General features: G+C 41.4%; 1 protein-coding gene across 1 annotated transcript; it reads right to left on the bottom strand.

Annotated features, from left to right (window-relative positions):
• Positions 1-9,382: 9,382 nt before the first annotated feature.
• Positions 9,383-40,529, bottom strand: LOC100194584 (proteasome inhibitor subunit 1). Its single transcript, NM_001139670.1, has 7 exons — positions 40,396-40,529; positions 38,033-38,185; positions 37,840-37,922; positions 31,456-31,632; positions 12,375-12,428; positions 11,765-11,923; positions 9,383-10,276 (listed from the first exon to the last, which is right to left on the bottom strand). Exons 1-7 carry the CDS (start codon positions 40,522-40,524, stop codon positions 10,225-10,227), a joined length of 807 nt encoding a protein of 268 aa, NP_001133142.1. The 5' UTR covers positions 40,525-40,529; the 3' UTR covers positions 9,383-10,224.
• Positions 40,530-72,089: the final 31,560 nt, after the last annotated feature.

The raw sequence follows: 72,089 nt of genomic DNA on the forward strand, positions 1-72,089 counted from the left end.
ATGGCAGCCATCTCCTCAGACGCCATTCAGGTAGTACAACGGTATTTTCTAAGACCAACTTACAAAATGTTCTTAGCTTTAAAACTGATAGGTCGCCAGAGTTTTACCTATGACTTCAGGAACAACATTTTGGATTATTCTGTTTATGTAACCAATTTGTGAACACCATTTCTTCTGCTTCCAGGTTGCTGACGATAATAGAAGGGCTTGGAAATGTAAGTTGTGTGCAACCCCATTTCACTCCAGAACACATTTACTAAAACACTATCATCGAAAGCAGTCATTCCTCGAGTGAGTCCACTGCCATGTCTCTACGAAGATTGTGTTTGCACATTTCAGTCGCTCAATGCACTTCAAACTCATCTATCGCGATAGGGCAGGTCAGGAATAGGGCAGGTCAGGAATACTGTTGGTCAGGAGCATGCATCTTTTAACTGGCCTCTGTGTACATTCAAGCAACCTTTCTTGGAATCTGTAATCTTCAATCACCTTAGGGGAAATGTAAAGAAGCATGAGATGGTGGCATGCCCATTTAAGAGTTGTGATTACCAAACAAATGCATACTCATTTAATTCACACGAGTAGGACACACCAAGTGAGTATTAGGTCAGGTTTCCGTGATGACATTGTCTGTCAGCAAACTGATAACTCCCCTGCCACTAGCTCAGATGACTTAAATGAAGAATGTCCCAGCCAGAGCACAGAAATAGATGATGCTTCAGACAATGATGACACTGGTGAATTGAGGAATCAGCTGAAACAAAATGTAACTTTATTTTAGAAAAATGCAGTCTATCCTTCATGTGTCAGATACAGCTACAAGAAATTGTTGAACACTTAAATCAGATTTTCTCCTTGTCCCAACCATTAATCAAGGAGGCAATTAACGAGGTATTGTAGAAGCATGATCACACCATTAAGAGTAGTATCACTAATAAAGTTGTCAATGCGGTCATAGACAGTAATATTCTTGCCAGTGGTAGTGCACAGTTGTCATCTTCCAAGAGGAGAAAAACATTTGTTGAGAGAAACTATCCCATGGTAACGCCAGTCCAGTATGTTTTAGACTTCGAGCAACCTGCATACACAATGGTGTATGTTCCAATACTTCAGATGATTCAAGAACTGTTTAAAAACACTGATATTCTAAGCAAGATCTCAGAAGTAAATATTGAGCCAAGTCACTACAAGTCCCACAAAGATGGTTCATATTTCCATGAAATGACTTATTCTCAACAGGAGAACTTAAACTGTCACTCCAGCTGTATATTGATGATTTTGAAATTCCTAACCAATTTGGCATATCCAGACAAATTCACAAACTATCAGCAGCATACTGGGTTCTTGCCAATCTACCCAGTAAATATCAAATCAGCCTCACACACTATACAGCTTGCCGCAATGTGTAAAGTGACAGACCTCCAAAAGTATGGTTACGCGGCTGTACTTGTACGATTATTACATGACATTCATTCTCTTGAACAGGATGGCATTTTCATTATAGTCTTTTAAAGCAGAGTATGTTTGTAGATTCTGTATGACCACCAACAAACAGATTCAGTCCAATGAAGTCAGATAAGGAGAATTTAGCCTGACAACTAAAGCCAACCATAACATTAATGTACAGAATGTTGTGCAAAGTGATACTCTGAGCAGTCAGTTTGGTGTGAAAGTGGATTGTGTACTGCGTGAGTCACTGCAGTATTTCCACCCCATGACAAGTTTTCCACCAGATAGAAGACATGATCGTTTGGAAGGTATTGTGAGCTCTCTTTTCCCCAAAAGAGATGATTCACCTTAAGTACTTAACTTTTGATTATTTAAACAGGAAGATAGCATTGTTCCCATATCAGCACACAGACAAAGTTGATAGACCACAGCTCATTCCCAAGACTTTCACCTCTAAAGGGACAATAGGGGGGAATGGACATGAGAATGCCACTCTCCTCAAATTACTTCCATTGTTGGTGGGCAGTGAAGTCCCTGAGGGTGATGCTTCATGGGCAGTTTTGATGGACTTGAAAAAAAGTGGTAGAATTGGCTTGTGTCTAGTGTTTAAATATGAGACCATTGAGTATTTGCAGTGTAAAATTAGTGACCATAGACAGATTCTTAAAGAGATCTTCCCTGAGTATAGACTTCGCCATAAACATCACTATGTCAAGCACTATCCCAACCTTAAGTGTTTTGGGCCCTTGGTGCACCTCTGGACTATGTGGTTTGAGGGCAAACATTGTTTCTTCAAAAGTATTGTACACGACACACAGAACTTTTAAGAACATTTTGAAGACATTGGCAACCAGACACGAGTACTTGATGGCTTATCATCTCAGTTCTGTATCATTTTTCACACCACAGACCCAAACATCTAATGTCTATCCTAGTTCCACCACTACATTGGGGGAGAGACGACCATCAACACAATCTGCACTACATCGAAGGTCACTGTTGATGGAACAGACTATGCCCCTGGTTTGTTTGTCAGTTGGAGTCAGTGGGGGGGGCTGCCTCAGTTCTGCAAAATTGCTCAGATTTATCTTGTGAATAATAATGTTTATTTTCTCTGCAGTCATTTTGAGTCATGGTATGTAGAACATCTTTGTTCCTATGAGCTATCTACACAAGTTAGCCTGTCTGTCCACTTGCAATCTGAGTTCAATGACACCCTCCCCTTTTCTGCATACAACATTGATGTCCAGCTGCTGTTGACCCCCAAGACGATCATTTGAGTGAGAAAGAGCTGAACATTTTATGGTGAGTCATTATTTGTTTAATGAAGCCATTTGTATTGTTTTGATATTCCAAGTGCAACCTCTCAATACGTGAATGTCCATTAAGGCAGCCCCCTGCACCTCTAATTCAGAGGGGTTAGGTTAAATGTGGAAGACACATTTCAGTTGAATGCATTCAGTTGTACAACTGACTAGGTAACCCTCAGCCTCCGTCCAGCATCTGTTGATGACTTGATGAACATTTTGAAGTTTGACTATGACTTGCAGTATGAAGACCCTGAACTTTGATGGACAACCTACCTGCTTGATGGACATTTGAGAAGTTGTCACAAAAGGCAACACTACACCTTTTAGTGGAAGGAGATACAAGCTCTACAGCTGACACAGAAATACTTTCAGATGAGTTGATGCTTAGAGTAGGAATTGCTGCATTTGAAAGGAATGGAAATATCTTCAGTTGTCTAGAGACCAAAAATATGACATCTTAGAGAAAATTGCTACTACTGTGTACAGTGTCAAGGCTTACCCAAATGATTGAGATAGGAAAGGCAGCTGAAGCGGTTGTTATTCTAAGCAGAATCAGAACCAAATACTGAGCCAAGTCACTACATGTCCAAAGAGTTTAGCCTGAGAACAAAAGCCAGCCATGACTTTAAATGTACAAGATGTTGTGCCACTGTTGTATTTTCACCCCATCAAATTGTTGATCTTTTGGAAGGCATTATGCCTGTTCAATTGATATTGGAATTTCAGTTTACTTAAAATAATATGCTGTTTCATAATCTCAAACTGTCCTCCAAATTATTTGACAATGTTGAATTTGTGTTAAGAAAAGGAACCCCAAAAGACACTTGCCCTTACTCCCTAATCATTATTACAGTAGCACCTCCACCAGGGTTGGGGTCAATTCAGGAAGTAAACTGAAATTCCAGTTCTAGTTTAATCTCATAGGAGGCAATGAGGAAAATTGGAATTGATACTGAAATGTTTGTTTACTTCCTGAATTGAAAAGGAATTGACCCCAACCACAGTGGAAGTGCTACTGTAAAAGTGCTACTGTATTCTCTTTAAAAGTGAACCTTTGCAGTATGTATGCTAATAATTGTAGGTCATGGTGTTCCTTAGATGTGCAATTTTCCTTAATTTATTATTTCCTTTCTCAAATGTGTTGATATTACTGTTTCTAAGCATGCTGTCCACCGATATTAACATGGCACTCGAATAGGCCTAGCACTGACAAGTTGATTTTGGGGCTTACATATAGGGCAATGTCTCAGTGGAGGTCAGGGTTGGGTCAATTCCCCCCCCCCAAAAAAAAGTCAATTCAGGAAAAAAACTGAAATTCTAATATTTTCCTCAAAAGAAGGCAATGAGGAAAACTGAACAACAGCGTCGAACTCAAGGCCAGCCATTACAAGCACAGAGAGGCTGCTGCCTACATAGACTTGAAATCATTGGCCACGTTAATAAAATGGAACACTAGTCACTAATAATGTTTACATATCATGCATTACTCATCTCATATGTATATACTGTATTTTATACCATCTATTGCATCTTAGCCTATGCGCTCTGACATTGCTCATCCATATATTTATATATTCCATTACGTAGGTGTGTGTATTACTCATTAGATATTGCTGCACTGTCAGAACCAGAAGCACAAGCATTTCGCTATACTTAATTTCAGTTTACTTGCCAAATTGACTGAAATGAAAATGACTGACCCAAACCTCCACTGAGACCCCAATCTGTGCTCTTTAATTGTGAACCTTGCACTGTGTTCTCTAAAATGTGAAACTTTAAAGAGAATACAGTAAATTGTACTCTGATCAGAAGTCTTTTGTTCTTCAGGAAACGTTATTGTTACTGCAACAAGTCCATATTATTCCTGGTTTAAAAGCATTCATTTTTTACACACACACACACACACACAGACACACACACACCACACACGTTCTATTAACATTGCATTCATTTTGTTTGAGTTGGTGCAACCAAAAAAACTTCATAATCAGTTTCCAAAGTTTTTGATTAGATGTAATACTACTTTTTGATTCACAGATTCGTTTTTAATTTGCGTATTAGTTGTCGCAATAATTGATTACAGGTTAATGACTAGGAAGTAAGCATAACCAAAATATTAAGTTCATGAAGTTTGAAGTAAAACTACTGGAGTGGGGTATGTTTACTTAATTAAACAGGAGTTAAAATCAATATATATTTTAAGTTACAGTATATCTGAGTAATAAAGTAAATCAGATTAATAAAGTAAATCATTCTAATTACTTTTACCTGTAATCAAAATGTTATATTAATTAACAGAAATGAAGTACTGTATCAATCAATACTTAAGTTTCATTAAAAAAAACCTGAAGCAATCAGTTGCCACAAATGTATGGAGTTCTGCTAACTTATTCGGTTTTACAGTGTAGTTACTCCACAATAATAACCTAAATGAGAGTGAAAAGGAATCGTGAACAGATTAACAATTTTCCCAAACATGCATCCTGTTTGCAACAAGGCACTAAAGTCATTGTAAATAAGAAATTGTTCTTAACTGACTTGCATAGTAAAATAAAAAAAACTTGCATAGTAGAACTGCAAAGAAATTAACTTTATGCCCTGAATACAACTTTATGCCCTCAAGTGTTGTGTTTGGGGCAAATCCAACATCACTGAATACCACTTCATATTTTGAAGCATGGTGGTGACTGCATCATGGTATGGGTATGCTTGTCATCGGCAAGGATTAGAGTTTTTAGGATAAAAACAAAACGAAATAGAGCAAAGCACAGGCAAAGCCCTAGAGGAAAACCTGGTTCAGTCTGTCTCCCAGTGTCTGTTGGAAAGCAAACTCACCTTTCAGCAGGACAATAACCTAAAACAAGGCCAAATATACACTGGAGTTGCTTACAAAGACATAATTGAATATTCCTGAGTGGCCTAGTTACAGTTTTGACTTAAATCTGCTTGAAAATCTATGGCAAGAGTTAAATGGCTGTCTAGCAATGATAAACAACCAACCTGACAGAGCTTGAAGAACTTTACAAATAATAATGTGCAATCCAGGTGTGCAAAGCTCTTAGACTCAGCTTTAATCCCTGCCAAAGGTGATTCTAACATGTATTGACTCAGGGGTGTGAATACTTATGTAAATTTATTTATTTTTTATTATGGTACAAATTGCTAAACATGTTCTCACTTATGGAGTATTGTGTGTAGATGGGTGAGAGAAAATATATTTAACCAATTTTGAATTCAGGCTGTAATACAACAAATGTGGAATAAATAAGGGGTATGAATACTTTGAAGGCACTCTGCATACCATTCACGATAAGCAAAAAATCAAAAAGTATCAAATGTGACATTTTTCTGAAACGGTAAATCATTTACAAAATTTCAGTAGACAAAATGTGGACAGCATAGCTTTGAAAATGTCATTGATGGTTGTTTGAAAGAATTGAACCATCTTTCTTGGCAATACAATTACACATTTAAGAGAGGGGTAGAGAGAGACTCACTGACAAGAGAGCGAGTCTTGCCTGTGAAAGGAGAGCACTAAAATTGAACCATTAATTTTTTTAACGAGGTAGATCAGCTTGAATATTGCAGATAGATTGTGGCTTCCGTCAATGTAATTGTCTGCATCACTTCCAATCCCCCATATATTTTTTGGTAAATATGTACAGTCCATTCGAAAAGTATTCAGACACCTTGACTTTTTCCAAATTTTGTTACAGCCTCATTTTAAAATGTATTTAAAATTATTTCCCTCAATCTACACAATGAAAAAGCTAACTTCTTTAAATTTGCTAATGTAAAAAAATAAAATCACATCCGAAATACCTTATTTATATAAGTATTCAGACCCTTTGCTATGAGACTCAAAATTGAGCTCAGGTGCATCCGGTTTCCATTGATCATCCTTGAGATGTTTCTACAACTTGGAGTTCACTTGTGGTCAATTCAATTGATTGGACATCATATATAAAAAAGGTCCAACAGTTGACAGTGCATGTCAGCGGAAAACCCAGGCCATGAGGTCGAAGGAATTGTCTGTAGAGCTCAGGGAAAGGATTGTGTCGAGGCACAGATCTGGGGAAGGGTACCAAGAGATTTCTGCAGCATTGAAGGTTTCCAAAAACACAGTGGCCTCCATTATTCTTAAATGGAAGAAGTTAGGAAGAACCAAGCCCCTTCCTAGAGCTAGGAGCCCGGACAAACTGAGCAATCAGGGGCCCTGGTCAGGGTTCCTCTGGAGATGGGAGAACCTTCCAGAACGACAACAGTCTCTGCAGCACTCCACCAATTAGGCCTGTATGGTAGTGGCCAGACGGAAGCCACTCCTCCGTAAAAGGCACATGATAGCCCGCTTGGAGTTTGCCAAAAGGCATATAAAAGACTCTCAGACCATGAGAAATGAGATTCTCTGGTCTGATGAAACCAGGATTGAACTCTTTGTCTGAATGCCAAGCGTCACGTATGGAACAAACCTGGCACCATCCCTACGGTGAAGCATGGTAGTGGCAGCATCATGCTGTGGGGATGTTTTTCAGCAGCAGGGACTGGGAGACTAGTCAGGATCGAGGGAAAGATGAATGGAGCAAAATAGAAAAATCCTTGATGAAAACCTGCTCCAGAGCGCTCAGGACCTCAGACTGGGGGTGAAGGGTAACCTTTCAACAAGACAATGACCCCAAGCACACAGCCAAGACAATGCAGGAGTGGCTTCGGGACAAGTCTCAATGTCCTTGAGTGGCCCAGGCATGGCTCGGACTTGAACCCGATCAAACATCTCTGGAGAGACCTGAAAAATAGCTGAGCAGCGAAGCTCCCCAGCCAACCTGACGGAGCATGAGATGATCTGCAGAGAAGAAGAAACTCCCTAAATACTGTTGTGGCATTCTTGTAGCGTCATACCCAAGATGACTCGAGGCAGTAATCACTGCCAAAGGTGCTTCAACAAAGTACTGAGTAAAATTGCAAAAATCTCTAAAAGCCTGTTTTTGATTGGTCATTATGGGATGTTGTGTGTAGATTGAGGGGAAAAAAAACAATTTAATCAATTTGAGAATAAGGCTGTAACTTAACAAAATGTGGAAAAAGTCAAGGGGTAGGAATACTTTCCAAATGCACTGTATATAATGTATATTATAATATATTATATACACACATACTTCCCTTCATTTTCACCTCTACAATCGTTTTTTTTTTTTATCCTATCCTTCAGCTACCCTCAACCTCTCCCATCGATCTCTGAAGACCATCCAGTTTTGATTTCAATTATAATTTTTTTTGCCAAATAAGTTGCACTCTCATTTCCATTGACAGTAGCGGGTAATGAGAAACAGAGGAGAAAGAGAAGACAGAAAAAGAGGGTTCTACTAAGCTATACGGAATTGTTTCAAGAAGGTCATACCAAGGATCATTTAGCCACTTGATTTAAAAAAATAAAAATAAAATAAAAATAAAGGCCTTATTGCCATTAGCCCACACAAACCATTGAATAACATTACATGGAACAAGAGATAGTTCCCACCAAAAAACCTAAAGGAAGTTTGTTCTAAAGCGTCTGTCCAATATCGGAGATATAGAAATTATCAGGAAACAAAATAAAAACAAATATATTTAACCCCTTATTTTAGACACTAAACAGTTATGTACTTCCATTCATTTAAACTGGTGCTGGGGGACCTTCAGATGAGGCTTGCGAGGCCTAAAGCAAAACAACCGACATGTACGTGTTTGTGAGAGTCTCACCTTTGCACCAAGGGTTCATATTAGTGTGTAGCCCTAACATTTCGGACACTACGGCTGTATTGACTTCAGACGAGTCCCAAGACACTTGTGAGGGTAGAGCAAAAACAGATCAATAATAGTTTATAGGCCAAACCGTTCGGACGCTAGAGACGATTTTGTGAGAAGATCGATTTTCGGGATGTCTCACAGTCTGACAAAAACCGCTCTAGCTCTGTTACCTTTCACCGCAGAAGTGCGACATAGGAGGATAAGGTTGATTTGAGACGACGCCAAAGCAAAAAAACGAATTTAAACTGAGATTGTGAATTTGTATTATGCTAATTAGATTCAAGGGGGCGCAGACATAGACCTTAGAGAACACACGCAGAGCGTCAGCTAGCTATGTGAATAAGATTTGTGAAAACGAGCACTGTGTATCTATCATGATGGATATCAAGGCAATCTGAGGATACCTACTTTTTATTGTTCATCTTGCAGAAATCGGCATCTACAATTTTTGGGAAATGTACATTTATGGGAATCATCGATTGTCCATACATATCCCATTATGCTGGGATAAATTTATATCCACTCAGATTACATGGTATGAAAGTTCTAGAAAAAGGGAAGAAAATGACCCTTTGGCATCTCTTTTCCCAATAGTGAACGCATTTGCTACATACTTTAGTTTTATGCTCTTGTGAAGGTGAGCTGTAATAGATGGAGCAAAGCAATTGATATACTGTGACTAAAAATAGAGGGCAGGATCTCACTGAAGGCCGTTATTCAAATTGAGTATTTGACAGCTTCTAATGTAGCCTATTCATTCTACAGTGTTTTGCATTCCAGAGTTGTAATTTTTTTTTTTTTAACACAAAAACTAAAAATAGTAATAACAAAAACTGGAATGTAATAAAATATTTTATTACAACATTTTGCTGGACTTAAACCAGTGAAGTCTGAAAAACATTTTAATAAGATGTCAGCAAAAGCAAACTATGTTAAGTTGGGTAGCAGACATAACTTGGATCAATCATTAATTTCTAATGCTGTGGGTGTGTATGCGAACGACTTAGATTGTAAAACAAATTGGATAGGTTCTCACATTTTACTTTTGGGGACACAAGCAGCAAAAGCCAGTCTTTGCAAGCAGCATTTGAAAATCAAAACAAAGATTAGTTGCTTGAACATTTGACTATGAAGTCCAAAATGTTGTTTAAATTAGAACCCCTCCAAATAAGCCCCCACCCCAAAGAATTTGTACAAAGTAGCTTTATTCCTCACACTGAACGAATTAGTCTAACAGTTTTATTAGAAGGGATTCTCCAGTACTTTTGTATACTTTTTAAGCCAGTAGTTCGGAAGGTAGTGTCACCTATGTGCACCACGTTATTGTTCTCACTCTGCTATATGTGCATCTTGCTAGCGGTCACTTGCATGACGAGGGCTGAAGCTCATCGGTTGAAATCTAATTTTCCCACATGAGGGAAAATGACAAAGCACAGCTTCCAGAAAAAGAGTTGCTTTCAAATTAGGGACTTCGTGGCTAATTCAAGCAAAACTAATTGTGCTCATAGATCATGCATGCACGAACGAACTACACATTGAGCTGCCAGGAAGTGTCAAAGCCGGAGGTTTAAAAAATATTTTTTTTTGTTGCCAAATTCCAGAGCCTGTCTAAGTGTGTATTCCTCTTCCGTGACAGAGACAGGAAGTGGTCCAGGAAGTGTGAGGAGCAGTGCCTTTTCTTCTACATGAACATGTCATCGTAGCCTGGCGGCGGCATGTGATCAGGGTCTGGCCTGGAAACCACAGAGCATAATACAGTCATACATCCATAAATAATACTCTTCGACAAATGCCCAACGCAAGACATACCTGGTGGGCAATTTGTGACGGCCCACCACACGAGCCATTTCTTCACTCTTAGATGACAGACTAGAAGAATTTAACCTTGACTTCAGTTACATAGAACTGACTGACATAGTGCATCTCAAATACCTGTGTGTTTACAATAGCCTTCGCTTTCTTACCCAACATACGGATGAAAATCCATCTCTTTTCCTAACTCAGGCACACTTGGATTGATTTGAACACCGGAATGTTATTTATTGTGCACTTATCCATGTCAAATAAATCCCATAATATAAGAGTGAGGTTAACATCTAGTAATAAATCAATTATTAAGGCATATCATTTAAGGCATTTATAAATATTATGAACAAAAATAAAACAATTTCACTGAGTTACAGTAAATTGAAATAAATGCATTAGGCCCTAATCTATGGATTTCGCAGGGCCCTAATCAATGGATTTCACATAACCCACCAGGGGCGCAGGCATGGGTGGGCATAGGCTCACCCACTGGGGAACCAGGCCTAGCCAAATCAGAAACACTCTTCCCCCACCAAAAGTGGCTTTATTACAGACAAAAAAAATACTCCTCAGTTTCATCAGCTGTCCAGGTGGCTGGTCTCAGGCGATCCCGCAGGATGGGGAGGTCCTGGGCTGGCGTGGTTACATGTGGTCTGCGGTTATGAGGCCGGTTGGACATACTGCCAAATTCTTTTAAACAACGTTTAAGCTGCCTCGGTTTATGGTCGAGAAATTAACATTAAATTCTCTGGCAACAGCGCTGGTGGACATTCCTGCAGTTGGCATGCCAATTGCATGCTTCCTCAACTTGAGAGATCTGTGGCATTGTGTTGTGTGACAAAACTGCACATTTTAGAGTGGCCTTTGCCCCCCAACACAAGGTGCACCTGTGTAATGATCATGCTGTTTAAATCAGCTTCTTGATATTGCACACCTATCAGGTGGATGGATTATCTTGGCAAAGGAGAAATGCTCAGTAACATGGATGTAAATAAAATGGTAGAGAAAAAAAAGAAATCTTTGTGCGTATAGAACATTTCTGGGATCTTTTATGTCAGCTCATGAAACTTTACATGTGGCGTTATATTTTTCTTCAGTGTAGTTTGCTCACCATTTATTCACCATCACTCCTACAAATGTAAATGTTAGCTAGTAAGCAACAAATAGATGTATTACTTACACAACTTTCCAAATGATGCATTAATGATTTATAAGGTGTATAGATCATACATTAATACTGTAAATAATGAATATAATCAATAGTTCAAAGTCTGTAAATAACTAAATATTTATAGCTTACTAACATTTACAAATGTTGGAATAATTCCCAATAGTGAGCAAACTACTTATGAATGCCTTCTAAAATGGTGAACATTATTAATACCCAAAATAAAATTCAAGAAAATAACTCCTACCCAGGTCTGTGTCTTCCGACAGGCCCAAAGGGGTCAAAGCGGGCCCCGGGTGGCACAGCTCCCGGCGGCAGGATGCCAGGGAGCCCACCAGAGGGGTCAAACCCTGAGCGGGGGTAACCAGCCCTCAAAGGGTCCACGATCATCCCTCCTCCACGACCACTGGGAGACAAACAGAGGTCTATTGCATTAGATAGCATGTTCGATTTGCTGTGATAGTGACTCAAGAGTAATCCACTTTCCTAATATTTGAGACTGATCTTCATTGTCAGCATAATTCAAGTCACGTAATCATAAATTAAAATACATGTTAACAAATTTTGAATAGTCATTTAAATATGTAGATGTATTCATTTAGAGGACTCATTTGAAGTGGTTGGGTTAATGTCTTTAGCGCCTAGCACTTTAAATTCAAAGAAAACAATTGCTTTGCAGTCAAGATGTCTTGAAGATCTCAATCAATGTCAATTTCTATTGCTTTTCGTAATGAACGAGAGAAATGTACAGTACACAAACATTTTTGGTAAAAAAGCCCAGCCATTGTGAGGAATGGTCCAACGTCTGCTTCATTGTCCCTTGTTCTACCATTGCTGAGTGCAGGAGGGAAACTCACCTAAAGGGATCCAGATCGGCTCCACCTGCAGCGAAAGGAGCCATGGGGTCTGGCCTGAAAAACAAATGACACCACTAGTGTATCACAAAGCAGACTTCACTCTATGGTCTTTAAAAACCTACTTTGTTAAAATATTGTGAGTTATAGCTTGCAAAATAAACATGTGAATCTGGGTGACAACATGAAGTTATTTTTCCAACATTAGGACTGTTTCACTCAAGAGATTAAGTCTGCGTCATGTGGTATCGTAACACACACGGCAAATTAAAAGACTGCATATAGTTTTGCACCCATGCAAGGTATTGTCAGACGTCAACTAAATCTATTGATCCAAAGTGGAAAGCTGGTTGATTTGATGGTACATCCAACAATCAATTCACGTCAGCTGCCAACTAAATACAATATCAATGTACATTCAACGTTGTGTGCCGTTCCCCCGCAGGGGTCTTGATTGAAAAACAAAATGTGAAAAGTATGCATGCATGTCAATATAGTATCAACACTTAAATGAAGTTTACATACACCTTACCCAAATATATAATTATAAAAATTAAAAGAAATCTATAAAAAAAACTAAAAAAAACTCAGTTTCACAATTCCTGACATTGATGGGTCAGGGTCAGTTATGATCACCATTTTATTTTAACCTCTATGGGCTAGGTGGGACGCTTGCAACAGCCAGTGTAATCCCGTGGCGCAATTTTCAAATACCTTTAGAAATGCTATTACTTCAATTTCTCAAACATATGACTATTTTACAGCATTTTAAAGACAAGACTCTCGTTAATCTAACCACACTGTCCGATTTCAAAAAGGCTTTACAACGAAAGCAAAACATTAGATTATGTCAGCAGAGTACCCAGCCAGAAATAATCAGACACCCATTTTTCAAGCTAGCATATAATGTCACAAACCCAAACCACAGCTAAATGCAGCACTAACCTTTGATGATCTTCATCAGATGACACTCCTAGGACATTATGTTATACAATACATGCATGTTTTGTTCAATCAACTTCATATTTATATCAAAAACCAGCTTTTTACATTAGCATGTGACTAGCATTCCCACCGAACACTGCCGGTGAATTTACTAAATTACTCACGATAAACGTTCACAAAAAGTATAAATTATTTTAAGAATTATAGATACAGAACTCCTCTATGCACTCGATATGTCCGATTTTAAAATAGCTTTTCGGTGAAAGCACATTTTGCAATATTCTCAGTAGATAGCCCGGCATCACAGGGCTAGCTATTTAGACACCCAGCAAGTTTAGCCTTCACCAAACTCCGATTTACTATTAGAAAAGTTTGATTACCTTTGGTGTTCTTCGTCAGAATGCACTCCCAGGACTGCTACTTCAATAACAAATGTTGGTTTGGTCCCAAATAATCCATTGTTATATCCAAACAGTGCCGTTTTGTTCGTGCGTTCAAGACACTATCCGAAAGGGTAAATAAGGGTGGCGAGCATGGCGCATTTCGTGACAAAAAAATTCTAAATATTCCATTACCGTACTTCGAAGCATGTCAACCGCTGTTTAAAATCAATTTTTATGCCATTTTTCTCGTAAAAAAGCGATACTATTCCAACCGGGAAAGCCTGTATACGTACAAAGAGAGAAAATAAATACATCTCGTGCACGAGCGTGAGTCTCAGAGTACTCTGACCAGCCACTATCCAAATGCGATAATGTGTTTCAGCCAGAGCCTGCCTCGATATCATTCAGCTTTTTCCCGGGTTCTGAGAGCCTATGGGAGCCGTAGGAAATGTCACGTTACGGCAAAGATCCTCAGTCTTCAATAAAAAGAGCCAAGATGAACAACTTGTCAGAGAGGGCGCTTCCTGTTTGGAATCTTCTCAGGTTTTTGCCTGCCATATGAGTTCTGTTATACTCACAGACACCATTCAAACAGTTTTAGAAACTTTAGGGTGTTTTCTATCCAAAGCCAATAATTATATGCATATTCTAGTTACTGGGCAGGAGTAGTAACCAGATAAAATCGGGTACGTTTTTTATCCGGCCGTGTCAATACTGCCCCCTAGCCCTAACAGGTTAAGAATGTGAAATGCCAGAATAATAGAATGATTTATTTCAGTTTTTCTTTCTTTCATCACATTCCCAATGGGTCAGAAGTTTACATACACTCAATTAGTATTTGGTAGCTTTGCTTTTAAATTGTTTAACTTGGGTCAAACGTGTCAGGTAGCCTTCCACAAGCTTCCCACAATAAGTTGGGTGAATTTTGGCCCATTCCACCTGACAGAGCTGGTGTAACCGAGTCAGGTTTGTAAGCCTCCATGCTCGCACACAGTTTTTCAGTTCTGCCCAAACATTTTCTATAGGATTGAGGTCAGGGCTTTGATGGCCACTCCAATACCTTGACTTTGTTGTCCTTTAGCCATTTTGCCACAACTTTGGAAGTATGCTTGGGGTCATTGTCCATTTGGAAGACACATTTGCGACCAAGCTTTAACTTCCTGACTGATGTCTTGAGATGTTGCTTCAATATATCCACATCATTTTCCTTCCTCATGATGCCATTGTTCTGGGATTGATTTGCATTTTTCGCACCAAAGCACGTTCATCTCTAGGAGACAGAACGCGTCTCCTTCCTGAGCAGTATGACGGCTGGTGTTAATACTTACGTACTATTGTTTGTACAGATGAAAGTGGTACCTTCAGGCGTTTGGAAATTGCCCCCAAGGATGAACCAGACTTGGAGGTCTACAATTTTTTTTCTTTTCATTTTCCCGTGATGTCAAGCAAAGAGGCACTGAGTTTGAAGGTAGGCCTTGAAATACATCCACAGATACACCTCCAATTGACTCAAATGATGTCAATTAGCCTATCAGAAGCTTTTAAAGCCATGACATAATTTTCTGGAATTTTCCAAGCTGTTTAAAAGGCACAGTCAACTTAGTGTATGTAAACTTCTGACCCACTGGAGTTGCGATACATTTCACTGTGTCCGTAAACAATTGTTGGAAAAATTACTTGTCATGCAAAGTAGATGTTCTTACCGACTTGACCAAACTATAGTTTGTTAACAAGAAATTTGTGGAGTGGTTGAAAAACGAGTTAATGACTCCAACCTAAGTGCATGTAAACTTCGACTTCAACTGTACATATACACTTTTTTTCAGAAGACTATAGCTTTCAACCCTGAAACGGAAATTAGTATTCATGGTGTATTGTGGCAAGGTTCACAGCAGGAGTGCGACTATCCCTTTTAGTGAAGGAGAATGTTGCAACCCTAGAAGACTCCACAGGCGATATGAGCTGAACTCGAGAAATGGCCTGCGTTTTTGAACACCTATAACTGCCATTTAGAGAAGAAAAAAATGTTGCCTTAAAAAATAAAAGTTTACAAAGTGACACAGCGTCCACTTTACATTATTTAGGAAGACCACCGGATAAATTTACACTAACTTCAGAAAGTACTCATACCCCTTGACTTATTCCAAATGTAAGTATTACAGCTGGAATTCAAAATGGTTTAAATTGATTCCTCACACACGCAATTTCAGCAAATGAAGTACTAAAATCTTTTTAAAATTTACATAAGTATTCACACCCCTTAGTCAATACTTTGTAGAAGCACCTTTGGTGGTGAATACAGCTTTGAGTAGTCTTGGGTATGTCTGGATCAGCTTTACACATCTGGATTTTCTTCCTTGCAGATTTTCTCAAGCTCTGTTAATGCAGATGGGGAGCGGCAGAGAATGGCAATCAAGTATTTCAACAGATTTTAAAATGGGATTCAAGTCTGGGCCACTCAAGGCCTTTGACATTCTTGTTCTGAAGCCAATCCTAATGGAGACCACTGTGCTCTTGGAAACACCCCAGATTAATTCCACATCACAATTCTCTCTCAGATATATATGGACAGTTCCTTGGAATTCATGGAATAGTTTCTGCTCTGACATACACTGTCAACTATGGGACCTTACATTTCATTCGGAAAGTATTCAGACCTTGACTTTTTCCAGTGTTGGCATTATTCTGGACCACATTTTTATTTTTTTTTGTAAAAAAAAAGAAAAAAAAGCACAAAGTGAACAGGTTTAGAAATGTTTGCTAATTTATATTTAAAAAATAAAATAGAAATGCACTTACATTAGTATTCATAGCCTTTTCTAATGAGATCAGGTGCACCCTGTTTCCATTGATCATCCTTGAGATGTTTCTACAACTTGGGAGTCCACCGGTGGTAAATCCAACTTAGACATGATTTGGAAAGGCACCCCTGTCTATACATAGAAAAATGAAAGCCCCACAGTTGACAGTGCATGTCAGAGCAAAAAAACAATGACAGCCTGCTTGGAGTTTACCAAAAGGCACAAGACCATGAGAAACAAGATTCTCTGGTCTGATGAAACCAAGGTTTAACTCTTTGGTCTTTCTGCCAAGCGTCATGTCTGGAGGCAACCTGGCACCATCCCTACGGTGAAGGATGGGTGGCAGCATCATGCGGTGGGGATGTTTTTCTAGCGGCAGTGACTGGGAGACTAGTCAGGATCAAGAGAAAGATGAACGGAGCAAAGTAGAGATCCTTGATGAAAAACCTACTGCATAGCGCTCAGGACTTCAGCCTAGGGCAAAGGTTCCCCTTCTAGCAGGACAACGACCCCAAGCACACAGCCAAAGACAACGCAGGCATGGCTCGGACTTGAACCCAATAAAACATCTCTGGAGAGACCTGAAAAAAAGCTGTGCAGAGACGCTCCCCATCCAACCTGACAGAGCTTGAGATGATCTGCAGAGCAGAATGGGAGAAACTCCAAAAACAGGTGTGCCATTTTTGTAGCGTAATACCCAAGACCGCTCGAGGTTGTAAATCGCTGCCAAAAAGGGGCTTCAAAAGTACTGAGTAAAGGAGCGGAATACAAATGCAAATGTGACTTTAGATTATTTTAAATACATTTGCAACAAATTTAAAATCTGTTTCTTTGTCATTATGGGGTAGTGTGTAAATTGAAGATGGAAAAAAATGATTTAAATCAATTTTAGAATAAGGCTGTATTATAAAAATGTGGAAAAAGTGAAGCGGGCTGAATACTTTCACAATGCACTGTATATAGACACACCCGTTTCTTTCCAAATCATGTCCAAACAATGGAATTGGCCACAGGTGGACTCCAAATCAGGTTGTAGTGACATCAAGGATGATCAAAGGAAATGCACCAGAGCTCAATTTGGAATATCATAGCAAAGGGGTGTTAACACTTATGTAAATCAGATGTGGATTTCCTTTAATACTTTTACAAAAATTGCACTTATCCATTATGGGGTATTGAGTGAGAAAAAAAAAAATGTTTAATCCATATTGAATTCAGGCTGTAACACAATGTGGAATAAGGGGTGTGAATACTTAAGGCACTGCACATGAAAACAGTTTATGGATGTAGTCATCATGGGTGCAACTACCCCCCATGACAGAGTTTAACACGCTGTGACATGCTCCCTCTCAATTTAATACAAAGTCCTTGTCCCCTCACCCAAAGGGTCATGAAAACAGTAGGAACGCTCTCACCAGTGGTTTTCCCTGGCAACGGATATTCAAATAAACTCAACCAGTGTTCTACCATGGTATTCATGTTAACCTGTTAGGGCTAGGGGGCAGCATTTGCACGTCTGGATAAAAAAAATGTACCCGATTTAATCTGGTTACTAATCCTACCCAGTAACTAGAATATGCATATACTTATTATATATGGATAGAAAACACTCTAAAGTTTCTAAAACTGTTTGAATGGTGTCTGTGAGTATAACAGAACTCATTTGGCAGGCAAAACCCTGAGACATTTTCTGACAGGAAGTGGATACCTGATGTGTTGTATTGACTTTAAACCTATCCCATTGAAAAACACAGGGGCTGAGGAATATTTTGGCACTTCCTATTGCTTCCACTAGATGTCACCAGCCTTTACAAAGTGTTTTGAGTCTTCTGGAGGGAGATCTGACCGAACAAGAGCCATGGAACGATGATGTCCCATTAGACACCTGGCGCGCGAGTTCATGTTGGGTACCCTCGTTCCAATACGTTATAAAAGAGTATGCATTCGTCCACCTTGAATATTATTCATGTTCTGGTTAAAAAGGCCCTAATGATTTATGCTATACAACGTTTGACATGTTTGAACGAACGGAAATATATTTTTTCCCCTCGTTCATGACGAGAAGTCCGGCTGGCTTAGATCATGTGCTAACAAGACGGAGATTTTTGGACATAAATGATGAGCTTTTTTGAACAAAACTACATTCGTTATGGACCTGTGATACCTGGAAGTGACATCTGATGAAGAGAATCAAAGGTAATGGATTATTTACATAGTATTTTCGATTTTAGATCTCCCCAACATGACGTCTAGTCTGTATCGCAACGCCGTATTTTTCTGGGCGCAGTGCTCAGATTATTGCAAAGTGTGATTTCCCAGTAAGGTTATTTTTAAATCTGGCAAGTTGATTGCGTTCAAGAGATGTAAATCTATAATTCTTTAAATGACAATATAATATTTTACCAATGTTTTCTAATTTTAATTATTTAATTTGTGACGCTGACTTGACTGCCGGTTATTGGAGGGAAACGATTTCCTCAACATCAATGCCATAGTAAAACGCTGTTTTTGGATATAAATATGAACTTGATAGAACTAAAAATGCATGCATTGTCTAACATAATGTCCTAGGAGTGTCATCTGATGGAGATTGTAAAAGGTTAGTGCATCATTTTAGATGGTTTTATGGTTTTGGTGACCCTGTCTTTGACTTGACAATACATTACACACAACTCTTGTAAATGTACTGTCCTAACATACTCTAAATTTATGCTTTCGCCGTAAAACCTTTTTGAAATCGTAAAACGTGGTTAGATTAAGGAGATGTTTATCTTTCAAATGGTGTAAAATAGTTGTATTTTTGAAAAATTTGAATTTTGACATTTATTTGGATTCAAATTTGCCGCTCTTGAAATGCACCTGCTGTTGATGGAGTGCACCACGGGGGGGACGCTAGCGTCCCACCTAGCCCATAGAGGTTAACATACACATTTTGCATTGCCGATTAAAACGCTGACCTTTTGAACATCTACATTTATATAAAAAAAAATTAAAGTCTAATTCCATGTAATATAGCCTACACCATCACAAATCCATAATTTATTTTAGACTAGTCTAAAAGAAGCGCGTGAAGAAAATGTATGCCATTTCAGAAGAACAGAATAGCATACTGAGTTGTCCATGTCAGGCCCTGATCAGGCTATGCCATATGGCAGTGGGCTACACTAGTTCATTTAGCACAATATTTGCTTAGAATTCCATGGCATTATTTTATATTATAAATACAATTGAACAAAACTGAATAAGAAAATATCCAGTCTCTAAATGATTTGAGGGAGTGTGGCTTTTGTGTTGAGTGGTTGCTTAGAGTTGTAACTTTAGTTGTGATACAAATGATGGGCTATATGTTTAATACATTCTAAATGTTGCGAATAATGAGGATTTGAAAAAGTAACAACTAAGCAGAGCTCATGCCTTTCATTTTTTACATGTCAGTCGCTCATTCAGTCATGTGATAAGGTCTTTCTCACAAGCTACGTCGGGGACACAGCTGCGCGCTTCCTTATCAAATTTGAGGCGCATATGTTAGATTGGCTGAAGAAAAGTAAATGTAGACATGTTGAGTAGGCCTAACGAACAGCAAAAGCACTAGCTTACGTCACTACCATTTGCCATAGTACAGAAGTTGACGTAGTCTATGCGAGAAAAAAAATATTCCAAACATAGTCGGGGACAGTTGGGAGATGCGATAGATCCCAAATGAATACAACCACTGGCATCAAAAAAACCCGTTTTAAGCAATGAGCCTGCCGCAACAGATGAGAACATTTAGCTTAAAAATGTTAACCATCATGCTATTTCTTCACAACAACGCAGCAATGCACACAAGGGAGTAGGCTATAAAAGAGTGAATGTTCCATTAGCAGGAAAATACCATTCTCAAAAAGGTGACTACAAATGCAATTATGCAAGTAATGCCTTATGAAAAGGTGCATTTATGGTAAACATTTTCCCAAAACTTGAAACTCACTTCATATGTATGCCAGTTAGGCTCTACACTAGCTGTAAAGCAGATTAAATGTGATTAATGAAGATATTTAGCCAGTTTTGTGATAAACTTTAATTAAAAAAAAAAAATTAATTAATAGGCTTATGTGCTAGGTTACATGAGGTGTAAGACTAGGATTTAAAAGTACTTGCTGTTTGCCATAAACTGGGCATCATTTACAAGTGGTAGGCTAATATTGTCACCCATTACACTACTCTTGATTTAATCTTGTCTTTACATATACAGTTGAAGTCAGAAGTTTACATGCACCTTAGCCAAACACATTTACTCAGTTTCACAATTCCTGACATGTAATCCTAGTAAAAATTCCCTGTCTTAGGTCAGTTAGGATCACCACTATTTTAAGAATGTGAAATGTCAGAATAGAGAATTATTTATTTCAGCTTTTATTTCTTTCAACACATTCCCAGTGGGTCAGAAGTTTACGTACTCAATTAGTATTTGGTAGCATTGCCTATAAATTGTTTAACTTAAGTCAAACGTTTCAGTAAGCCTTCCACAAGCTTCCCACAATAGGTTGGGTGAATTTAGGCCCATTCCTCCTGAGAGCTGGTTTAACTGAGTCAGGTTTGTAGGCCTCCTTGTTGGCACAGGCTTTTTCAGTTCTACCCACACATTTTCTATAGGATTGAGGTCAGGGCTTTGTGATGACCACTCCAATACCTTGACTTTGTTGTCCTTTTGGAAGACCCATTTGCGACCACGCGTTAACTTCCTGACTGATCTCTTGATGTTGCGTCAATAAATCCACATAATTTTCCTTCCTCATGAAGCCATCTATAAGTGCACCAGTCCCTCCTGCAGCAAAACACCCCCACAACATGATGCTGCCACCCCCGTGCTTTACCCCCTATGTGCAGTTGCAAACTGTATTTTGGCTTTTTTATGGCGGTTTTGGAGCAGTGGCTTCTTCCTTGCTGAGCGGCCTTTCAGGTTATGTTGATATAGGACTGGTTTTACTGTGGATAGAGATACTTTTGTACCCATTTCCTCCAGCATCTTCACAAGGTCCTTTGCTGTTCTGGGATTGATATGCACTTTTCGCACCAAAGTACGTTCGTCACTAGGAGACAGAACGTGTCTCCTTCCTGAGCGGTATGACAGCTGCATGGTCCCATGGTGTTTATACTTGCGTACAATTCTTTGTACAGATGAACGTGGTATCTTCAGGCATTTGGAAATTGAGCCAAGGGTGAACCAGACTTGAAGGTCTACAATTATTTAATAATTTATTTATCCCCCCGTGATGTCAAGCAAAGAGGCACTGAGTTTGAAGGTAGGCCTTCATTTATCCACAGGTACACCTCCAATTGACTCAAATTATGTCAATTTGCCTATCAGAAGCTTCTAAAGCCATGACATCATTTTCTAGAATTTTCCAAGCTGTTTAAAGGCACAGTCAACTTAATGTATGTAAACTTTTGACCCACTGGAATTGTGATAGTGAATTATAAGTGAAATAATCTGCCTGTAAATGATTGTTGGAAAAATGATTTTGGTCATGCACGAAGTAGATGTTCTAACAGACTTGCCAAAACTATAGTTTAACCTGTTGGGGCTAGGGGGCAGTATTTTCACGGCTGGATAAAAAAACGTACCCTATTTAATCTGGTTACTAATCCTACCCAGTAACTAGAATATGCATATACTTATTATATATGGATAGAAAACACCCTAAAGTTTCTAAAACTGTTTGAATGGTGTCTGTGAGTATAACAGAACTCATTTGGCAGGCAAAACCCTGAGACATTTTCTGACAGGAAGTGGATACCTGATGTGTTGAATTACCTTTAAGCCTATGCCATTGAAACACACAGGGGTTGATTAATGTTTTGGCACTTCCTATTGCTTCCACTAGATGTCACCAGCCTTTACAAAGTGTTTTGAGTCTTTTACTGTGAGATCTGACCGAACAAGAGCCATGGAACGGTGATGGCCGATTAGACTCTGGCACGCGAGTTCATGTTGGGTACCCTCGTTCCAATACGTTATAAAAGAGAATGCATTCGTCCACCTTGAATATTATTCATGTTCTGGTTAAAAAAGGCACTAATGATTTATGCTATACAACGTTTGACATGTTTGAACGAACGTAAATATATTTTTTCCCCTCGTTCATGACGAGAAGTCCGGCTGGCTTAGATCATGTGCTAACAACACGGAGCTTTTTGGATATAAATGATGAGCTTTTTTGAACAAAACTATGGACCTGGGATTCCTGGAAGTGACATCTGATGAAGAGAATCAAAGGTAATGGATTATTTACATAGTATTTTCGATTTTAGATCTCCCCAACATGACGTCTAGTCTGTATCGCAACGCGTATTTTTCTGGGCGCAGTGCTCAGATTATTGCAAAGTGTGATTTCCCAGTAAGGTTATTTTTAAATCTGGCAAGTTGATTGCGTTCAAGAGATGTAAATCTATAATTCTTTAAATGACAATATAATATTTTACCAATGTTTTCTAATTTTAATTATTTAATTTGTGACGCTGACTTGACTGCCGGTTATTGGAGGGAAACGATTTCCTCAACATCAATGCCATAGTAAAACGCTGTTTTTGGATATAAATATGAACTTGATAGAACTAAAAATGCATGCATTGTCTAACATAATGTCCTAGGAGTGTCATCTGATGGAGATTGTAAAAGGTTAGTGCATCATTTTAGATGGTTTTATGGTTTTGGTGACCCTGTCTTTGACTTGACAATACATTACACACAACTCTTGTAAATGTACTGTCCTAACATACTCTAAATTTATGCTTTCGCCGTAAAACCTTTTTGAAATCGTAAAACGTGGTTAGATTAAGGAGATGTTTATCTTTCAAAGGGTGTAAGAAGGTTGTATGTTTGAAAAATTTGAATTTTGACATTTATTTGGTTTCAAATTTGCCGCTCTTGAAATGCACCTGCTGTTGATAGGGTGCACCACGGGTGGCACGCTAGCGTCCCACATAGCCCCAAGAAGTTAACAATAAATGTGTTGAGTGGTTGAGAAACAAGATTCAATGACTCCAACCTAAGTGCATGTAAACATCAACTATACGTGTGAAATTTGTTTTGATTTAGAATAGAACATTATCATGCACCTGTCTCAAAACAGGGGCAGCGGGGGAAAAAAAAAAAGTCATTTATGCACTTAAATAGCGAATGGAGGACAATTTTCCCGTGGTTCATTTTCATGCCAGCCAGGTAGGCTATACTCCTGCTGTAAAGAGAAGCAAAGTGCTTAACATTAGGAAAGTTGAATAGCCTATATAAATGTTGCACAACATGACCACCCATGAAGTGTTTGATTAGATTTACAATTGCATTAATGTCAGTGATTAGAGGGACACAGTACCAGGCAGTTATCAAGTTCGGTCGACTACTAATGACCAGAGCTTGGAGAAGCCTACTTAACGTGACTAAAACGGTCACCTTAACTCTGCCAGGACCTAGGATCAAGGGAGATACTAAAGTGTTTTAGTACTATATCTCTTGACGCAATGATGAAAATAATCATGGCCTCCAAACCCTCAAGCTGCATACTGGACCCTATTCCAACTAAACTACTGAAAGAGCTGCTTCCTGTGCTTGGCCCTCCTATGTTGAACATAATAAACGGCTCTCTATCCACCGGATGTGTACCAAGCTCACTAAAAGTGGCAGTAATAAAGCCTCTCTTGAAAAAGCCGAATCTTGATCCAGAAATTATAAAAAACTATCGGCCTATATCGAATCTTCCATTCCTCTCCAAAATTTTAGAAAAAGCTGTTGCACAGCAACTGACTGCCTTCCTGAAGACAAACAATGTATACGAAACGCTTCAGTCTGGTTTTAGACCCCATCATAGCACTGAGACTGCACTTGTGAAGGTGGTAAATGACCTTTTAATGACGTCAGACCGAGGCTCTGCATCTGTCCTCGTGCTCCTAGATCTTAGTGCCGCTTTTGATACCATCGATCACCACATTCTTTTGGAGAGATTGGAAACCCAAATTGGTCTACATGGACAAGTTCTGGCCTGGTTTAGATCTTATCTGTCGGAAAGATATCAGTTTGTCTCTGTGAATGGTTTGTCCTCTGACAAATCAATTGTAAATTTCGGTGTTCCTCAAGGTTCCGTTTTAGGACCACTATTGTTTTCACTATATATTTTACCTCTTGGGGATGTCATTCGAAAACATAATGTTAAATTTCACTGCTATGCAGACGACACACAGCTGTACATTTCAATGAAACATGGTGAAGCCCCAAAATTGCCCTCGCTAGTGTTTCAGACATAAGGAAGTGGATGGCTGCAAACCTTCTACTTTTAAACTCGGACAAAACAGAGATGCTTGTTCTAGGTCCCAAGAAACAAAGAGATCTTCTGTTGAATCTGACAATTAATCTGGATGGTTGTACAGTCGTCTCAAATAAAACTGTGAAGGACCTCGGCGTTACTCTGGACCCTGATCTCTCTTTTGAAGAACATATCAAGACTGTTTCAAGGACAGCTTTTTTCCATCTACGTAACATTGCAAAAATCAGAAATTTTCTGTCCAAAAATGACGCAGAAAAATTAATCCATGCTTTTGTTACTTCTAGGCTGGACTACTGCAATGCTCTACTTTCCGGCTACCCGGATAAAGCACTAAATAAACTTCAGTTAGTGCTAAATACGGCTGCTAGAATCCTGACTAGAACCAAAAAATTTGATCATATTACTCCAGTGTTAGCCTCCCTACACTGGCTTCCTGTTAAGGCAAGGGCTGATTTCAAGGTTTTACTGCTAACCTACAAAGCATTACATGGGCTTGCTCCTACCTATCTTTCCGATTTGGTCCTGCCGTACATACCTACACGTACGCTACGGTCACAAGACGCAGGCCTCCTAATTGTCCCTAGAATTTCTAAGCAAACGGCTGGAGGTAGGGCTTTCTCCTATAGAGCTCCATTTTTATGGAATGGTCTGCCTACCAATGTGAGAGACGCAGACTCAGTCTCAACCTTTAAGTCTTTACTGAAGACTTATCTCTTCAGTAGGTCCTATGATTAAGTATAGTCTGGCCCAGGAGTGTGAAGGTGAACGGAAAGGCTGGAGCAACGAACCGCCCTTGCTGTCTCTGCCTTGCCGGTTCCCCTCTTTCCACTGGGATTCTCTGCCTCTAACCCTTTTACAGAGGCTGAGTCACTGGCCTACTGGTGTTCTTCCATGCCGTCCATGGGAGGGGTGCGTCACTTGAGTGGGTTGAGTCACTGACGTGGTCTTCCTGTCTGGGTTGGCGCCCCCCCCTTGGGTTGTGCCATGGCGGAGATCGTTGTGGGCTATACTCGGCCTTGTCTTAGGACGGTAAGTTGGTGGTTGGAGACATCCCTCTAGTGGTGTGGGGGCTGTGCTTTGGCAAAGTGGGTGGGGTTATATCCTGCCTGTTTGGCCCTGTCCGGGGTATCATCGGATGGGGCCACAGTGTCTTCTGATCCCTCCTGTCTCAGCCTCCAGTATTTATGCTGCAGTAGTTTATGTGTCGGGGGCTAGGGTCAGTCTGTTACATCTGGAGTATTTCTCTTGTCTTATCCGGTGTCCTGTGTGTATTTAAATATGCTCTCTCTAATTCTCTCTTTCTCTCTTTCTGTCTTTCTCTCGGAGGACCTGAGCCCTAGGACCATGCCTCAGGACTACCTGGTATGATGACTCCTTGCTGTCCCCAGTCCACCTGGCCGTGCTGCTGCTCCAGTTTCAACTGTTCTGCCTGCGGCTATGGAACCCTGACCTGTTCACCGGACGTGCTTGTTGCACCCTCGACAACTACTATGATTATTATTATTTGACCATGCTGGTCATTTATGAACATTTTAACATTTTAACATTTTGACCATGTTCTGTTTTAATATCCACCCTGCACAGCCAGAAGAGGACTGGCCACCCCTCATAGCCTGGTTCCTCTCTAGGTTTCTTCCTAGGTTTTTGGCCTTTCTAGGGAGTTTTTCCTAGGGAGTTTTTCCTAGCCACCGTGCTTCTTTCACATGCTTTGCTTGCTGTTTGGGGTTTTAGGCTGGGTTTCTGTACAGCACTTTGAGAATATCAGCTGATGTACGAAGGGCTATATAAAAATAAATTTGATTTGATTTGATTTGACCTGGAATTTGAATGCTGGTGTGGCGGTAATACCGTGACAGCCCTAGCCATACCTTACTTGATTGTTAAATTACAGAAATCAGAGTCACCAGACCCAATCACAGGGTTGACTAACTCCGGAGATCCCTCCAGCTCCACTGAGACAAAACACAGATTTACTTTTTTTTGCACCTTACTTGTGGACTGATCTCAGAACTCTGAAGGATGTTTTGGTGCAGTTCAGACAGTGGTTGATGACTTTTTTTTTTACTTAGGAATGCATTTGTTTTTCCATGATAGTGTTTTGTAAAACACTTTAAAAATTGCTTGTAAATGTTTATTGCATTGGAATTGTAAATACTGAATTTGTATGATTGTGTGCAGGGCTCCCTTGTAGAAGAGTCCTTGGTCTCAAAGGGATTCCCTGTAAAAAAAAAAAAGAAAAAAAAGTATACCAAACATTAGGAACGCCGTCCTAATATTGAGTTGCACCCCCCTTTGGCCGTCAGAACAGACTCAAGTCATCAGAGCATGGATTGCTGGCCCATGTTGACTCCAATGCTTCCCAGAGTTGTGGTAAGTTGGCTGGATGTCCTTTGGGTGGTGGACCATTCTTGATACACACAGGAAACTGTTGAGTATGAGAAACCCAGCAGCGTTGCAGTTCTTGACACAAACTGGTGCGCACGGCTACCATATCCGGTTCAAAGGCACTTAAATCTTTTGTCTTGACGATTCACCCAAAAAAAGCACACACACAATCCATGTCTCAAGGCTTTTAAAAATAAAAACTTTCTTGAACATTCTCCTCCCCTTAATCTACACTGATTGAAGTGGATTTAACACATGACATCAATAAGAGATCATAGCTTTCACCTAGTCAGTCTAATGGAAAAGACAGGTGTTAATGTTATGTATACTCAGTGTACATTTAAATTAAATCCTGTCCATTAAGTTATAATAAATCAAAAGAGATAATGTATTCTCTGTCTAGTTGACAGACTACTGCATTAAACTTTAACCTACACTATCATGTGTCCGAACGGCTCGATCTTATGTAGCAAAATCTGAAATTATGTTAACATTGGATAAAAGTAGCGACTCAAATTGAAAATTGTATATCATACACTAGAGTTGAGAAACAATGGGAAAGTAATTCTGCTTTCAAATTTGATTAACCCCACTTATGAGAAAATGGCCCTAGAATGTTTTGGTACACCAACTGGAGAGCTCCGTCTACAACCATTCAGCATCCTTCACGCGCTCTTAACCTGTTGGGGCTAGGGGGCAGTATTTGCACGGCCAGATAAAAAAAAAAAACTTACCTGATTTAACCTGTTAGGGCTAGGGGGCAGCATTGACACGGCTGGATAAAAAACATACCCGATTTAATCTGGTTACCACTCCTACTCAGTAACTAGAATATGCATATACTTATTACATATGGATAGAAAACACCCTAAATTTTCTAAAACTGTTTGAATGGTGTCTGTGAGTATAACAGAACTCAAATGGCAGGTCAAAACCTGAGAGATTCCTTTACAGGAAGTGGCCTGTCTGACCATTTGTTGAACTTCTTTTCCATCTCTATCATTTACTAAGGATCTCTGCTCTAACGTGACACTTCCCACGTCGTCCATAGGCGCTCAGAGCCCGGGAAAAAACAGAATGTCGTCATTCCAGCCCCAGGCTGAAACACATTATCGCCTTTCTCAAGTGGCCGATCAAGAGACACTAGCTTATGCGCGTGACCCCGACCGCCCCCGCCTTTGGGATTTTTTCCTCTGTTTGCCGAAAAGGAGATTCCCTGTCGGAATATTATCGCTTTTCTACGAGAAAAATGTCGTAAAAATTGATTTTAAACAGCGGTTGACATGCTTCGAAGTACGGTAATGGAATACTTAGAATTTTATTGTCACGAATTGCGCCATGCGCGCGACACTTCTTTACTATTTCGGATAGTGTCTGGAACGCATACGAACAAAACGCCGCTATTCGGATATAACGATGGATTATTTTGGACCAAACCAACATTTGTTATTGAAGTAGCAGTCCTGGGTGTGTATTCTGACGAAGACAACAAAAGGTAATGAAATTTTTATAATAGTAAATATGATTATGGTGAGTGCTAAACTTGCCGGGTGTCTAAATAGCGAGCCCGTGATGCCTAGGCTATGTACTTAGAATATTGCAAAATGTGCTTTCACCAAAAAGCTATTTTAAAATCGGACATATCGAGTGCATAGAGGAGGTCTGTATCTATAATTCTTAAAATAATTATGCTTTTTGTGAACGTTTATCGTGAGTAATTTAGTAAAATGTTAGCGAATTCCCCGGAAGTTTGCGGGGGGTATGCTAGTTCTGAACGTCACATGCTAATGTAAAAAGCTGGTTTTTGATATAAATATGAACTTGATTGAACAAAACATGCATGTATTGTATAACATAATGTCCTAGGTGTGTCATCTGATGAAGATCATCAAAGGTGAGTGCTGCATTTAGCTGTCTTCTGGGTTTTGGTGACATTATATGCTGGCTTGAAAAATGGGTGTCTGATTATTTCTGGCTTGGTACTCTGCTGACATAATCTAATGTTTTGCTTTCGTTGTAAAGCCTTTTTGAAATCGGACAGTGTGGTTAGATTAACGAGAGTCTTGTCTTTAAAATGGCTGTAAAATAGTCATATGTTTGAGAAATTGAAGTAATAGGATTTTTAAGGTTTTGAAAATCGCGCCACAGGATAGCAGTGGCTGTTACGTAGGTGGGACGAATTCGTCCCGCCTAGCCTAGAGAGGTTAAACTGGTTACTACTCCTGCCCAGAAACTAGAATATGCATATAATTAGTAGATTTGGATAGAAAACACTAAACTTTCTAAAACTGTTTGAATGGTGTCTGTGAGTATAACAGAACTCAAATGGCAGGCCAAAACCTGAGAAGATTCCATACAGGAAGTGCCCTGTCTGACAATTTGTTCTCATTCTGTGGCATCTCTATCGAAAATACAGCATCTCTGCTGTAACGTGACATTTAAGGCTTCCATTGGCTCTCAGAAGGCGCCAGAAAGTGGAATGACGTCTCTCCTGTCTCTGGGCGAAAAACAGCAGGAGATTTTGTGAGTGGTCAGGCTGAGAACAGTGACACTGGAGATGCGCGTTCATGTGAATTCTCCATTTTTTTCTTTCAGCATTTGAATCAATACAACGTCGCCCGGTTGGAATATTATCGCTATTTTACGAAAAAAAAATAGCATAAAAATTGATTTTAAACAGCGTTTGACATGCTTCGAAGTACAGTAATGGAATATTTTGAATTTTGTCACGAAATGCGCTCACGCGTCACCCTTCGGATACTGACCTGAACGCATGAACAAAACGGAGGTATTTGAATATAACTATGGATTATTTGGAACCAAAACATTTGTTGTTGAAGTAGAAGTCCTGGGAGTGCATTCTGACGAAGAACAGCAAAGGTAATCCAATTTTTCTAATAGTAATTCTGAGTTTAGTGAGCCCCAAACTTGGTGGGTGTCAAATTAGCTAGCCTGTGATGGCCGAGCTATGTACTCAGAATATTGCAAAATGTGCTTTCGCCGAAAAGCTATTTTAAAATCTGACATAGCGTTTGCATAAAGGAGTTCTGTATCTATAATTCTTAAAATAATTGATATGTATTTTGTGAACGTTTATCATGAGTAATTTAGTAAATTCACCGGAAGTTTGCGGTGGGTATGCTAGTTCTGAACATCACATGCTAATGTAAAAGCTGGTTTTTGATATAAATATGAACTTGATTGAACAAAACATGCATGTATTGTATAACAGAATGTCCTAGGAGTGTCATCTGATGAAGATCAATGGTTAGTGCTGCATTTAGCTGTGGTTTTGGTTTTTGTGACATATATGCTTGCTTTGAAAATGGCTGTGTGATTATTTTTAGCAGGGTACTCTCCTGACATAATCTAATGTTTTGCTTTCGCTGTAAAGCCTTTTTGAAATCGGACAATGTGGTTAGATTAACGAGAGTCTTGTCTTTAAAATGGTGTAAAATAGTCATACGTTTGAGAAATTGAAGTTAGCGCATTTGAGGTAAGCTTTAGCCCCACCCATCTCTAAGGATTCGTATGAGGCCATGTGCTAAACAGAGTGAGTACGGTAGTGTACTAAATAAACAGACTAAGAGCTGGTTTATACCGTGTCGATTGATATATCCGTTGACAGTTGTCATAGTGACATGAACATTTTGTCTTCGACATCGAACTTGTCCTGGTGGTCTAAAATAGCATAACTGGTGTATTTCACCACCAATAAACCCATCCGTTTAAAATTGAGTACGTCAATATAGCAAACCAGGCAACTAAAAGCAACGTTTTGGTTCATTTCTAGCTTGTTAGCTAGATAACATTAAGTAAGCTGGCTAGCCAGTTCAAATAATGACCATATCATATAGCTGACGTCTTCACTTAAGCTAATTTGTATTCATTATTACATGAAAACAAACTTAGTCATTATTTACAAGTTAATGGCAAGCCAATTACAGAAATTAGCTTACGGTTGCGAGTTAAGAAATAAAAGCAAGGCCTTCCACTGGAGAAATTTAGAAATTGGACACGAAGTGTTTACATTGAAATGCCACTCCTGTAAATTAGTGACGTGCAACACACCTACTTTCCTGAAATGAGTAACATATTCATAAATACCATTTTGTAATGTTACTAGGCTAAAACATTCAGTATAAATCAGTGACTACAGCTGACAGTACGGTAGGGGTATTCAAGTAATGTTCTTCTTTACTAAGGTGAACATCAACCGGCCCAACATTCCCCAGTTGAAGAAACCTGTAGTAAGGTATGTTGTACAAACCAGTTAGGCTGCCTACTGGTCTGTGGATGCCTTGTGGGAATGCGGAGAGGGTCACTGTCCGGCTGGGAGTTATCGGATTTCTCTCTGCTACTCTTGTCTTCCTTTCTTGGCGCAGGCACTGAGGGAAGGAGCTGGCTCTTCACCTTCTGAGACAAATCTTCTGTATTCTTGAATACACTGACAGAGGGGAGGATCATGTCAATATCACTACTGTTTAGATACTTATAGGAATAATAAGGTTAATTCTGTACAGAACTGGAATAAAAATTGTAATGCATGAAAATGTATTTTGTCGCAAGGAGCTTTGACACATTGTATCTACACTGAACAAAAATATAAAAACACAACAGCAACAATTTCAAAGGGTTTACTGAGTTCATAAGGATATGAGTCAATTGATTATGCCCTAATCTATGGATTTCAAATCAAATTTTATTGGTCACATACACACGGTTAGCAGATGTTAATGCGAGTGTAGCGAAATGTTTGTGCTTCTAGTTCCGACCGTGCAGTAATGTATCAATTTCACCAAAGTGTAAAGGAATGAATAAGAATATGTACATATAAATATATGGATGAGCGAAAGCCGTGCGGCGTAGGTAAGATACAGTAGATGGTATAGAGCACAGTATACACATGAGATGAGTAACGTAGGGTAAGTGGCATTGTTTAAAGTGACACATTTATTATATCCAATTTTTTATTATTAAAGTGGCTAGAGATTTGAGTCAGTATGTTGGCAGCAGCCACTCAATGTTAGTGATGGCTGTTTAACAGTCCGATGACCTTGAGATAGAAGCTGTTTTTCCAGTTTCTCGGTCCCAGCTTTGATGCACCTGTACTGACCTCGCCTTCTGGATGATAGTGGGGTGAACAGGCAGTGGCTCGGGTGGTTGTTGTCCTTTATGATCTTTTTGGCCTTCCTGTGACATCGGGTGGTGTAGGTGTCCTGGAGGGCAGGTAGTTTGCCCCCGGTGATGCGTTGTGCAGACCTCACTACCCTCTGGAGAGCCATACGGTTGTGGGCGGAGCAGTTGCCGTACCAGGCGGTGATATAGCCCGACAGGATGCTCTCGATTGCGCATCTGTAAAAGTTTGTGACAGAATTTCTTCAGCCTCCTGAGGTTGAAGAGGCGCTGTTGCGCCTTCACCACGCTGTCTGTGTGGGTGGGACCATTTCAGTTTGTCCGTGATGTGTACGCCAAGGAACTTAACTTTCCACCTTCTCCACTACTGTCCCGTCGATGTGGATAGGGAGCCCTCTGCTGTTTCCTGAAGTCCACGATCATCTCCTTTGTTTTGTTGACGTTGAGTGTGAGGTTATTTTCCTGCCACCACACATCGAGGGCCCTCACCTCCAACCTGTAGGCTGTCTCGTCGTTGTTGGTGGTAATCAAGCCTACCACTGTAGTGTCATCTGCAAACTTGATTGAGTTGGAGGCGTGCATGGCAACGCAGTCATGGGTGAACAGGGAGTACCGGAGAGGGCTGAGAAGGCACCCTTGTGGGGCCCCAGTGTTGAGGATCATTTGCCCACTGACAAAGAAATGATCAGTCCAATTTTAATGGTAGGTTTATTTGAACAGTGAGACAGAATAACAAAAAAATTCAAAAAAACGCATGTCAAAAATGTTATAAAATGATTTGCATTTTAACGAGGGAAATAAGTATTTGACCCCCTCTCAATCAGAAAGATTTCTGGCTCCCAGGTGTCTTTTATACAGGTAACGAGCTGAGATTAAGAGCACACTCTTAAAGGGAGTGCTCCTAATCTCAGCTTGTTACCTGTATAAAAGACACCTGTCCACAGAAGCAATCTATCAATCAGATTCCAAACTCTCCACCATGGCCAATACCAAAGAGCTCTCCAAGGATATCAGGGACAAGATTGTAGACCTACACAAGGCTGGAATGGGCTACAAGACCATCACCAAGCAGCTTGGTGAGAAGGTGACAACATTTGGTGCGATTATTCGCAAATGGAAGAAACAAAAGAACTGTCAATCTCCCTCGGCCTGGGGCTCCATGCAAGATCTCACCTCGTGGAGTTGCAATGATCATGAGAACGGTGAGGAATCAGCCCAGAACTACATGGGAGGATCTTGTCAATGATCTCAAGGCAGCTGAGACCAGTCACCAAGAAAACAATTGACAAAATCAGCAGGGGATCAAATACTTTTCCCCCCTACTGTAAGTATTCCTCCTGTCCACATGGGTTAAGGCAGTGTGATTGCGATTGCGTCATCTGTGGACCCATTGGGGCGGTACGCAATTTGGAGTGGGTCTAGGGTGGAGGAGATATGATCCTTGACTAGTCTCAAAGCACTTCATGATGACGGAAGTGAGTGCTACGGGGCGATAGTCGTTTAGCTTTCTTGGGAACAGGAACAATGGTGGCCCTCTTGAAGCATGTGGGAACAGCAGAATGGGATAGGGATTGATTGAATATGTCTGTAAACACACCAGCCAGCTAGTTTGCGCATGCGCTGAGGACTCGGCTAGGGATGCCATCTGGGGCGGCAGCCTTGCGAGAGTTAACACGTTTAAATGTTTTACTCACGTTGGCTGCGGTGAAGGAGAGCCCGCAGGTTTTGGTAGCGGGCCGTGTCAGTGGTACTGTATTGTCCTCAAAGCGAGCAAAGAAGTTGTTTAGTTTGTCTGGGAGCAAGACGGTGTCCGCAGCGGGGCTGGTTGTCTTTTTGTAATCCGTGATTGACTGCAGACCCTGCCACATACGTCCCGTGTCCGAGCCGTTGAATTGCGACTCTACTTTGTCTCTATACTGACGCTTAGCTTGTTTGATTGCCATGGAGGGAAAGCTACACTGTATTCGCTCATGTTTACAGTCACCTTGCCATGATTAAAAGCAGTGGTTCGTGCTTTCAGTTTTGCGCAAATGCTGCGATCAATCCACGGTTTCTGGTTGGGGGAAGGTTTTAATAGTCACCGTGGGTACAACATCCGATGCACTTGCTAATAAACTCGCTCATCGAATCAGCATCTCTCTCAATGTTGTCTGAGGCTATCTGGAACATATCTTTAACCTCTCTAGGGTAGGGGGCACTATTTTCACCTCTGGATGAAAAGCGTGCCCAAAGTAAACTGCCTGTTACTCAGGCCCAGAAGCTAGGATATGCATATAATTGGTAGATTTGGATAGAAAATTCTAAACGTGCCAAAACTGTTAAAATAATGTCTGAGTATAACTGAACTGATATGGCAGGCAAAAACATGAGAAAAAAAAGCCCACTTCCTGGATGGATTTATGTTTGTAGTTTTCTATTGAATGCCAATACAGTATCCATTTACTTAGGACTCAAATTGCACTTCCTATGGCTTCTACTAGATGTCAAGTGTTTAGAAATTGTTTCAGGCTTGTATTCTGAAAAATGAGGGAGTAAGACCACTGAGTGAGTGGATAGTAGAAAGTCCCTAGACTTGTTTGGTGCGCGCGACCTAGAGCCCGCCTTGCTTGTTTACCGTTTATACTGACGAAGCTATTGTCCAGTTGAAATATTATTGATTATTATGACTAAAAAACAATCTGAGGAGTGATTATAAACATCGTTTGACATGTTTCTACGAACTTTACTGATACCATTTGGATTTTGTCTGCCTGTTGTGACTGTCTTTGAGCCAATGGATTACTGAACAAAAAGCACCAACAGAAAGGGAGGTTTTTGGATATAAAGAGGGACTTTATCGAACATTTGTGTAACTGGGAGTCTTGAGTGCAACCATATGAAGATCAAAGGAAAGTGATAAATTTAACACCATTTCTGACTACTTGGCTGGTAACTGTTTAATGTGTGTGCTGGGCGCTGTTCTAAGATAATAGCATGGTATGCTTTTGCCGTAAAGCCTTTTTGAAATTTGACACCGCGGTTGGATTAACAAGAAGTTCATCTTTAAGCTGATGTATAACACTTGTATATTTTATGAATATTTCTGTATTTTGAATTTTACGCTCTGCAATTTCACCAGATGTTGGCCAGGTGGGACGGTAGCGTACCACCTACCCTTGCAAGGTTAAGCGTGGAATCCGATTAGTCGGACCAGCGTTGAACAGACTTGAGCACGGGCGTTTCCCGTTTTAGTTTCTGTCTATAGGCTGAGAGCAACAAAAATGGAGTTGTGGTTAGATTTGCCGAAAGGAGGGCTTTGTATGCGTCGCGGAAGTTAGAGTAGCAATGATCCAGAATGTTGCCAGCCTGCGTCACGCATTTGATATGCTAATTAAATTTAGGGAGCTTTGTTAAAATCCCCAACTACACTAAATGCAGACTCAGGATATGTGGTTTCCAGTTTAGATAGAGTCCAATGAAGTTCTTTCAAGGCAGTCGAGGTGTCTGCTTGGTGGGGGGGGGAGATATACAGGGCTGTGATTATAATCGAAGAGAATTCTCTTGGTAGATAATGCGGTCGGCATTTGATTGTAAGGAACTCTAGGTCAGGTGAACAAAAGGATGTGAGTTCCTGTATGTTGTTAGGATCACACCACGACTCGTTAAATCATAAGACATACACCCCCGCACTTCATACCAGAGATGATTGTTTCGTTGCATGAAGAAACCAGGTGGCTGTACCGACTCTAACGTATCCCGAGTGAGCCATGTTTCCATGAAACAGATAATGTTAGTCTCTCTGGAAGGCAACCCTTGCTCGAATTTCATCTACCTTGTTGTCAGACTGAACACAGGCGAGTAGTATACCCGGGAGTGGTGAGCCCGTCTAATGAGCCTGACCAGAAGACCACTCTGTCTGCCCCTCCTGTGGCGCCGTTGTTTTGGGTCGCCTACTCGGATCCGATCCATTGGCCTGGGTGGTGGTCCAAACAGAGGATCCGCTTCGGGAAAGTAGTATTCCTGGTCATAATGTTGGTAAGTTGACGTTGCTCTTATATCCAATAGTTCTTCCCGGCTGTATGTAATAAGACTTAAGATTTCCTGGGGTAACAGTGTAAGAAGTAATACATAAAACAAATACTGCATAGTTTCCTAAGAACCCGAAGCGACCATCTGTCGGCACCAAATCACATGACTGAATACAGTTGGTTACATATACCTTAAAAAAAAAAGTAGGGGCATGGATTACAAAAACAGTCAATATCTGGTGTGACCACCATTTGCCTCATGCAGCGAGACATATCCTTCACATAGAGTTGATTAAGCTGTTGATTGTCACCAGTAGAATGTTGTGAGGAGTTGCTGGACATTGGTGCGAACTGGAACATGCTGTCGTAGACGTCGAGCCACAGCATCCCAAACATGCTCAATGGGTGACATGGCTGGAGAGTATGCAGGCCATGGAAGAACTGGGACATTTTTGGCTTTCAGGAATTGTGTACAGATCCTTGCGACACATGGTCATGCTGAAACATGAGGTGATGAGGCAAATGACTGGCACAACAATGGGCCTCAGGATCTCATCACAGCATCCCTGTGCATTCAAATTGCCATTGATAAAAAGCAAGCATGTTTGTTGTCCGTAGCTTACGCCTGCCCATACCATAACTGCACCATGGGGCACTCAGTTCACAATGTTGACATCAGCAAACCTCTCACCCGCACAACACCATCTGCCCTGTACAGTTGAAACAGGGATTCATCCGTGAAGAGCTCACTTCTCTAGCGTGTCAGTGGCCATTCAAGGTGAGCATTTGCCAACTGAAGTCAGTTATGACACCAAACTGCACGAAGCCTAGTGGTTAAAGCATTGGACTAGATACCGAAAGGTTGTAAGATCGAATCCCCGAGCTGACAAGGTACATATGTTGTTCTGCCCCTGAACAAGGCAGTTAACCCACTGTTCCTACGCCGTCATTGAAAATAAGAATTTGATCTTAACTGACTTGCCTAGTTAAAATAAAAAATAAAAAATTAAATATGCCACCCGTCAGGTGGATGGATTATCTTGGCAAAGGAGAAGTGCTCACTAACAGGGATAAACAAAATTACGCTTTTTGTGCATATGGAACATTTCCGGGATCTTTTATTCTTTACATGTTGGGTTTCTATTTTTGTTCAGTGTAAAAGGATTGTTGAGAAATATTAACTTGAAGTTGGGATATTTGGGCTAAGCCATGCCTCATCTAAGACTAAGCAACAAAGCAAGAACTGGTGTAATATGAAGATTTACAGCATGGCCTATAATATGGATTAGTATTTCAATAAGTCACGGTAAAAAAAACAATTTTGTGAGAAAAAAAAAAAAATGACCCATCACACGCACACACCAAATTCAAAGAATGTGGTACGTGTTGTCCAGTGGATTTCCTTACCCAAATACTTATAAATCTGTTGTTCATCCCTTTTGCTCCATTAAGTACTGTTAAAATTGAGCAAGACTTCAATATATCCCCAAAATTATAACATATTGACCAACCTTTCAAATGTCTGCAAATGATCTGCATCCACGTAATCACTGACATCCATTGTCAGGTCTGACACCTGTTCAGTGGCCGAGTCCTGACAATAGAAAATAACCACACTTAGGCCTACTGTAGATGTAACCTAACTACATTTGAGAAATAACCACTTAAGATTTGAAATAATATTTTGTATAGCTGTATAGTTACCATTAAGTTGAAGATCAAGGTGGAATCCACAGTGATGGCTTTGACCAAGAAAATAGACTTGTCATCATTTGACTTGTACCGCAGGGTGTACAATTCCTTGCTGCCATTCCACCCTGTAGGAAGCAACTCCGACTTCTTGTCACCACTCCGAGGCTGAATTAAATGTAAAAAAAAAAGTTGTATTAATTCAAAATTAAACAGGTATGCATTGTCATGTGGCATAACGTCACACCCTCTCAAGATAACTATTTAAAGCCACAATCATGAGTTTGTGTTTCAGCCCAATGTTAGCCCCGCCACTTTTTAAAATGTAAACTAAGGATGAGGCTGAACGAATGTAACCACACTCATTCATAGATGGATCAGATACAAAGAATGACAGTCCTAGCTACAGATTTTAAGAGCAAAGAACTTATTTAACCAAACAGATGTGGTATCCATTATAAATCGGGGGTTACAGTGAGGGAACAAAGTATTTGAACACCTTTGTTGCCTTGGTCGTGTGTTTTGGGTCATTGTCATGCTGGAAAACCCATCCATGACCCATTTTCAATGCCCTGGCTGAGGGAAGGAGGTTCTCACCCAAGATTTGACGGTACATGGCCCCGTCCATCGTCCCTTTGATGCGGTGAAGATGTCCTGTCCCCTTAGCAGAAAAACACCCCCAAAGCATAATGTTTCCACCTCCAATGTTTGACGGTGGGGATGGTGTTCTTGGAGCCATAGGCAGCATTCCTCCTCCAAACACGGCGAGTTGAGTTGATGCCAAAGAGCTCCATTTTGGTCTCATCTGACCACAACACTGTCACACAGTTGTCCTCTGAATCATTCAGATGTTCATTGGCAAACTTCAGACGGGAATGTATATGTGCTTTCTTGAGCAGGAAGACCTTGCAGGCGATGCAGGATTTCAGTCCTTCACGGCGTAGTGTGTTACCAATTGTTTTCTTGGTGACTATGGTCCCAGCTGCCTTGAGATCATTGACAAGATCCTTCCGTGTAGTTCTGGGCTGATTCCTCACCGTTCTCATGATCATTGCAACTCCACGAGGTGAGATCTTGCATGGAGCCCCAGGCCGAGGGAGATTGACAGTTCTTTTGTGTTTCTTCCATTTGCGAATAATCACACCAAATGTTGTCACCTTCTCACCAAGCTGCTTGGTGATGGTCTTGTAGCCCATTCCAGCCTTGTGTAGGTCTACAATCTTGTCCCTGACATCCTTGGAGAGCTCTTTGGTCTTGGCCATGGTGGAGAGTTTGCAATCTGATTGCTTCTTTGGACAGGTGTCTTTTATACAGGTAACAAGCTGTGGTTAGGAGCACTCCCTTTAAGAGTGTGCTCCTAATCTCAGCTCATTGCCTTTATAGGAGACACCTGGGAGCCAGAAATCTTTCTGATTGAGAGGGGTCAAATACTTATTTCCCTCATTAAAATGCAAATCAATTTATACCATTTCTGACATGCGTTTTTCTGGATTTTTTGGTTGATATTCGTTCTCACTTCAAATAAACCTACCATTAAAATTATAGACTGATAATTTCTTTGTCAGCGGGCAAACATACAAAATCAGCAGGGGATCAAATACTTTTCCCCCCTCACTGTACATGTTAGGTACGGTTAGGCGTAGCACAGCATTGCATCCAACTTTAACTAGGCGATAGTATTGTCGTTCTCGTTTTGGTCAAACATGCATCTTCTAAAGTGTCCAGTTGCAGGTGGTTAACTTAAGCAATAAGGCCCGAGGAAGTGTGGTATACAGCAAACAAAGCGGAGTGCCTGGTTACAGCCCTTAGCCGTGGTATACTGGCCATATACCACAAACCCACGAGGTGCCTGATTGCAATTATAAACTGGTTACCAACGTAATTGGACCAGTAAATGGTATTCCTTTTTGGTCATACCCATGGTATATGGCCTGGTTAGCGTATTACAAAATCTAACTAGAGACCTGATAGCGATTGGAAAGCTAATTCACAAAGCACATCCACATAAGCAAAATAATGAGTATTATTTACATATTGGCATTCATACAAATTCAAGAAACGTATTGATTTGTCAACCCAGTTTGCTGACACCATCACAACTGGCTACCAGCGACAGATTAGCAGTCTAACATGCCTTGCTAACTAACTAGCTATAGCTAAGTATAGCTAGCTAATTTAGCCAATTGACTCGAGTATTAACTATAATTATTAATACTTGTGAATTAACTAGCCAACTGTAGTTGGTTAGCGAGGATACATGTCAGACGGCTAATCTGGCGTTAACAAATTGTGACGTTGTCAGTAAACTCTAAAGCAATTAGCTATAAAACATGGAATTATAAAGTCAATAATTTGAAGCCTGCTGGCATCACACTCACCTCATCTCCTAACCCAAGGCATTTGTACCCACTCTTTACAATTTCCCAGTGAACAAAACACACAATGACGTCTTGTGGACAGGTAATACTGCCTGCTACGGAGCTATACAAAAGCTCTAAACCAGCCATCTTTCGGAAAGTTATGAATCGATATCAATGTTTGGGTGAAAACGAAAGCCCGGCGAAGAGGCACGGCTGTTTATGTTGATCATTGGGATGATCTCAATGGCTGGGCCCACGCAAACTCTCCTTTCTCCTTGTCTCCTTCTCAAAACCCATTGGATGAGAGAACCAGAGGTACCGCCCCTCTGACCTTCTCCTCCAATGTGTTCTGTGGAGACGAGGAGAAAAGACGCGAGAATGAAACAATTGAGATCTTCCCATTTTTAGAACGTGAAAGTGATCCCTGGGTGAAGTGAACTCATCTCAGATTTTCAGAAAATGATGCCTAAAAAACAGTGTCTCGTGAAATATATGCCAATCAGCAGAGGCTTTCCATATGATTTTACAGTATATTGACTGCATACATTTATTATAGGCCTATGGGAACGTGATCCCTACGGGAATTGAGTACCACAATACGAGTCATAATACCCATAAAGCCTAGCGGTGAAACCCGGAAATGATTCCAATCGTTTTTCCACCATTATTTTTGTCATAGGGGATTTTAGAACTGCTTCATATAAGGTCTGTGTTTTGTTTAGGCTTACCCTGCAGTGACTTTTCATACTGAGCAAATCTCTCTCGGACAAGGTCACTTTTACCAATATATTCACCTGTATTATATGTACCAGATTGTAACCACTACTCAGTGGTGGAAAAAGTACCCAACTGTCATACTTGAGAAAAAGTAAAGATACCTTCATAGAAAATGACTCAAGTAAAAGTCACCCAGTAAAATAATACTTGAGTGCATATCAAAAAAGTATTTGGTTTTAAATATACTTAAGTATCAAAAGTAAATGTACTTGCTGAAATATACTTAAGTGTAAAAGTATAATTCAGTTCAAATTCCTTATGTTAGGCAAACCAGATGGTGCATTTAAAAAAAATAAATAATTCACGTATAGCCAGAGGCACTCTCCAAAACTCAGATATAATTAATAAACATAGCATTCTTGTTTAGTGAGTTCACCAGACCAGGGCTGTTCTCTTGATAAGTGTGTGAGAATTGGACCGTTTTCCTGTCCTGCTAAGCATTCGAAATGTAGTAAGTACTTTTGGGTGTCAATGTATGGAATAAAAAGTACATTATTTTCTTTAGAACTGTAGTGAAATGCATGTAAAAGTTGACCAAAATATAAATAGTACAGTAAAGTACAGATACTCAAAAAACGACTTAATTAAGTAGTACTTTAAAGTATTTTTACTTTAGTAGTTTACACCACTGCCACTACTCCAATAAGCATACGTGAATTGTATAGTTTTCTGACCTCTGTATACAAGAGGCATTGCTGGAGCTGTGTGATAAGGTAAGCCCTGTTTCCTAGGTGCTGACAAGCTATTTTGGTTAGGCAAAAGATTTATGGTTAGCTAGATTCTTTAGAAAATTTGCTAGATAACCACCAACTGTAGTTACGTGTACAATGCACATTACCTTCCTTACAAGTAAAAAGAAAACCAGCGTAGGCTAGCATAATGACTGTTGTGACCTTATATACTGCTCAAAAAAATTAAGGGAACACTTAAACACATCCTAGATCTGAATGAAAGAAATAATCTTATTAAATACTTTTTTCTTTACATAGTTGAATGTGCTGACAACAAAATCACACAAAAATAATCAATGGAAGTCCTATTTATCAACCCATGGAGGTCTGGATTTGGAGTCACACTCAAAATTAAAGTGGAAAACCACACTACAGGCTGATCCAACTTTGATGTAATGTCCTTAAAACAAGTCAAAATGAGGCTCAGTAGTGTGTGGCCTCCACGTGCCTGTATGACCTCCCTACAATGCCTGGGCATGCTCCTGATGAGGTGGCGGATGGTCTCCTGAGGGATCTCCTCCCAGACCTGGACTAAAGCATCCGCCAACTCCTGGACAGTCTTTGGTGCAACGTGGCGTTGGTGGATGGAGCGAGACATGATGTCTCAGATGTGCTCAATTGGATTCAGGTCTGGGGAACGGTCCATAGCATCAATGCCTTCCTCTTGCAGGAACTGCTGACACACTCCAGCCACATGAGGTCTAGCATTGTCTTGCATTAGGAGGAACCCAGGGCCACCCGCACCAGCATATGGTCTCACAAGGGGTCTGAGGATCTCATCTCGGTACCTAATGGCAGTCAGGCTACCTCTGGCGAGCACATGGAGGGCTGTGCGGCCCCCCAAAGAAATGCCACCCCACACCATGACTGACCCACCGCCAAACCGGTCATGCTGGAGGATGTTGCAGGCAGCAGAACGTTCTCCACGGCGTCTCCAGACTCTGTCACGTCTGTCACGTGCTCAGTGTGAACCTGCTTTCATCTGTGAAGAGCACAGGGCGCCAGTGGCGAATTTGCCAACCTTGGTGTTCTCTGGCAAATGCCAAACGTCCTGCACGGTGTTGGGCTGTAAGCACAACCCCCACCTGTGGACGTCGGGCCCTCATACCACCTTCATGGAGTCTGTTTCTGACCGTTTGAGCAGACACATGCACATTTGTGGCCTGCTGGAGGTCATTTTGCAGGGCTCTGGCAGTGCTTCTCCTGCTCCTCCTTGCACAAAGGCGGAGGTAGCGGTCCTGCTGCTGGGTTGTTGCCCTCCTACGGTTTCCTCCACGTCTCCTGATGTACTGGCCTGTCTCCTGGTAGCGCCTCCATGCTCTGGACACTACGCTGACAGACACAGCAAACCTTCTTGCCATAGCTCGCATTGATGTGCCATCCTGGATGAGCTGCACTACCTGAGCCACTTGTGTGGGTTGTAGACTCCGTCTCATGCTACCACTAGAGTGAAAGCACCGCCAGCATTCAAAAGTGACCAAAATATCAGCCAGGAAGCATAGGAACTGAGAAGTGGTCTGTGGTCCCCACCTGCAGAACCACTCCTTTATTGGGGGTGTCTTGCTAATTGCCTAGAATTTCCACCTGTTGTCTATTCCATTTGCACAACAGCATGTGAAATTTATTGTCAATCAGTGTTGCTTCCTAAGTGGACAGTTTGATTTCACAGAAGTGTGATTGACTTGGAGTTACATTGTGTTGTTTAAGTGTTCCCTTTATTTTTTTGAGCGGTATTATTGACAAGTCCTTTGTGAGCTAGCCAGCTAGTTAACGTTAGCTCACGGTTTGTTTAGTCATGCTTTTTCATGTGGTGACATGCTAGTGAATGTTAGCCAACCAGGGCAGGAATATAGCTATCTAAATATCACCTGGTGGGCTAGTTAGTTAGTCACCTTGGTTGGCTACATTCGCTAACGTTGCACCGTATGTCATCGTGGTGTAATCTGTCTTTCCCAAGCGGTGACATGCTAGCGAATGTGCCTAATGTTAGCGATTAGCACTATCTAGCTATCGTTAAATATTCCTGCCCTGGTGGAATAGCTAACATGTGGGGTCTGGGGAAAAGTCTGACTACACTAACAATGAGCTACCGTAACTAGCTAGCTAAACGTTAGCTAAATATTCCTGCCCTGGTGGGCTAAAATTAGCTAGTGTAGCACATGGGGATGTGTGAAACTTACTCCTCAGCCATAAGTGTCCCGCTTGCGCCACCTCATTAGCTAGCTTTTAAGGTGGTGCGATCGGCTAAGACGCTTGAGGAGGGCGATCTCGTGTGTTTGAGGCAGAGGTCCCGAGTTCGCAGCAGGTATGGACTGAATCGGGAGGAAGTTGTACTCGCTAAGCAAGCAGAGTGACTTCCTTTACACTAGCATGTCACCACGTGGAAAAGTGTGACTCCACAAACGGTGAACTAACATTAACTAGCTGGCTAGCTCACAAAGCCGACTCAATGTTTCCACATACAAAACACACACAGTTTTGTTCCTCGAGTGCATCTGTTGTACATGACTAACCAAATGACCTGGAAGTCATTTATACATGTCAGCAGGGATGGAAATTAAGCTAGCCCGAGGCTAGTAATTTTCAGACTGGACTAGTAGACAATGTGCCAAACTAGCCTGACACAGCAGTAAAATGGTTAGTAGAAAATGTGCCAAAATAGCCTGATACAGCAGTGAAATTGTGCCTATTCAAACATTGCATGCCACAGATTTAGGACCTGACTGTTACCCGGGCTAGTAGAAATCGTGGTCTGCTGGCCAGTGCCCAAAATCCTTATGTTCCATCCCTGCATGTCAGTCCCTTTCAGACGATCTCTGTTTATCACTGTTGGTCCTCCTCGGTGACCTCACGGCTGAGGGTTTTCACTTTTCTCTTGAGAATTAGAATCAGAATTACAGCCGTACAGTTAATTGCAATATTTCACCTCTTCGGGCAAATAGTACCCTCGACTGTCCTGATCAGTGACAACACTCAGGTCAGCAGCTGCCAATTTCCGGTGGGAAAGTGAAATGGCCCTGTATTTCCCAGAAAAGGTAGCTCATCCACCATGGCAGAAGAGGAAGATCCAGACTGTTGATTGGGGAAACAATAACAAACAATGAGGCATGGGGATCGGGTGTTGAGGGATCACTTGTCACGTTGTCAAATGTGGGTTTGTGTTATGACAATGTGTTTTCGTTCCAGATAAAGATCAATCAAATGTATTTATAAAGACCTTTTTACATCAGCCGATGTCAAAGTGCTATACAGAAACATAGCCTAAAAACCCCAAACAGTAAGCAATGCAGATGTAGAGCACGGTGGCTAGGAAAAACTACCTAGAAAGGCAGGAACCTAGGAAGAAACCTAGAGGAACCAGGTTCTGAGGGGTGGCCAGTCCTCTTCTGACTGTTCCGGGTGGAGATTATAAACGGTACATGGTCAAGATATTCAAACGTTCATAGATGACCAGCAGGGTCAAACAAAAGTAATCACAGGGGTTGTAGAGGTGTAACAGAGGGTGCAACAGGTCAGCACCAGGAGTAAATGTCAGTTGGCTTTTCATAGCCGAGCCTTCAGAGTTCGAAACAGCAGTAGAGAGCGAGAGAGAGAGAGAGAGAGAGAGAGAGAGCGAGAGAGCGAGAGAGCGAGCGAGAGAGAGCGAGCGAGAGCGAGCGAGAGAAAAACGAAAACAGCAGGTCCGGGACAAGGTAGCACATCTGGTGAACAGGTCAGGGTTCCATAGCCGCAGGCAGAATAGTTGAAACTGGAGCAGCAGCACGACCAGCCTGACTGGGGACAACAAGGAGTCATCAGGCCAGGTCATCCTGCGGCATGGTCCCAGGTCCTCAGGGAGGGAGGGAGAGAGAGAGAATTAGAGGGAGCATACTTGAACTCACACGGGACACCGGATAAGACAGGAGAATTACACCAGATAACAGACTGACCCTAGCCCCCCGACACAAACAATTGCAGCATAGATACTGGAGGCTGAGACAGGAGGGGTCGGGAGACAATGTGGCCCCGTCCAATACTCCCAGACAGTGCCAACCAGGCAGGATATGACCCCACCCACTTTGCCAAAGCACAGCCCCCACACCACTAGAGGGATATCCGCAAACCACTAACTTTATTTTTCTTATTTCACCTTTATTTAACCAGGTAAGCTAGTTGAGAACAAGTTCTCATTTACAACTGCGACCTGGCCAAGATAAAGCAAAGCAGTGCGACAGAAACAACAACATAGAGTTACATGGAATAAACAAGCATACAGTCAATAACACAATAGGGGGAAAAAAGAAAGTCTATATACAGTGTGTGCAAATGGCATGAGGATGTATGGCAATAAATAGGCCATGGTAGCAAAGTAATTACAATTTAGCAGATTAACACTGGAGTGATACATGAGCAGATGATGAGCAGATGGTGTGTAAGTAGTGATACTGGTGTGCAAAAGAGCAGCAAAGTAAATAAAAACAATATGGGGATGAGGTAGGTAGATTGGGTGGGCTATTTACAGATGGACTATGTACAGCTGCAGCGATCGTTTAGCTGCTCAGATAGCTGATGTTTAAAGTTGGTGAGGGAAATGTAAGTCTCCAGCTTCAGCGATTTTTGCAATTTGTTCCAGTCACTGGCAGCAGAGAACTGGAAGGAAAGGTGGCCAAATGAGGTGTTGGCTTTGACCAATGAGATATACCTGCTGGAGCGCGTGCTACGGGTGGGTGTTGTTATCGGGACCAGTGAGCTGAGATAAGGCGGCGCTTTACCTAGCATAGACTTATAGATAACCTGGAGCCAGTGGGTCTGGCGACGAATATGTAGCGAGGGCCAGCCGACTAGAGCGTACAGGTGGCAGTGGTGGGTGGTACTACCCGTACTACCTTTACTACCCTGAGACAAGACTGAGTATAGTCCACAAAGTTCTCCCACACGGCACAAACCCGAGGGGGCACCAACCCGGACAGGAAGATCACGTCAGTGACTCAACCCACTTAAGTGATGCACCCTTCCTAGGGACGGCATGGAAGAGCACTAGTAAGCCAGTGACTCAGCCTCTGTAATAAGGTCAGATGCAGAGATTCCCAGTGGAGAGAGGGGAACCGGCCAGGCAGAAACTGCAAGGGCGGTTCGTCGCTCCAGTGCCTTTCCGTTCACCTTCGCTGAAGAGATGAGTCTTTAATAAAGACTTAAAGATGATGATACAGCATTGAGAAAGACCTACCACTGACCAAATGTCTCTTTGTTTTCCGGTCCAACAGGAGTGTATCTCGCAGACCATTCAGTGCATGGACATCCTGTGCCAGTGTGATCTGAGCGCGAGGACTACAACACCTCGAGTCTGTGAACAGACAGGTCAGTAACTCATCAAATATGATACAATATTGTGCAAAACATTTAATTTGTAGATGCTTTTCCCCATGTTTTAGACATAAGGCTTGACATGTGGAACATCAGGCTTAGCCCACTTTGAAACAGTGAATGATCAATGCCACCCTCAGCAAGATCTGCTGGAAGTGATGTACTCTCACTCTCTCTCACTCTGGTGGTAAGAAAATTTAAACATCAAGGATATCCTGTTAGGGCTAGGGGGCAGTATTGACACGGCTGGATAAAAAACGTACCCGATTTCATCTGGTTACTACTCCTGCCCAGTGACTAGAATATGCATATAATTGGATAGAAAACACTCCAAAGTTTCTAAAACTGTTTGAATGGTGTCTGTGAGTATAACAGAACTCAAATGGCAGGTCAAAACCTGAGAAGATTCCAAACAGGAAGTACCCTGTCTGACCATTTCTTGGCCTTCTTTGCCATCTCTATCCAAAACAAAGGATCTCTGCTGTTACGTGACACTTCCTACGGCTCACATGGGCTCTCAGAAGGCGGCAAAAAGCTGAATCGTGGCTTTGCAGGCTCTGGCTGAAAAAAAGTAGCGCGTTTGGGTAGTGGCTGGTTACAGTACTGTGAGACTCAGGCGCGTGCCCGCGTCGACCGAATGCTTTGTTTTCTTTCCTCTGTTTACTTAAACGGAGATTCCCGGTTGGAATATTATCGCTTTTCTACGAGAAAAATGGCATAAAAATGGATTTTAAACAGCGGTTGACATGCTTCGAAGTACGGTAATGGAATATTTAGAAATCTTTTGTCACGAATTGCGCCATGCTCGTGACCCTGATTTACCATTTCGGATAGTGTCTGGAACGCACGAACAAAACGCCGCTATTTGGATATAACGATGGATTATTTTGGACCAAACCAACATTTGTTATTGAAGTAGCAGTCCTGGGAGTGCATTCTGACGAAGACAACAAAGGTAATCAAACTTTTGTAATAGTAAATCTGACTTTGGTCAGGGCTAAACTTGGTGGGTGTCTAAATGGCTAGCCGTGATGGCTGGGCTATCTACTGAGAATATTGCAAAATGTGCTTTCACCGAAAAGCTATTTTAAAATCGGACACCTCGATTGCACAAAGGAGTTCTGTATCTATAATTCTTCAAATAATTGTTATGTTTTTTGTGAACGTTTATCGTGAGTAATTTAGTAAATTGTTAGTAAATTCCCCGGAAGTTTGCTAGTATGCTAGTTCTGAACGTCACATGCTAATGTAAAAAGCTGTTTTTTGATATAAATATGAACTTGATTGAACAAAACATGCATGTATTGTATAACATAATGTCCTAGGGTTGTCATCTGATGAATATCATCAAAGGTTAGTGCTGCATTTAGCTGTCTTCTGGGTTTTTGTGACATTATATGCTAGCTTGAAAAATGGGTGTCTGATTATTTCTGTCTGGGTACTCTGCTGACATAATCTAATGTTTTGCTTTCGTTGTAAAGCCTTTTTGAAATCGGACAGTGTGGTTAGATTAACGAGAGTCTTGTCTTTAAAATGCTGTAAAATAGTCATATGTTTGAGAAATTGAAGTAATAGCATTTCTAAGGTATTTGAAAATCGCGCCACGGGATTCAACTGGCTGTTGCGTAGGTGGGACGAATTCGTCCCGCCTAGCCCAGAGAGGTTAAACATTCCCACTATGCCCATGATAAAATGCAATGTGAATTGTGTTGTACTACTGAATGAAACAGAGGAGATGCACTCAGACCAGACTTTGTGATTGGCTGCTTTGAACAAAACTTGAATTTAATATAGCCTACTCTAGGAGCCTATTGTTTGTGTATGATTCATTGTTCACTTGTTTTTCAACAATGTCAGGTACAGACAGGGATGACTAGGACCTACAGCAAGTAAGACAGGGGGTAAGAAATAATTTGAACATCACAGATATCAATTCCCACTGTGCCCATTCCAAAGTTAACTAAATTACATTAGTTGGCTGCTTTGACCAATAACTTGTATGTAATATAACCTATTCTGGGAGCCTAGTGTGTGTGTATGAACTATGTGGAATATTTTTGGACCTTAGGCTTCCCTGAAATCCGGTACTGACAGGAGGTCCACACAACGAAGAAGCAAGTGTCCCTTCCAGTGATGTGGAGCTGACCTTGGACCTGGTGCCAGTAAGGATGGTCTTGACGGAGGCGGTAAGACCCTCCTGCCTTGATATAGAAATCCTTCGACTTCACTGCCTCTTGAATTGAATTACATTTTTTGTATTTTTATTTAACTAGACAAGTCAGTTAAGAACAAATTCTTATTTACAATGACGGCCTACCAAAAGGAAAAAGGCCTCCTGTGGGGACGGGGGGCCTGGGATTAAAAATAAATACAATATAAATATAGGACAAAACACACATCACAACAACAGAGACAACACAACACTACATGAAGAGAGACCTAAGACAACATAGCATGGCAGCAGCACATGACAATACAGCATGGTAGCAACACAACATAACATGGTAGAAACACAACATGGTAGCAGCACAAAACATGGTACAGACATTATTGGGCACAGTCAACAGCACAAAGGTCAAGAAGGTAGACAACAATACATCACACAAACCAGCCACAACTGTCAGTAAGAGTGTCCATGATTGAGTCTTTGAATGAAGAGATTGAGATAAAACTGTTCAGTTTGAGTGTTTATTGCAGCTCGTTCCAGTCGCGACCCAGGGATGTGTGCGCTTTGGGGACCTTTAACAGAATGTGACTGACAGAACGGGTGTTATATGTGGAGGATGAGGGCTGCAGTAGATATCTCAGACAGGGGAGTGAGGCCTAAGAGGGTTTTATAAATAAGCATCAACCAGTGGGTCTTGCGACGGGTATACAGAGATGACCAGTTTACAGAGGAGTATAGAGTGCAGTGGTAAGGTCCCTTGCATCATAGGGACACTTGATCTCCACCACTGCTGTGGTGTCCACCAGACCATCTGGTGAGACACCCAGGATCCCAGATACTGTGACGCAAAGCCCTGACTCCTGCACATCAATACCTGTAGCCATTTTGGATGCCTTGATGCTTTCCTCTTCGTTATCTGTGCCTCACTATACAGACGACACCCTATCCAACAACTGATCTGAGGACTCTTTTTGAGCAGCAATGGAGTAACACGCTTGGCCCTAACCACTGCTCCAGAATTGCTGACAGTTATCCTCCCTCTCCTCATGGTGTGCCAGTTGCGGTTGGTGCGCTGTCCAACTGTTGCCTCCTGAATAGCCTCCTGCTGCTCCCTCAACAGCGCCATGCCAGAATGCCTGCATGCCCCAGGTGCCCTTGTTTTTAACAATGTCTGGTACAGAAAGAGCGGTACAGAGCGGTTGTTCCAGCTCAGGTTCAAGGAGACATGGCATTCCACTGAACCTGCCCCAGAGACGGTTCTTTAGCCACTGAAGATCCTCCTCTGTGGGCTCTCGGGACAGAGGGTTGTAGTCTTTGGCTGGGTACAGGTCCTCCACTGATGTCACCTGGTTGCGCACGGCTGGCTTCCTCCACTCGTATTCCACATCCGTACAGCTTATATTGTGAACCGTTAAAATAGGTATTTTTGGACAACGATTTGCCTATTTAAAAAAAATGTTATATATATAAATAAACATTTTTTACAAATCTGCAAATCGGTGTCTAAAAATACCGATAACCGATTGTTATGAAAACTTGAAATCGACCCAAATTCAAATCGGCCATTCCGATTAATCGGTTGACCTCTAGTTTATAGAGAGAGATAAGATGGAGAGTTCCAAAGTTGAGGGACCATGGGACATAAAACACCAAAAGAAAGATGCTCAAGGTCGCTGCTCATCTGTGTGAATGTGCCTTAGGCATGCTGCAAGGAGGCATGAGGACTGCAGATGTGGCCAGGGCAATAAATTGCAATGTCCGTACTGTGAGATGCCTAAGACAGCGCTACAGGGAGACAGGACGGACAGCTGATCGTCCTCACAGTGGCAGACCACGTGTAACAACACCTGCACAGGATCGGTACATCTGAGCATCACACCTGCGGGACAGGTACAGGATGGCAACAACAACTGCCCGAGTTACACCAGGAACGCACAATCCCTCCATCAGTGCTCAGACTGTCCGCAATAGGCTGAGAGAGGCTGGACTGAGGGCTTGTAGGCCTGTTGTAAGGCAGGTCCTCACCAGACATCACCGGCAACAACGTCGCCTATGGGCACAAACCCACCGTCGCTGGACCATACAGGACTGGCAAAAAGTGCTCTTCACTGACGAGTCGCGGTTGTCTGACCAGGGGTGATGGTCGGATTCGCATTTATCGTCAAAGGAATGAGCGTTACACCGAGGCCTGTACTCTGGAGCGGGATCGATTTGGAGGTGGAGGGTCTGTCATGGTCTGGGGCAAGTGTGTCACAGCATCATCAGACTGCCTGCAATGACAACAAGCTCAATCTCAACGCTGTGCGTTACAGGGAAGACATCCTCCTCCCTCATGTGGTACCCTTCCTGCAGGCTCATCCTGACAAGACCCTCCAGCATGACAATGCCACCAGCCATACTGCTCGTTCTGTGCGGGATTTCCTGCAAGACAGGAATGTCAGTGTTCTGCCATGGCCAGCGAAGAGCCCGGATCTCAATCCCATTGAGCACGTCTGGGACCTGTTGGATCGGAGGGTGAGGGCTAGGGCCATTCCCCCCAGAAATGGCCGGGAACTTGCAGGTGCCTTGGTGGAAGAGTGGGGTAACATCTCACAGCAATAACTGGCAAATCTGGTGCTGTCCATGAGGAGATGCACTGCAGTGCTTAACCTCTCTGGGCTAGGTGGGACGCCACCTACTCAACAGCCAGTTGAATCCTGTGGCGCGTTATTCAAATCCTTAGATATGCTATTACTTCAATTTTTCAAAAATATGACTATTTTACACCATTTTAAAGATAAGACTCTCATTAATCTAACCACACTGTCCAATTTCAAAAAGGCTTTACAACGAAAGCAAAACATTAGATTATGTCAGCAGAGTACCGAGCCAGAAATAATCAGACACCCATTTTTCAAGTTAGCATGTAATGTCACATAAACCCAAACCACAGCTAAATGTAGCACTAACCTTTGATGATCTTCATCAGATGACAACCATAGGACATTGTTATACAATACATGCATGTTTTGTTCAATCAAGTTCATATTTATATCAAAAACCAGCTTTTTACATTAGCATGTGACTAGCATGTGACTAGCATTCCCACCGAACACTGCCGGTGAATTTACTAAATTACTCACGATAAACGTTCACAAAAAGCATAACAATTATTTTAAGAATTATAGATACAGAACTCCTCTATGCACTCGATATGTCCGATTTTAAAATAGCTTTTCGGTGAAAGCACATTTTGCAATATTCTCAGTACATAGCCCGGCATCACAGGGCTAGCTATTTAGACACCCAGCAGGTTTAGCACTCATCAAAGTCAGATTTACTATAAGAAAAATGTTTTTACCTTTGTTGTCTTCGTCAGAATGCACTCCCAGGACTTCTACTTCAATAACAAATGTTGGTTTGGTCCAAAATAATCCATCGTTATATCCAAACAGCGGCGTTTTGTTCGTGCGTTCTAGACACTATCCTAAAGGCTAAATAAGGGTGACGAGCATGGCGCAATTCGTGACAAAAGAATTCTAAATATTCCATTACCGTACTTCGAAGCATGTCAACCGCTGTTTAAAATCAATTTTTATGCCATTTTTCTCATAAAAAAGCGATAATATTCCGACCGGGAATCTGCGTTTAGATAAACAGACAAAGGAAAAGAAACCATTCGGTCGAAGCGGGCACGCGCCTAAGCCCATAGTACTCTGAGTGGCCACTTGCCAAAAGCGATAAAGTGTTTCAGCCAGAGCCTGCCTCGATATCGTTCAATGTTTTCCCGGGCTCTGAGACCCTATGGACGACGTAGGAAGTGTCACATTATTGCACAGATCCTCAGTCTTCAATAAAAAGAGCCAAGATGAAACACTACTTCTCAGACAGGCCACTTCCTGCTTGAAATCTTCTCAGGTTTTGGCCTGCCATAGGAGTTCTGTTATACTCACAGACACCATTCAAACAGTTTTAGAAACTTTAGGGTGTTTTCTATCCAAAGCCAATAATTATATGCATATTCTAGTTACTGGGCAGGAGTAGTAACCAGATTAAATCGGGTACGTTTTTTATCCAGCCGTGCAAATACTGCCCCCTATCCCCAACAGGTTAATGCAGCTGGTGGCCACACCAGATACTGACAATTACTTTTGATTTTGACCCCCTCCTTTGTTCAGGGACACATTATTCCATTTGTTAGTCACATGTCTGTTTCAACTTGTTCAGTTTATGTCTCAGTTTTTGAATCTTCTTATGTTCATACAAATATTTACTCATGTTAAGTTTGCTGAAAATAAACGTAGTTGACAGTGAGAGGACATTTATTTTTTTTGCTGAGTTTACATACATAAGGGGGCTCCAGCCGGCTGACACCTTCACATACAATTTAAGAAAATCATCAAGGACAACACAATAAAGCTTAACAGCTTATTTCCATTATGGTCCTGTCAAAGAGGGCAGGGTGAAGTGTTAATGCAACAAGGTTGGTCGTCAATTGTACTGGCAACAGACAATGACAGACTAAATTGTTGTTTGTTTCATAACATGAGATCATTAGTACAATTTCCTTTCCTAATAAACAACTATGGACAGGTACATCTCCCTTGTCTCACATACCCTTAATATATAAAACAATCAATCCCTAATACCGTAATTTCCGGACTATTAAGCGCACCTGAATATAAGCCGCACCCACTGAATTAAAAAAAAATATTATTTTGAACATAAATAAGCCGCACATGTCTATAAGCCGCAGGTGCCTACCGGTACATTGAAAAATTAACTTTACACAGGCTTTAACGAAGCACGGTTTGTAACAAAAATAAATAGGCTTTAACGAAACACGGCTTGTAACAAAAAATAAAAAATTTGCAGTAAACAGCAGCCTACCAAGAAAGTCATTGGTCACCATCTTCCTCCTCCTGTGCACTGAAACCATCTCCTTCAGTGTCGGAGTTGAATAGCCTCAGAATTGCTTCATCCGATATTGGATTGTTTTCATTGTCGCTCTCATCACTTTTATCTGGAGGCAAATCCCCCGCTGAGCCCTCTTCAACACGCAGCAGTCCAGCCTTTCGAAACCCGTTGATGATAGTGGATTTTTTGACAATGCTCCACGCTGTCAGGACCCACAAATTTGAAAGCGGGAAAAATCCATATATTAGCCGCGTCATTGTTTAAGCCGCGAAGTTCAAAGCGTGGGAAAAAAGTTGCGGCTTATAGTCCGTAATTTATGGTATATACAAGACAATCACAATATAATAAACAACAGGTAGCAAAAGGCTACCCCAAGCTATCCCAGGCATTTCCTTCTCAGCCACGTACTATAATCTTATGACTCACTTTTGAGACATACTACTATTTAGCAATTTTTTCAGTGAGAACTTGAAACTACCTATGGAGGTTTTAAGTTTCAAATTATTTCAGAAGACTATTGCAAAGAATGGCAGCTGAGTTTGAAAAAGTTTACTTCCCCATACCACTTTTAAATCTAAAAGGAACGTCAGTTTCACTCCTTCTCGTGGAATAGTTATGGTTATCCCTTAATAATTTAAAGACAAAGTAGGCCTACAAAACAATACCAAGTAGGCAGACAAAAACAACCATACTGTATGGCCTCAGCAAGGTCTACAAAAAATAACTAGATTGAACAACAATGATTAGCTAATAGGTTCTGATTCATACATGATGTTTGGAGAAGGGTGAGGCTTGTGCCCTGAGACGTACGTGAGTGAGTGAGTGAGTGAGTGAGTGAGTGAGTGAGTGAGTGAGTGAGTGAGTGAGTGAGTGAGTGAGTGAGTGAGTGAGTGAGTGAGTGAAAAGGGCAGCGCGTGTCTGTCTGGGGAAATGAGAGCAGACAGAGACTGGCTTGTACTAATCCAGTCATTGCAGCAGGTTCAACGGATACTCCACCAGTTTCTTTTCAGACAGAAGAACTAGCCAATAGTTGTTTGGAGCACACAGTGCTTCACACTGTTTGAGTGAAAGAGAGATGCGTGCTGGCAGCTAAAAAATTTGTTTTTTTCCCGATTTGCGGATAATTACAAAAATACTAATGTCATCATCTTATTCGGAAAATTCTCCATATCCGTTATGATACTTGTTTTGTCTAAGTACTCTGCGTACCCCTACTCAATTCCCCGTAGTTACGCCCACTTTTTGGCAGAAACTAGCTACCACTCATCTGTTGCAAAGTTGTTCTACTACACTCAGTGCATATTATAAAAAATGTCAGGTATGAAGATAATCACTATTTAGCTAAAGTTTGTGATGTGAAACTGAGGCTTTCTGAAGCCTTTGGGGCTTTCACCAAATTGTGCCGAAAAACAGTTAATTACTCAGAGCTTTTAATACAATTCACATTAGTGACACCTGCTGGTCAGCAATGAAAAGCAGTGTATGATGTTTATATGTAAGTGTAGAAAAGTCTTTAATTTTTCCTCACACGTTTTAGTTAACTGTTACTTTAATTGCACTTTTAGTTAACGGTCCCACCAAGACACTCTAGACCCAAACTGCTACAGACCTGTATCTATCCTTCCATGCCTTTCTAAGGTCTTCAAAAGCCAAGTCAACAAACAGATTACCGAGCATTTCAAATCCCACTGTACCTTCTCCGCTATGCAATCTGGTTTCAGAGCTGGTCATGGGTGCACCTCAGCCACGCTCAAGGTCCTAAACGATATCATAACCGCCATCGATAAAAGACAATACTGTGCACCCGTATTCATCGACCTGGCCAAGGCTTTCAACTCTGTCAATCACCACATTCTTATCGGCAGACTCAACAGCCTTGGTTTCTCAAATGACTGCCTCGCCTGGTTCACCAACTACTTCTCTGATAGAGTTCAGTGTGTCAAATCGGAGGACCTGTTGTCCGAACCTCTGGCAGTCTCTATGGGGGTGCCACAGGGTTCAATTCTCGGGCCGACTCTTTTCTCTTTATACATCAATGATGTCACTCTTGCTGCTGGTGATTCTCTGATCCACCTCTACACAGACGACACCATTCTGTATACTTCTGGCCCTTCTTTGGACACTTTGTTAAAACTAACCTCCAGACGAGCTTCAATGCCATACAACTCTCCTTCCGTGGCCTCCAACTGCTCTTAAATGCAAGTAAAACTAAATGCATGCTCTTCAACCGATCGCTGCCCGCACCTGCCCGCCCGTCCAGCATCACTACTCTGGACTGTTCTGACTTAGAATATGTGGACTACTACAAATACCTAAGTGTCTGGTTAGACTGAAAACGCTCCTTCCAGACTCACATTAAGCATCTCCAATTAAAAATGAAATCTAGAATCAGCTTCCTATTTCGCAACAAAGCATCCTTCACTCATGCTGCCAAACATACCCTCATAAAACTGACCATCCTACCGATCCTCGACTTCGGCGATGTCATTTACAAAATAGCCTCCAACACTCTACTCAGCAAACTATATGCAGTCTATCACAGTGCCATCCATTTTGTCACCAAAGCCCCATATACTACCCACCACTGCGACCTGTATGCTCTCGTTGGCTGGCCCTCACTTCATACTCGTCGCCAAACCCACTGGCTCCAGGTCATCTACAAGTCTTTGCTAAGTAAAGCCCCGCCTTATCTCAGCTCACTGGTCAACATAGCAGCACCCACCCATAGCAAACGCTCCAGCAGGTATATTTCACTGGTTACCCCCAAAGCCAATTCCTCCTTTGGCCGCCTTTCCTTCCAGTTCTCTGCTGCCAATGACTGGAATGAACTATAAAAGCACTGAAGCTGGAGACTCATATCTCCTTCACTAACTTTAAGCACCAGCAGCTCACAAATCACTGCACCTGTACATAGCTCATCTGTAAATAGCCCATCCAACTACCTCATCCCCATACTGTATTTATTTCTTAATTTTGCTCCTTTGCACCCCAGTATCTCTACTTGCACATTCATCTTCTGCACATCTATCTCTCCAGTGTTTAATTGCTATATTGTAATTACTTTGCCACTATGGCCTATTTATTGCCTTACCTCCCTTATCTTACCTCATTTGCACACTGTATTTAGACAGTTTCTACTGTATTATTGACTGTATGTTTGTTTATTCCATGTGTAATGCTGTGTTGTTGTATGTGTCGAACTGCTTTGCTTTATCTTGGCCAGGTCGCAGTTGTAAATGAGAACTTGTTCTCAACTAGTCTACCTGGTTAAATAAAGGTGAAATAACTTAAAATAAATTAAAAATTGCAGGCGCCATAGAGATGTTTGTTAAAAACCTGAGTTCCTTTGTCCAATGCCAAACAACCCATGCAGTTGTGAAGAACTCTCCCGCATGTATCCCCTTATTTCTGTTATCTGTGCGTCACAGTATCCAATGTGAATAACCCAAAATATTGTTTATATTTTACTTTCTTTTTCATGTGTATAGATGCGCATTTCAAGATTTGCTGCTGTATAATTAGCGGTAGGATGTTAAGTTGTTGCCACGTGGATATGTATAGGAATTTTTGCATATGTATTGAAATGATCTGATTTATACATTTATGATGAAATATGTATTAGGAGGAATTATGTTATTTCAATTATTGTTTGATGTAAAATATCCTAATGCAAATATATTTTGCTTCTGTTTATTATTTTTAGCACACACTTATAGAATTGAAATGGATAATTGAAAGGATAAAATAAATGTCAGTTGCAACTCTCTATATGCAACTCTCTATAACTCTCTTCCCTGTGGCTCAGTTGGTAGAGCATGGTGTTTGCAACGCCAGCATGGTGTGTGCAACGCCAGGGTTGTGGGTTCGATTCCCACGGGGGGCCAGTACAATAAAAAATGTATGAAATGTATGCATTCACTACTGTAAGTCGCTCTGGATAAGAGCGTCTGCTAAATGACGTAAATGTAAACTGGGACACCTGCACCTGTATCAGCTCCTACATGTGCATTCAAAATAGGCAACCTGCCATAACAAGTGGTCCTTCAAGCCGGATATGGAGTGGGACACAGGTGTTCCCATGGATGGGGACCTCTATTCCTCCACCCCTCAACTACACTATTCAAGCTATTCTCCACACTATTCATCAAATCTCCATGGCACAGCGGTTAGTCACTAATCTTCGTAGCCTACAATCAGTTACTATAGCAGGTTTGCACATTCCATGCTTCCCTATTTTGCTGTGAATCCCTTTTTTATGCAACCAAAAACTGAATATATGGCATTATTTAGGATGCTTAAGACAGAATATTATAGTTTACTCAATAAATCAATTGTTTAAACAACAATGCGCAGAAAGTGTGGTGTCACACAACATTTTTTAAATATGCTTTCACCGTGATTCGACCCCATTCCCTGAGTGATTTGTTCCCCAAGACCCAAACTCTACCTGCTGAGGTACCGTTCAGGTGATGCATCATGAAAAAAGCCTGTGTTTGAAAGCAAATTGGAATTGAAGAAACTGGGAACACAGATAAGCATCTGTTGGTCACAGATACCTTAAGAAAAAGGTAGCTGCGTGGATCAGAAACCAGTCAGTATCTGGTGTGACCACCATTTTCCTCATGCAGCACAACATCTCCTTCGCATAGAGTTGATCAGGCTGTTGATTGTGGCCTGTGGAATGTTGTCCCATTCCTCTTAAATGGCTGTGCGAAGATGTTAGATATTGGCGGGAACTGGAACACAATGTCTTACACATCGATACAGAGCATCCCAAACATGCTCAATGGGTGAAATGTCTAGTGAGTATGCAGGCCATGGAAGAACTGGTACATTTTCAGCTTCCAGGAATTGTGTACAGATCCTTGCAACATGGGGCTGTGCATTATCACGCTGAAACATGAGGTGATGGCGGAGATTAACGTCACAACAATGGGCGTCAGGATCTCATCACGGTATCTCTGTCCATTCAAATTGACATCGATATAATGTAATTCTGTTCATTGTCCGTAGCCTATGCCTGCCCATAACATAACCCCACCGCCACCATGGGGAACTCTGTTCACAACGTTTACATTAGCAAACCGCTCGCACACACGACACCATAAGCGCTGTCTGCCATCTGCCCTGTATAGCTGAAACTGGGATTCATCCTTGAAGAGCACACTTCTCCAGCATGCCACTGGCCATCAAAGGTGAGCATTTTCCCACTGAAGTCAGTTACGATGGCCTAACTGTAAACAAATGTGTGCACAACATTTGAGAGAAATAAACTTTGTGCATATGGAAAGTGTCTGCGATAATTTATTTCAGCTCATGAAACATGCACTTTACATGATTTTGTTCAGTGTAGCCAGCAAGCTAGCCAGTTCGCTTGGGTGGAGGGATTCCTGACTAAGTTTTGGAAGATGGCAGAAACTGAGGTTTTGTTTGAAACTGCTAGTGAGTCGGGTAAAGATAATAGCACAGAGAGTGAGAATGTGTTGAAGAAAAGTGTTGAGTCGTGAGAGTAACGAGGAGTGGTCTTATTTAGATTTATTTGTGTCTGCGTAGCAGAAGCAGAAGTTTTAACCTCTTGACGTTACCCTAGGATAGGGGGCGCCACAGCGCATTTTGGAAAAAATTCGTGCCCATTTTCAACGGCCTACTAATCAGACTCAGAAGCTAGGATATGCATATAATTAATACCTGTGGATAGAAAACACCCTAAAGTTTCTAAAACTGTTTGAATGGTGTCTGTGAGTATAACAGAACTCATATGGCAGTCAAAACCCCGAGACCGATTGAACCAGGAAGTGGAATTCTGAATTGTGGACTCAACTTCACGTCGTCGCCTATTATTCACACCGTGAGATATCGTTTATTGAGCACTTCCTATTGCTTCCACAAGATGTCGCCAGTCTTTACAAAGTGTTTTGAGCCTTCTACTGTCGAAACTCAGTGAATGAGACGCGTTGGAAATTGGTCATAGCGGGAGGGCCATCACCATTATGACGCCGGCGGCCCTGTCTACCCCCACCTTTGGAAACGTTTTGAAACACATTGAAATCGTCCCCCTCGAATCTAATTGGCTCTCTTGTTGAAACAGGCCCTGAAGATTTATGTTATACAACGTTTGACATGTTTGAACGAACCTAAATGTGAAAAAAAAAGGATTATTTCGAAACCACTGTGGCGCGCAAGGCAGAGTAGTTGGATACACCCTTCGGACGCACTAACAACAGCAAGCTAATGGAACTTAAAGGATGGACTTTTTCGACCGAAAATACATCTGTTGTGGACCTGGGATTCCTGGAAGTGCTTTCTGATGAAGACAACTAAAGGTAAGGGATTATTGACAATATTATACAACATTAGATGTGATATGCGATTGTTCCAAGATGGCGCCGAGCTGTATTTACCAGCTCATTTTCTGAGTATCGCATCCCCTTTTATCGCTAAGTGTGATTACCCAGTAAAGTTATTTTTAAATCTGGTATGACAGGTGCTTTCAAGAGATATTCATCTATAAATCTTAGAATGACATTATTACATTTTAAACATGTTTTCGAATAGTAATTCCGTAAATTGTAGCACTGTTTCATCGGATGCTTTTGACGGGAAAATAGTTAGTCAACGTCAGACGCCGATGTAAAATGCTGTTTTCATATATAAATATGAACTTTATTGAACAAAAGAATGCATGCATTGTGTAACATGATGTCTTAGGTGCGTCATCTGATGAAGTTTGTAAAAGGTTAGTGCTGCATTTAGCTGTTTTTTGGTTATTTGTGATGCATGTGGTTGGTCGGAAAATGGCTATGTTGCTGCTTTTTACGATGGACTCCTCTAACATAATCTAATGATTTGCTTTTCCTGTAAAACCTTTTTGAAATCGGACGACGTGGGTCGATTCAGGAGAGGTGTATCTATAAAACGATATAATTATATATGGCATGGGGATAGAAGCTGTTAAGGAGCCTTTTGGACCTAGACTTGGTGCTCCGGTATCGCTTGCCGTGCGGTAGCAGAGAGAACAGTCTATGACTAGGGTGGCTGGAGTCTTACAATTAGGTACAGGTACGGGTTGAAAATGTCAGTGAAGACATTTGCCAGATGGTCAGCGCATGCTCTGAGTATACGTTCTGGTAATCCTTCTGGCCCTGCGGCCTTCTGAATGTTGACCTGTTTAAAGGTCTTACCTACATTGGTTACGGAGAATGTGATCACACAGTCGTCCGCAACAGCTGGTGGTCTCATGCATGCTTCAGTGTTGTGTAACCGATGTGAAATGGCTAGTTAGTTAGCGGTGGTGCGCGCTAATAGCATTTCAATCAGTGACGTCACCCGCTCTGAGACTTGAAGTAGAGTTTCCCCATGCATTGCAAGGGCCGCGGCTTTTGTGGCGCGATGGGTAACGATGCTTCGTGGGGTGTCAGTTGTTGATGTGTGCAAGGGTCCCTGTTTCGAGCCCAGGTTTGGGCGAAGAGAGGGATGGAACCTACACAGTTGCTTGCCTCAAAGCACAAATAGAAGTAATTTAGCTTGTCTGGTAGGCTCGTGCCACTGGGCAGCTGGGCTTCCCTTTGTAGTCCGTATTAGTTTGCAAGCCCTGCTTCATCCGACGAGCGTCAGAACCGGTGTAGTAGGATTCAATCTAAGTCCTGTCTTGATACTTTGCTTGTTTGATGGTTCGTCTGAGGGCATAGCGGGATTTCTTATAAAATGTCCGGGCTCCTTGGAAGCTCCTACCCTTTAGCTCAGTAAGGATGTTGCCAGTAATCCATGGCTTTTGGTTGGGGTATGTACTTACGGTCACTGTGGGGACAACGTCATCGATGCACTTATTGATGAAGCCGGTGACTGATGTCATATACTCCTCAATGTCATTTGATGAATCCCAGAACATATTCCAATCTGTGCTTGCAAAACAGTCCTGTAGCTTAGCATCTGCGTCATCTGACCACTTCCGTATTGAGCGAGTCACTGGTACTTCCTGCTTTGGTTTTTGCTTGTAAGCAGGATTTGACAAATGGAGGGCGAGTGAGAGCTTTGTATGCGTCTCTCTGTGTGTAGTAAAGGTGGTCTAGAGTGTTTTTCCCTCTGGTTACACATATTACATACTGGTAGAAATGAGGTAAAATGGATTTATGTTTTCCCGTATTAAAGTCTCTACGAAAAATATAGATGAAAACTCTTGGTAAATAGTGTGGTCTACAGATTATCATGAGGTACTCTACCTCAGGCAATTAAAACCGAGACTTTTTTAATGTTAGATTTTTTTTTATTGCATGGAAAACCCAGCCAAGATTCGGTCTTATGTAGAAACATTTGAAATAGTATTTTTTACACTGGATAAAAGTAGAGACTCATAGCTAGAAAATGGTATATCATACACTACAGTTGAGGAACAATGGGAAAGTAATTCTGCTCTGAAAGTTGATAAACTTGTAACCTCACTTTTGAGAAAATGGCCCTTGAATGTTTTTCTGCGCTCTGGCACACCCAGATGAGAGTGCTCTGAAATTGTAGTAGATAGCCAGAGAAAATTTACCAGCTACGTCTATCGACAGTTGTCGCAGTGACATCTTAAACATCTATTGAAATAGTTACTTAGTGGAGTCTTTTGTTTAGACATGTAGCTAGCTAGCTAAACAATGAACCTTAATCCCAACTCACAATGTTACTACCCTGCATGAATCTGCAGGTAGCTAACCAACCAGGTTCAATGTTAGCTAGCTAACGTTAGGTTATAACGAGCAATGCAATTGGCTCTGAGATAAAAAATAATATTACTACACAGATCATACACGTAACGCTAGCTAGCCAGCCAGATAACGTTAGTTAGCTAGCTAACATTACACCTTAACTTGAAAGGAAAATTACTTTCTGACAAAATTAGAAACATGTAATAAATGAAAATGTAGCTAGCTAGAATATTTTACCTGTATGCATGGATGGACTCCTCTCCCTCTCTGTCACAGATGCCATGGTTGCCCTTAGTTTGAAGATGTCATCTGGAGACAGGTGTTTTATACAACAGCCTTCTGTGTGTTCTCTTTCGACTGCCTGCATATTTGCAATCAAACGCCAGAATCAAATCTACTTAGCTATCATACTCTAATTCCACTGATTTCAAAACTCGGTCCTCCAGAAAGAGTAGAGCAACACTTATGCAGTTCAGTGCGTGATATCTTCAAAAAAGCTGGGTTAGAAAGGATTACCTACACATACTGACGAGCTCATGTTATAGACTGAAGCGTGCTACATGGCAGACTAATCCGAACTCATCTACATTTACATTTTAGTCATTTAGCAGATGCTCTTATCCAGAGCGACTTACCGTAGTGAATGCATACATTTCATAAAAATTTTTTCCCTCCGTACTGGTCCCCCGTGGGAATCGAACCCACAACCCTGGCGTTGCAAACACCATGCTCTACCAACTGAGCCTCTTGGCATGTTCAGCTGGCTGTCTTTTTCCATGGCTGAACCAACTAGGCCCATTAATTTAACAATTTTATTTCTATTTACAGATGGCATACAAGTTTGTTAATAAGGCACATGAAAGTTCACATGCTTTCTTTTGGCAAAAATGCGTTTTTGATTAAAAAAAGTTTACTTTCAGATGGCACTCCTGTGAAGTAGTGACGCGCGACATATGCCTAGTTTCCTGAAACGAGTCACATATTATCCATGTCGTCGTTCAGCCACGTCTCGGAGAAACATAAGATATTACATTTTTTGTGTAGTCACAAACAGAGCACATCCAGTTTATTCTCCAATGATTGCACATTGGCCAATAGGCTGGATGGTAGAGGCAGGTTACCTACTTGCCGACGGATTCTCACAAGGCACCCGGATCTGCATCTCCCTTATCAGCGGCGTCTCTTCATGCGAATGACGGGGATTTGGGCCTGGTCCGGTAGTAGCAGTAAATCCTTTGCTTCCGACTCATTAAAGAAAAGATCTTCATCCAGTTCGAGGTGAGTAATCACTGTTCTGATATCCAGAAGCTATTTTCGGTCATAAGAGACTGTGGCAGAAATCTACAAGCGGAGAAGGAGTCTGAGAAAATTGGAATCATTGTGTAACCCTCTCACCAGGCTCGAATATGACTCTCACAGTATTAACTTATGTAGAGTGCCTCAACAGCATGGGATGTTAGGTGAGAAGGACATCTCCAATAAGAACTCCTATCTACAAAAAAAAGTTACAAATAACATGAAAGAAAACACACAAAATAGCACAATTGGTTAGGAGCCTGTAAAACAGCAGGCATCCCCCCCAGCGCCATTCAAAAAGATTCGGAGTGGAATGTTTCCTGTATGGATACTCGAAGCAGGGCCCCTATCAAGGGGGTGGTGCAAGACGTAAAGGCAGATAATATAACTAAAGAAATAGATGGAGTGGTTGGTGCATGTCGACTGACCCGTACTTCATCCATACTATTGTTCTTTGTCAAAGTCTTTCCCTTCTCATATAAAGTTAGGATTCATGAGATACCCTGTAAGAGGTTTGTGCACAAGCCTTTAGTGTCATAAATGCAGAAGATTTGGTAATGTGTCAAGTGTGTGCGGACAGGATGAGTATCGTATGCCAGATTAAGTGAAATGCTGCAATTGTGGTGGCGAACATACGCCCACATTCCTGGAGTGCCCTGTTTGGGTGAAGGAGACCGAGGTGGCAAGAGTAAGTGGTGTCCAGCGTGTCTCCTATCTGGAGGCAGTGAGAAGAGTGGAAGGAATGAGTGGTGAGGAAGAAACAGTGAAGGTTTCTCATCAACTGCGGGATCATGAGATGTTACATGATAAAAAGGTGGACTTTGTATTATTTATTGCAATGGTCATAAACTGTACAGCACAAGCGGAGAAGGAGTCTGAGAAAATTGGAATCATTGTGTAACCCTCTCACCAGGCTCGAATATGACTCTCACAATATTAACTTATGTAGAATATCTCAACAGCATGGGATTTTAGGTGAGAAGGACATCTGCAATAAGAATTCCTATTGTAAACTATCTAGGGTTAGGACTATAGGGTATTAACTTCAGATGAAATGTTTATAGGTTTCTGTTATTGAATCAGGATAAACTATCCCATGCATTAAATTGAAACAATCAATGACTCCACCAAGGCAACATACATAAGGTTCCATATGTGTATCAAACACAAATACACCTTCAGACACAACATCAAAATAAATAAAAAATAAACCCCAATGAGTTGTGCACAAACCGTGTCCAAATTATTTCAAGTTTGCTTAAATAAACCGTTGGCGCACGTTGGAGCTATAAAAAAAAATGACGACACCCAAAAATATCCAGAAGCACCTCACGTTGTGGTTACTCACTACTAAGTTGATATTCCCTCAGCGAAGTATGGCAGTTCCATGCAGGTTTCCTCACAAAGTCCAAGGCAAGCACAGCTACCCATGAAGACAGTACTCCTTAGCCGTAACCGATATCCCATGGGAATACGAACTCGTTAAGCTTCCCAAGCAATTATCTCCTGGTGTCACACGATGCTAGGCTAACCTCAAGGCTGGCAAATACCTCCACGACGAGACGGTAGCTTCAGTCTTTACTAAGTTTTAACAAAATTATAACAACTCTTTTAAAAATAAAATTGGTATTTCCCTTCATGTCTTAGTAGGTATGGGTTTTGTTCTAGTTCTGTCATCTTCTTTTATAATTTTTCTTCACCAACGGTCCTAATGTAAAACGTCCATCCTTTTATCGACGTCTTTTTCCCTCTCTTTTTTCCCAGGCCTCCCGTTAACCAGGTCAACTCCCATTGGCCACAACTTAACAAGCGACCTTATTGGTCAAAACTTAAACTTCAAAGTAAAACAAACTATTCACTATACATTAAATAAATATTTCTTCAAAAAGCATAATGCATTAACAACATTACAGTTTAGGAGCAATTCAATCATCTTTTAAATATAATACCAATTAATTATAACAAATAAACTCATTACTTGGTTCAAACAAGAATCAACTCAATACCTAGTTCAAACAAGGGTATTACAATTGTAAATGCAGCTGAAAGTTTTTGGGGTCTTCGTAATTTCACTGCCAAGGCCTTGCAAGAAATCCTGTCGGTGAATGTTCCACCCTCACAGGCCCCTGAGCCTGTGTAGGGATGTATTTTGGAATGGACTGTTTTTGAAGAAGTTTAATGGGTTTTGTTTGTTGAAGTGTCTATTTTTTTATTGTGTATGATGTCAGATTTCCCTCTTTCCTCGCAATGGATTTTTTATTTTCTCTTTCAATACCCCGTCCAGCTGGTGGCGGTTATGCACAATTAACATTGGATGCCAACTGCGGTGAAACAATTGAAGAAGAAGAAGTTTCAGATCAGTAGTGCTTTGAAAACTGCATTGGAGCATGGAGCTCCTGTATCAATCGTCCCATCACTAGCTAAAATTATTGAACACATCAAGAACATGTTAGCCACCAAAGTGAATTCTAACATTTGCTAGCTAACTAGCGAATTAGCCCTTCGTCATGTTATTTAGCTAGGTAGCTAGTTAGCCAGCTAGCTATTTACCTTGTCTTTTTACTGTAGCTATATTTTTTGGTATCTAAAGTTAGCTAGTTATATCTGAAGTATCTTTACTCAAGTAACTACCTAGCTTCTGCTGTAGCACACAGAGAAGATGAAGAGAAGGTAATGCAATAGGGTGTTGTGGATGAGCTCAGAAACGTTAGTCAGCCATCTGCTACTGACATATGAGGTGTGCCATGAATGCACTCATATGGTTCATTTTTCAGTCTGACTAACTAGCCTACAGCCTACGCACCCTGTCCCCTCTGCGCATAGGAAATTATGTGACAACATCATGTATTTAGCTATATAAGCCCATTTATTTATGTGGCAGGTCAAAATGTGAATGTGATTAAATTTGGTTTGTATTCAAGTTTGGCTGACTAGGCTACCTAGATATTTTCATCCTAAATGATTGACTGCACTTAATCAATTAACATAGTGATGACATAGAATTTTTGTAGGTGCATACTTGACCAGGGTTTCCCAAACCCGGTCCTGCTGCACATTTATATATTTTGTGGAAGTACATATTCAGTATGCTGTAAGATGAGCCTATTGAACCCTCAAACTGCATTTATTAGGCTGAGTTTTTATAGTCTTGCTAACACCAGCCTTTCTACGTCCTTGACTTGAGAGTCTGGAACCGCTGCTTTAATGTGTCAGCATAAGGTGACCGTAATGAAGGGGCTAAGCCCTCAGACGTCAAGGCGGCACCCTACGCTTGTTGAATATCCCAGTTTCCCTATTATTTTACATCGGACAGCCCCAGCCCTTCCGCTTCCAGCCCTTCTGAGATAAACACACACAGGATCAAGACTAGAAGGGATCCAGCTTTTGTCAAAATGACTGTCAGATTTGACTTTTCGTAGCAGGTTAGGATAATAACGTAACATGTTCGGAAAATTAGGTTAGGGTAGCGTTAACTAAATTGCAAAACATTTCTACTTTTGACAGTAATTCTAGGTAGCTAGCTAGGGTCTAGCACAATTAATGCAGTTTATACAATTTTAAAACATTACAATACATTCACAGACTTCACAACACACTGTGTACCCTCAGGCCCTACTCCACCACTACCACATATCTACAGTACTAAATCAATGTGTATGTATAGTGCGTATATTATCATATATGTGTGTGTTTGTGTGTGTGTATGTATGCATGTGTCTGTGCCAATGATTGTGTTGCTTCACAGTCCCCGCTGTTCCATAAGGTGTTTTTTTTTATCTGTTTTTTAAATCTGATTCTACAGCTTTCAGTTACTTGATGTGGAATAGAGTTCCATGTAGTCATGGCTCTATGTAGTACTGTGTGCCTCCCATAGTCTGTTCTGGACTTGGGGACTGTGAAGAGACCTCTTGTGACTTGTCTTGTGGAGTATGCATGGGTGTCCAAGCTGTGTGCCAGTAGTTTAGACAGACAGCTCGGTGCATTCAAAACCTCTCATTTAGACAGACAGCTCGGTGCATTCAACACCTCTCATAAGAGGGTAGTGCATACGGCCCAGTACATCACTGGGGCTAAGCTGCCTGCCATCCAGGACCTCTACACCAGGCGGTGTCAGAGGAAGGCCCTAAAAATTTTCAAAGACCCCAGTCATAGACTGTTCTCTCTACTAAAGCATGGCAAGCGGTACCGGAGCGCCAAGTCTAGGACCAAAAGGCTTCTCAACAGTTTTTACCCCTAAGCCATAAGACTCCTGAACAGATAATGAAATGGCTACCCGGACTATTTGAATTGTGTGCACATGACAAATACACTTTGACTTGATCTGAAATAAAAGTAGTGATGAAGTCAATCTCTCCTCCACTTTGAGCCAGGAGAGATTGACATGCATATTATTAATATTAGCACTCTGTGTACATCCAAGGGCCAGCCGTGCTGCCCTGTTCTGAGCCAATTGCAATTTTCCAAAGTCCCTTTTTGTGGCACCTGACCACAGGACTGGACAGTAGTCAAGGTGCGACAAAACTAGAGCCTGTAAGACCTGCCTTGTTGATAGTGTTGTTATGAAGGCAGAGCATTGCTTTATTATCGACAGACTTCACCCCATCTTAGCTACTACTGCATCAATATGTTTTGACCATGACAGTTTACATTTTAGTGTTACTCCAAGCAGTTTATTCATCTCAACTTGCTCAATTTATTACAACATTTAGTTGAGTTTTAGGGTTTAGTGAGTGTTTTGTTCCAAATACAATGCTTTTAGTTTTAGAAATATTTAGGGCTAATTTATCCTTGCCACCCACTCTGAAACTAACTGCAGCTCTTTGTTGAGTGTTGCAGTCATTTCAGTCGTTGTAGTAGCTGACGTGTATAGCGTTGAGTCATCATACAAATAGCAGTGTTGGGCGATCTGGAAAGCCATAGCCAGTCAATAAATAATATAATAATACTCGTAGGAAAGGTTTTCATCTTTAGCTCACAATCTGTGAATAATATACGATTAGAAAGATTCAAACATTTTGTAAAACATCACAGCACAATTAAAAAATATATGGCAAATGGAAACCAAACAAGGGCAGTCTATGATGATAGGTGGGATGGGCTGAGAGTGGCTGAGGGTTGGGATTAAAGAGTTTGTTTGGTAATGTATTGTTGTTATATATAAAACTACCATGTATGTAAAATGTATATATATATGTAAAAAAACATATAAATAAATAAGATATTTGTCCTCCGAAGAGGGGGGGTGGTGGAGGGGTTAAATATATATATTTTTTTATATATATACCGCTCAAAAAAATAAAGGGAACACTTAAACAACACAATGTAACTCCAAGTCAATCACACTTCTGTGAAATCAAACTGTCCACTTAGGAAGCAACACTGATTGACAATAAATTTCACATGCTGTTGTGCAAATGGAATAGACAACAGGTGGAAATTATAGGCAATTAGCAAGACACCCCCAATAAAGGAGTGGTTCTGCAGGTGGGGACCACAGACCACTTCTCAGTTCCTATGCTTCCTGGCTGATGTTTTGGTCACTTTTGAATGCTGGCGGTGCTTTCACTCTAGTGGTAGCATGAGACGGAGTCTACAACCCACACAAGTGGCTCAGGTAGTACAGCTCATCCAGGATGGCACATCAATGCGAGCTGTGGCAAGAAGGTTTGCTGTGTCTGTCAGCGTAGTGTCCAGAGCATGGAGGCGCCACCAGGAGATAGGCCAGTACATCAGGAGACGTGGAGGAGGCCGTTGGAGGGCAACAACCCAGCAGCAGGACCGCTACCTCCGCCTTTGTGCAAGGAGGAGCAGGAGAAGCACTGCCAGAGCCCTGCAAAATGACCTCCAGCAGGCCACAAATGTGCATGTGTCTGCTCAAACGGTCAGAAACAGACTCCATGAGGGTGGTATGAGGGCCTGACGTCCACAGGTGGGGGTTGTGCTTACAGCCCAACACCGTGCAGGACGTTTGGCATTTGCCAGAGAACACCAAGATTGGCAAATTCGCCACTGGCGCCCTGTGCTCTTCACAGATGAAAGCAGGTTCACACTGAGCACATGTGACAGACGTGACAGAGTCTGGAGACGCCGTGGAGAACGTTCTGCTGCCTGCAGCATCCTCCAGCATGACCGGTTTGGCGGTGGGTCAGTCATGGTGTGGGGTGGCATTTATTTGGGGGGCCGCACTGCCCTCCATGTGCTCGCCAGAGGTAGCCTGACTGCCATTAGGTACCGAGATGAGATCCTCAGACCCCTTGTGAGACCATATGCTGGTGCGGTTGGCCCTGGGTTCCTCCTAATGCAAGACAATGCTAGACCTCATGTGGCTGGAGTGTGTCAGCAGTTCCTGCAAGAGGAAGGCATTGATGCTATGGACTGGCCCGCCCGTTCCCCAGACCTGAATCCAATTGAACACATCTGGGACATCATGTCTCGCTCCATCCACCAACGCCACGTTGCACCACAGACTGTCCAGGAGTTGGCGGATGCTTTAGTCCAGGTCTGGGAGGAGATCCCTCAGGAGACCATCCACCACCTCATCAGGAGCATGCCCAGGCGTTGTAGGGAGGTCATACAGGCACGTGGAGGCCACACAGACTACTGAGCCTCATTTTGACTTGTTTTAAGGAAATTACATCAAAGTTGGATCAGCCTGTAGTGTGGTTTTTCACTTTAATTTTGAGTGTGACTCCAAATCCAGACCTCCATGTGTTGATAAATTGGATTTCCATTGATAATTTTTGTGTGATTTTGTTGTCAGCACATTCAACTATGTAAACAAAAAAGTATTTAATAAGATTATTTAATTCATTCAGATCTAGGATGTGTTGTTTTAGTGTTCCCTTTATTTTTTTGAGCAGTGTATATATTATTATATATTATTATAATTTTTTAAAACGTATTTATTAAATTGAACGAAACAATGATATCCAGTCAGTTGAGATTGGCTGGATACCATACAGTGTCCCCCATTGTAACAAACGTGAGCATATGGTTGTTGTCACAAGAAATTATAAAAAATTAATTAATTACTTGCGATTCATCACCACCAGGGGTCACTTATCCCTGAAAGCTGAAGTCACACTGGATTCTAGCAAAGGCGGAACTTCTAACAATACCAGATCAGTAATGTAGGAGTTGGCTCTAATGAGCTTGCAAAAGCAAATTGACCACCAAAGGTCACTGATAGCACAAACTGAAATCACAGGATTCCAGCAAGGCTGGGACTTCCATCAATACTGGGTCAGTAATGTGGGAATTCAACTTTAATTAACCTGAAAGTGTTGCTTTATCTAAGTTAATGTAGAAAGTTTAAAATGGTATTATACAGTGTAACCTGAATTATTTAAAAACAATTACTGCTGATTCTTCACCACCAGAGGTCACTGATAGCACAAGCTGAAATCACACAGAATTCCCGCATGGCGTGGGATTTCACTTTCAACAATGGGAAAAACTAAAATGGCTGCACCCCCTTGGTAGCTTAGCATTTGGTGCAATGCTTAGTCTCACTTGTGCGGAATCTTACTTTCCAGCACATCAGCAGTCCCCTCCAACAAAAGAACAAGTTTACTAAGTGGCGTCTCAAGTTCAACCATTCGACAATATTTTTCGTGATGTTAAACGGAACCCGCTGAAAACACAGAAATACACCGTTGGTCTACTTGCGCTACTGAAAACGCGAGAGACGATGAGATAATTACTCGCTTGGTCAAGCCAATATCTATTCAAATTTCAATCGGCGGGCCCTATAACCTCACTCGAGAAATGAATAATGACCGAGTCTTCTCACTTTTGAATGCGAGAGACAAAAAT

The sequence above is a fragment of the Salmo salar genome, chromosome ssa22 (assembly GCF_905237065.1).
Source record: "Salmo salar chromosome ssa22, Ssal_v3.1, whole genome shotgun sequence".
NCBI classification, from domain to species: domain Eukaryota; kingdom Metazoa; phylum Chordata; class Actinopteri; order Salmoniformes; family Salmonidae; genus Salmo; species Salmo salar.

Coding starts and splice junctions, on each gene's coding strand:
- LOC100194584 (NM_001139670.1), bottom strand. CDS start 40,524: ATGGCTGGTTTAGAGCTTTTGTATAGCTCCGTAGCAGGCAGTATTACC. Junction 38,186..40,395: donor GCCTTGGGTTAGGAGATGAG/GTGAGTGTGATG, acceptor CATTTAATTCAG/CCTCGGAGTGGTGACAAGAA. Junction 12,429..31,455: donor ACCAGTAGGCAGCCTAACTG/GTTTGTACAACA, acceptor TTTGTTTTTCAG/GCCAGACCCCATGGCTCCTT.